This window comes from Symsagittifera roscoffensis, chromosome 3 (assembly GCF_963678635.1).
Source record: "Symsagittifera roscoffensis chromosome 3, txSymRosc1.1, whole genome shotgun sequence".
Classification (NCBI taxonomy): Eukaryota; Metazoa; Xenacoelomorpha; order Acoela; family Convolutidae; genus Symsagittifera; species Symsagittifera roscoffensis.
Genome location: NC_087064.1, coordinates 18,389,814 through 18,461,170, shown reverse-complemented (window position 1 = coordinate 18,461,170; position 71,357 = coordinate 18,389,814). Strand labels below are relative to the sequence as shown.

Genomic DNA, 71,357 nt, shown 5'->3' with positions numbered 1-71,357 from the left:
CTAATTTTCTGAATTCCATTTGTTGAGCCTCATTGGTTGAGATAATTGAGTAACAAGATTTTTTTTGCAGAATTTGACTTTTTGTTCTAAAATTTTATAAATAAGTTTTAATAAAAAAATTTTAATCAAGAAAAAACATTTTTCTCATTTATTTAATTATTTGATTGGTCGATTAATGTGCATGGAATTGCACGCAATTAATTTTTTTGAGATTAGCAGCGTTTTTCAATAAGTTATTCGTTTTTTTTCATATTAATTCTCATACTCTTAGTTCGTCAGATAGAAAGAGAATTGGCCGAAATGACAGGACTAGATGTAATAACTATTCCTTAATGAGGGCTTAATTTTAGGGGAAAAATAAATTTTTCCCCACAATCCTATATTTATTCGAATGTAAATTTATCTTTATTACTTAGTTGCAATCATAATTTGTTCAACGGGTAGACGTCAAGTAGGCACATACTGCGCCTTTTGTCTATCCCCTCCATTTTGTTGATTTAATAATTTAAATAAATTGATGCTTGTATTATCAACTATATGGAGAAATAAATTCTTCTTCTTCTTCTTCTAAAATGATGTCTCAGCTGTTTCACATAGTTCTAGTTTGTCTTATTTTTGACTTTTTAAAATGATGACCATGAGATAGTTAGAATATGTTCATTCTTATGTAAATTGGTTAAAATAATTTCATTATTTCTTATGCAAGAAAACGCCTATATTCCGTGACTTTTTTGCAATTTAACTAGCTTTAATTAGTGCTCAACGAGTTAGTGACTTTTGCAGCATATAATTTGATAGCATTTGTTGTATCCGCTTTGTTGGTGGCTGGTGTTTGAATAGAGTAAGGTGGTCTGGCGCTGTTGGCTGGACATTATTTCGTAACCGCCTTTTGCAACTTTTTTGCTGGTCTGAAGTTCGGCTTCGCTTCTTTGTCATGTTCAGGTGTAAGTCTAATAGTTAATTGAATGATTTTGTCAAAGTTAGAATTGAATTAACTTATGTCATTATTTGGATCAAACTTTTGCCATATTTCAATTGGAACGGTATTTTATTGCTCAAAATTGAGTTTAAATTGGCTAATTAATAGCCGACTGAATCAGAACTTATTTTTTAAAACTCGGAAGCTTAAAATTACACACTCAATTAGGCCTCTAACTAAATGCCGGATTGAATTGGGAAAACTTGTGAAAATCCAAAAAAGGGGAAAAACGCTTTTTCATTTTTAGACGCTTCAAGTTTTTCGTGTAATTTGTTTGTGTGTGCGAAAGCGAAGTACTATTTCATCTTGGTGTTCATTTTTAAACAATTTTGTTATTCTGTTGAGTCTAATCATTCGCAATGATGCCCAGAACTTTTTATGTACTTTTCCCATGACCTAATTGCCCATTTAGTGTCTCCTGTTTCAATGCTTCTTTTAATATGGATAAGTTTTGCAGCTAGATCAGAGAGTTCAACGCTGTTTTTTTTCGCTGGAATATTCTGTGCAGGAACTAGTTGTGCTTTTTTCATTTCGACAATTATTCTGGGGAACTTAAAAACTATGTTAACCGTTGCAGAAAGTCGCTGTAGAAATTTTTTATACTGTGTTTTGTAGGCGGCCTCCAATGGATTTGATGGGGTAGAAATTGACATTCAGTTGACGAGTGACAAAGTGGCAGTGTTGTTTCATGATGACACGGTGGACAGAACTACTGACGGCACTGGCAACGTACGCGACTTTACCCTCCAGCAGATCTCACAACTCAACGCAGCTGCAAAGTTCGACGGGTCAGTACAGTTTCAAGCTACTCAGGCACGGATCTAAAATGTTTGTGAGATTTTTCGGAAATGTAATAGTTTTAATAGGAGTAAAAAGTAAAAGGTCTGAGTTAAAAATTTTCCGAGCTTCTCAAGTATTAGAAATTCAGCCATGACACGTTTCTGAATTGAACGTAATTTTAAAAAAAATTTGGGTTGTCGAAGTAATGCTTGCTATTTGAATGAAATGATATTTATTCGAAAACTTTGAACTTTAATAGGACTGCGGTGTATGCGAAAAGGTAAGTGCACTAGGTGTTGTATGTGTGTGTATTGCATGGTATGAATGACTGGCTAATATTACATTATAATTCCACTAATTCATGTGTTGAATTTAATGTTGATCTAGCATGCTGATTGATGTTTTTCTTCTAATTTGGAATTTAATGTTAACCCTATTAGGCAGTGGGTCGTTTGATTTCATGATTACTCAAAAAACGAGTATACGACAACATTTCGTTCTAGAGAAAAGCTGCGCTTGTAAAATTGGTTTAAGGTTGATCAACAGATTTGGATGTGTTTTGGAAACGGTTGTTGAAGTTCAGGCTTCTGCTTGACAACTAGCCCTAAGTTGTATCAGCTCCTTGTTTCATAAATATGTCCGTATTTCGGTCAAGCTTCATCTGGAACATTTATCAACTGACATTAAGATTTAACTGTCTAACTGTGAATTGTACAGAAGACCAGCACAGTCATGAAATTTAGTAGCTATCGTCATCGCAAGGGCTGTGAGTGTTTTGTTGTTCCGATCATTTGAACTTTGCATTCGGTTGTGTTTTATCTTTTTTCTTTTTTGTTCCGACCATTTGAAAAATGTGAAGGAATTTTGTATTCGGTTTTATTTTAGTTTTTTTTTGTTCCGACCATTTGAAAAATGTGGAGAAATTTTGTATTCGGTTGTGTTTGAGTTTTTTCTTTTTTGTTCCGACCATTGAAAAATGTGCAGGAACTTTGTATTCGGGTGTGTTTTAGTTTTTTGTTTTTGTTTTCCACGAAAAATCAGGTACCACAAATAATCATCAGAATGTGTCGAGAAAAACCGTTTTGAAATTTTTGATGTTTGGTCTAACTTCAAGCTAATAAGAGGAGCGTGAAGTTAAATAGCTTATTTAAGATAAAAGTAATCCCTGAAAACTTCGTGTTACTCGAGTAAAGTTAGTTTTTGGGTTTTTAGTGTCATTTTGGGAATCAAAAATTCAAAAAAAATTTCTTTGTTTTTCCAGTTATTTTTCTGCAAAAACTAATTTCAAATTGGCCTATTGGACTGACTGTCGATTATATAAAAAAAAACTCTTTGTATGTTTCAAGACTAAGGTAGGAACTTTCTGTGCTACTTGCACAGTAACCGGCTACCCTTGTTTTATTTGTTTTTGTTGTTAAGAGACTGGCCCAATTCGGAGACTGTGCCTGTGCTGGCGGATGCAGTAGACGTGGCCATCAGCCATGACCTATTCGTCTTCTTCGACATCAAAGACACTCATCAGCAGGTGCTCGATACCGATCAAATGAATAACAAACAATCATTCAACGAATATTTTATTTGGGAATGCAACCGAATAGCAAAACTGATTTTCCAAGGATATATTGAATGTCGTTAAGAGAAGATGTGCGATTGATCTTAAAAAATTCATTAGTAATCATGTATAGTATTGGCACAAAATACGTATCGGGCCAAACATCCCAATAAATGCCTTTACTGGTATTTGCAGCATTAGCGAATTATTGGATGTTTTTTTTCTAGCTAATCACTGTTTACCGCTAACTGGCACTGTTTTTTGAATGGTTATCAGACATCTAGTTATGGTCTCTCTTGATTGTTGGTTGTAATTTTAAGTCTCTAGACCACAGAACTTATTACCCTATCTTGTTTAAATTTGAACTGAATATTGGTTCATTATAACTGTTGTGATTTCAATAGACTTTGAAGCAACTGCTCGACCAGTTCAAACGATACCCACAGCTCTACAGTCGTTCTGTCATCTGTGCTTTCGACTTCCGCTTTCTATATAAAGTTAGTGTTTCATGTAATTCTTTGCTATAAGCGATTAAGTCCGATTTCTTCGGCATGAAATAGTTAAATAAAGTGAGCGATCTCTAAAATAGGAGGAAAAAATTATAGTGTAAAAAAAGAAATTAAAAGAATTGATCTCTCCTAAATAGCATGTAATGTTTTAAATGTATTAAATATATTCCTCACTGTATAACATGAATGATTGAAGGGATAGTCGTGAGACATATCATATCTATTGTCAACTTAATATCGAGCCTTGAACAGCAGAATAAAGTTTACCTGTTGATCCAGTTTTGTCTGAACGAATAAGTCATATAACAAAAAGTTCCACCATGAAAGTTATTTGAAATTCAAAGCGCCTAAACGTGATATATTTTTCTCTCCGAAAGTTGAGAATTGTGTGAGAATGGAAGTTTTCGAAAGTCGTAGACGTGAAGTTCATGATCTGCGATATTTTATTTTCCTTCTCCTTTTTACGCTTGCGCTTAGCAAGAGTTATCAAACCGGAATATGGACTTTTTTCGGGTTAACAACTTGTTTAACGAAATCACTTGAACCAATTGGTATCTTAGTGCCTATTAAATTCAAATTTATAAGCGTCTCCGGCACATTTAGTCTGGAGGCAACGAATGCGTCTGGGAAGACAGAGGTCCTGGGCTTGAAACTGACCGGACCTGTTTTTATTTCAAAGGGGAAATAGTCCGGTTCAAAAAAAAATTGTCGGCTTATTATTGTCTGCTTGTTTTGTTGGCCTAGTTGCCATATTGTAGAATTTTTTAAATATTTTTTTCTTATTATAGTTGCTTTTGATGTTTTGATTTAACTGTTTCTCTGCTGTTTTTACTTTTACTAAACTTGACTTCGTATATATTCTTGGTGACAGACGCTAAAAATGTTCTGAAGGCGCCTCCAATTTTTGTCTTTTTTGGCTTGTTCTTCCAAAATTCGCCTGCTACGCAAAATCTTTGCCATAAAAAGGGTCTTTTTAGTGCTTTGGGGAAGCTTGCAAAATCAATTTGGTCGACCTAAAAAAAGTTGACAAATTTTCCGAAAAATTTTAGAAAATCCACCCCCACTCGAAAAACCTAGATCCGCCCCTATATATATGTATGACCTGAATGAAGTATATTTTTTGTAAAATTTTTTTCGTAAAGCAAGAAATTGGACAAATGAAATGAATCAATCTCACCATAGACGAGAAAGTCATTTCGAATGGCAGGTTTCTAATCAGATGGGTGAAATTCATTTTAACCTAATTTGGAATTTTTGACATAACTCCAGTCAGTTTTTCTAACTCAGTTATCACTTTTCTGATAGGGTCCGAAAATGGCAAGTTTTAGCCCATTAAAACTTCTTATATTTGCCAAAGCAATTGTCCTACTTCGGAACAAGACTTTTTCTCTTTGAACAATGTTCTGTTTAATTTTCAAGAAATTAATTTCAACCCTCGTAACGTTTATGAAAGTTTCTAACAATTATAAATATACACGGAAGCATAGCATTGTTAGAAACCTAGATTACATTGAAAAAAAAACAAATTGATTTGATATCTTTACAAGTAAAACATTAAATCAAATTGTTCTTTTCAATGCTATCTAGGTTTCTAACAATTTTATGCTTGCGTATATATGTATAATAGTTAGAAACTTTGATAAACGTTACGAGGGTTGAAATCAATTTCTTGAAAATTAAACTGAACATTTTTCAAAGAGAAAAAGTCTTGTTCCGAAGTAGGACAATTGCTTTGGCAAATATAAGAAGTTTTAATGGGCTAAAACTTGCCATTTTCGGACCCTATCAAAAAAGTGATAACTGAGTTAGAAAAACTGACTTGAGTTATGTCAAAAATTCCAAATCTATACTATGTTTAAATGCGAGTGACAGCTATCTCCCATGTTTAAGAATAATAATTTTGCATGTTTAACGAAAGAATTTTTTCATGTTTAAGCTATGGCATATATTGCAATGCTTAAGAAAATTTTTCAGTTAGTTTTTCGCAAGGTCATTAATTTGTCAGTATTTTTTTCGAGGCCAAATTAAGTCTGTCTGTCTGTCTGTATAGCTGCCTTTTTAATTAATTTGATTATGTCTGTCTACCCGTCGCCTAATTTTTTATCTTTCATCTATTAACTATCTATCTATTATATATTGAAATGCGGGCTTACTATCTCGCCACGTTTAAGCTTTTTTCAACGTATTATTTTAGCTTGTTTCGCAATCGCCAGGGTACTCTGAGGGGTTGCGAATCTTGCCTCAAATTCTCACTTCTCAAAAATCCGTGTAGTTTTCGAGATATGACGTTTTTTATAATTTTTTTCAAAAATTTTTTCAAAAACTTTGAAAAAATTCCGAAAAGTTGAAGATCTCAATCCTGTTGTTGGATTTTGTGAACGTACTCTCAGGGGTTGCGAATCTTGCCTTTGATTATGGCTGCTCAAATCCTTGTAGTTTTCGAGATATGACGTTGTTTTTGACGTTGACTCAGAAAACTTAAGATATAAAAAAATTTCACAAAATTTGAAATTCTCATCTCTGTCGTGGTACTCTCAAGAGTTGCGAATTTTGCCTCCCAATAGGACTGCGAATTTCGCCTCCAAACAGGACTGCTCAAAATCTTGCAGTTTTCCAGATATGACGTTTTTTGTGATTTTTTTCAAAAAAAAAACTTTTCATGAAATTTAAATTAATTTTTTTTGAAAGTTTGAAATTCCTAACCTGTAGTTGGGGGGCTGTCAGAATATTCTCAGAGGTTGCAAATTCGGCCTCCAATTAAGAATGCCCAAATCATTTTTGTTTAAGAGAAACGACGATTTTTGTGATTTTTTGGAAATTTTCAGAAAATTCAAATTACCAAATTATTTGTTTAAGTGAAATTCCCAACCCTGTAGTTGTGTACTTTCAAAGATTGCGAATATTGCCATCAAAAAAGATTGCTCAAATTTTGGTAGTATCGAGATGTGAATTTTTCTGGTTTTTCTCTTACAAAATTTAAGGTGAAGTTTCTCAAAATTTGAATTTCCCAGCGTTGTAGTTGGGTACTGTAAGAGTACTCTCAGGAGTTGCAAATCTTGCGTCCAAATGCGACTGCTCAATTGCTTTCAGTGTCCCCAGATGTAACGTTTATTAGTTCATTTTAAATTTTTACTTACGAACCCTGTAATTGGGTGCTGTCAAAGAATAGTTTTTTTGAGTCGTTGAAAATTCGAATGTGCGGTATACGCTAGTAAGTTTTAAATGAATTCCAACCATCTGATTAGAAACCTGCTATTCGAAATGGCTATGGTGAGATTGATTCATTTCATTCGTCCAATTTCTTGCTTTACGAGGAAAGTTATACTAAAAATTTGATTCAAAAGAAAACGGAATACAATTTTGCTATCGTTCATTCAAAGTAGGTTGATGCAATAAGAGTTTTTTCTTGTTTGTTTGAAAGAATATTACCTTTCAGTTCCCAAAATGAATTGCTTGTGATTTTTTTTGAATGAGCGACTAGGGTCATTTTCGATTGTTTTTACAGTAGTTATTGCCTAGTTTCCAAATATATGGTCCGTTCCCGTGAGCAGTAGGACTTCATTTGCTATTTAGGTAAAGAGAATAGACCCTAATATAGCCGTAGTGCCTATATACTCGAAGTTCTCATGTCATGCTCTCGAGGGTTGTTCAAGCCTTTCCTTCTTGCTGTGGCTACTTCCGTGGACTGTGGTACAGATTTGTCTCTATATACTATTCTACTACGTCAACCCTCTCTGTCTTGACCACGACGTAGTCTCAGTCGACCATCGTCTCATTAGCGAGTCAGTAGAAATCAATTTTTCGTTTTATGATATTCACTAGCAAGTTAGGACATTTATTGTCTTCTAGTGTAATCGCTTATCGGGTCCTCTCGGCCACGCCCACTTTACGTATAAATTTGTCGCTGGCTTAAACGAATATAACTTTTATGGTGAATTAGATTCGTCGCTTTTACTGAAAATTTCTATAACGGAAATATAACCGAAAAGAGACCGTGTTTCTCTTCAAATGGTACAAAAAATTTCCATTTTTAAAAATTTCCGACGTGTTTAGTTCTACTTTCCTTTCGGTAAAGAATCTCGTTTAAACGGGAGACCCTCTTAGATGGTTTTTATGTATAATAGCGTCTATTAAGAGTGTAAATAAATGGGCCGCCGAAGTATGAACGGACTAAAAATGCGCTGAGTATATAACCCAGACGAAAAGTTAAGTCATTTGAAAGAAATGTGCATGACTGTTGTAACTGCAATCTAATCGTTACATAGTTATTATATAACAATTACGAACTTTCTGCTTGTTTATTCTTGGGCGGCTTCTTTTTACACCACCGTCTATTAATTGTTTTCATTTGATTTTCTAGTGGATTTCTGAGATGGGCGGATCAGTGGCGCAAGGAGGTGGTGGTGTGGACTGTGAACGATGACCAGAAGAAGTTCGAGTTCATCAAACACAAGCGACTATCAGTCATCACTGATAGCCACTCCATACGCACCAACTAGAGCACTCTCAAAAAACTTATTCATTTACTTGAATAAACATCAAGATGCAGAAAGAAGCAAGAGAGAAAAAAGAGTGGAAAATTAAGATGGTACTTTTTTGTCGAATTTGACAAACAGCAAATGGGGAAAATGTTCATGAAATGAAGCTTCAGAAAAATAATTTTTAATAATGCTATAAATTACTGTTGTTTAACAGGGGTGGATTTATATTTCTTAACGAGCTAAGTTACGCCATGTTTTGATTGATTGAAATCGATTAAATTGATTTTTATGTGCTGTACTCATACCCAACTAAGACCTTCCCCTCCCTTAATCCTCTCTTGATATAGATGCACTGCACAAATTACACGTGGTACGCGATTCCTCTTAGCTTTCACAGCTTTGTGTACTATACTTTGTATATTGAGAATCTGTTCATAGATACATAATAGTTTAGCCTCCTTGGCGAACTGCTAGTTACTTGAAGTTAGACTTAAATTTGAATTCAATTTTAAAATGCCTTTTTTTTACTTTGGAGTCTTCAAGAAAAGTAAAGCAAGCAAAATTGGTGATAGGTTTGCTTCGTTTCTAATCGAGTGGAGCCTATATTGTATTTTGATGCCTCTTCTGTCTCCGACTAAATTTGCAGATTTTTATGTTAAGTTTCAGAAGCGTCCATGCGTTATTTTAACATCTCAAGCTATCTAATTAACTTTTTATCCAACCCAAGTCGCAGATGAAAGTTTTGATTTATTTGGTGGCCCTTTTGCAATAGCAATATACCTGGATAACTTTTTCTGCCTAGCATTATATATTTGTATCTGTTTTATTGGTGTTAGTATTTTAACGGTTGCGATTAGCAAGCGTTCTCAAATCGGGACATGGACTTTTTCGGGTTAACAACTTGGTTAACAAAATCACTTTGTCTCCTGGTTCATAATGAATTCAAATTTGTAAGCGTCTCCGTCACATTTAGTCTGGAGGTTACGAAAACGCCTGGGACAGCAAAGGTCCTGGGTTCGAATCTGACCAGGACCTATTTTTTTTTCAAACGGAAAATATTCCGTTTCAAAAAAATTGACGGCTTATTATTTGTCTGCTTATGTTTTGTCGTCTTATTTGCCAAGTCTTAGAATTTTTTGCTGTATGAAGTTTTTATTGTAGTTGTTTTTATGCTTTCATTTACTCCTGCAATTTGTAATTGTACTAGCTTTGACTTCGTAAACTTTCCTTTCTAATTTTTTGTGCCTCAATAATTTCGGCTTATAAATTATCGGTTTTCTAACCTAATTTTGGGTCATTTGAGGACTTTGTATGTTTTTTTCCGGATCGGACAAAACGTTAGAACTCTCAGAATAGAATTTATATTTCAAAGTTTTTCATGACAACAATTCGTTTGTTAGCTAAAAAATGTTTCTGAATTTTCATTAAACGCCGTCAAATGCGTTTCTGGACGTGTTTCCCGCAAATAAAACATCATTCCAGGACTCATTCTGAAATTTTTTAGTTCAAGTTTCTTCGAAAAATTTTCCGATTTCTTTGGACTTTTCTTTTTTTTCCTGTCTGCTAGCTTGCAATGCTCTTTTTGTGTCTTTGGAACTGATGCGAAGCTCCGCTTCGCCTCTGTGTCGATAATTAAGCTGTTGTTGCGCAGATGCTAGGAGGCGTGACTCTCAACATCGAGGTCGAGGTTCAGGTCAGGCACAAAGCATATTTTGGCTCTTATCCATTTTATCATCCATCTCGTAAAATTACAAAAAAGAATTGTTGAAGAAATGTTCATACGGCGATTTGCATGTCAGAAAATTTCTTTTAACTGTTCACGCTCTAGCGTTTTTATCACTGTTAATAATGTCAAAAGTCGTTTCAGAAACAAAATAGAAGGGAGACTGGACATGAGCCCATATATTTTTATTAGTATCACTTTTCATGTTATTTTTTGAGTTTCGACCTTTTTAGATATAATTTTTGTTTTTTTTATCGTTTGTGTTTGCGAAGTCGCAGCTTCGCCTCTGCGTGATCGTTGAGAGAGGAGAATTGCCTTTGAGCAGCCGTGGCCGATTGGGATAGGCACACGTCTCTCACCACGAGGGTCATGCGTTCGAGTCCCACTTCAGTCACGGTTGGAGGGGTCCCAGTGTCATCCGCCTCTTCTTGGTGGGACCCGCTGCCTCGAAATGGAAGACATCACGCTCTCTTATGGTTGGTCCTGCCTTGAGCAGGACCGGGGCTTATAAAAAACTACCTTTTTCAAGATGTGTTTTTATGTGTAAAAGAAAGAAGTGCTTTCTATTTATATAGATCTTGATATTTTTTTTAATCGAATTTTTTCAAAATGGTCTTTTAACCACAAGTACATTATACATAATATTGCAGTTATGAATGTACTTAAGTACGTGCACTTTTGAGTTCAATTTCAGTCTGTTTGCTGAAAGGTAGGCAAATTGCGCTTTCCAAATACGAAAGTAGAAATTGCACCACAAAACATGATCGAATTCTAGTCACGAAATTGGGTTTTCTTGCGGAATAAAAAGTTTACCCTTTGATCCATTTTCTTTAAATTACGGTTAATTTTTGGAACAAGGTTCAATCATGAACACTTCTGGAATTTTAAAGAGCTTTAACCTGATATATTTTTTGTTCGGAACTTTTTTTTGGCTTTGTATTTCTAAATTTTTCCCATCTGTTGGCTATGCTCGTTGATTATCCTATTTTCACCTTTTCAGCTTGTGTTTTCCTGAATTATTATGTTTTCTGGAGTTAAGAGCTTATCTTCCTATTTCTAGCTTACATATACAGCTTAAACTCTGCTATTGGATTTTGATCGGATTGATACTTGGGTTTTGCGCTTGCGAAGGCAAGTGTTTTAAAATCAAGAACTAGTATTTTTGCTTGATGTTGTTCATCTTGTCATAAGCGGAAGAGGCGGTATCAATAACATCAATTTATCAAAATTTTTAATGGGACTTCATAGAAAATGTATCGCAATTGAGAACAGTTTTTTCTCCTGTTCTCCTCATTGAGATATACTAAAATTGTTCACAGAACAAATGGTATAATTTTTATATCGAAAACCATCAAAAACTACTAATAATTTTACTACTTTATTTTTGACGGCTTCTTTTCTGATTTGGGCAATTTTTACTTGCATTGAAAGTCATTTTGATTTGTTTTTGTGATGGTGCGGGTGACTGACTTCCGATAATTTTTGACCAAGGTTCTTTTTATATAGTACTTCTACGATTTACCTATTTTTTTATTTATTACTGATTTGTTTTTGTGATGGTGCGGGTAACTGACTTCCAATAATTTTTGACCAAGGTTCTTTTTATATACAATTTACCTATTTTTTATTTGTGGTTTTTTTGGCATATACCTTAAGTCACAAAAAGCAATGAATGGAGCCTTTGGTCCAAAACCAACTGAAACTGTGATTTAGTATTTTTTACAAAGTTTATTGAAAAAAAATCACGTTTAACTTTTTCATTACACTTGTGAGAGCAAATTTCTTCTCATCGGACGCAAGACTTTTTTCCCGTAATTAACTTTTCTTACAAATCTGCTTTTTTACGTTAATCTTAACAACTTCCAGTCTCCGTCCAACTTGGTCTAGAGGTAGCGTAGTTGCCGTTAAACCCTTTTTTCTTATATATATGGAATTGAATTCTTTTCCGGGAAAATAAACTCGTCGGCTTAGTGGCCACATCACGTATTTTTTTTGAGCTGTCAGCAAACTTCATTGTAATTGCAACTGTTGTTTGCCGTTGTTTGTATCCTGTAATTTGAAAATTCTTTAGCCCTGTTTTTGCAGTTCTTCATTTTTTTTGCCTTAAAATCTTTTTGGTCTAAATGGTTTCGGCTTTGTTTAATTAGGTTTCGGCTTTGTTTAATTAGGTTTCGGCTTTGTTTATTTTTTTGTCGCTTGAAGGGCAAAGCTTAATATCATCATTTTTTTCATTTATTTGAGATCGGTTATGATGTAAAATTTCAAAGTTTGATACTTTAATTCTTCTATTTTTTATTACAACAATTTCTGATTGCTTAATTAATGCTCATTTGGTAGCTGATGGCTTAATTAATGCTTATTTCGTAGCTAAGAAAAGCCAATTTTGCATCAACTATTTTTTTCTGCTCAATCATTTTCTATTCACTAGCTGGCAATGCTACGCTTGCGTTGAATCGCATGTGACGCGAAGCTCCGCTGTGTAAATGATTCCATCGCCTGTGTTTTGAGGTTCTCAAATGAGGTTTTGTGACTTCAGAGTGTAATAGAGAAGAGTTTGCTCGCATTCATGCAAAAAAAACATGCATTTTCAGATTTTTGCAACATAGGATTAAAATGCAGTGTTTTAAATATTCATTGTTTTCTTCACGAATGCATTACATATCGCTGTTTTAGTACATGTTTTAGGAAGCTTTTTTAAGTTCAACAATTTATTTGAAGCACCATAGGTGCTAGTCATGCGCTAGTTTGTTTGACAGATTGGAGCAAACAGGTGTTTGATCTGGATACTTCAGCGGTGGCATCTCTCCAGTTGAGCAATCTTTCTTTTCAGTATTTATCGTCTTTCTCTGAACTGGTTTAATAAATTTATCTCCACAATTAGGCTGTATCGTCAAACGAAGGGGTGGTTGATTGATGCTTGAATTTCTATCATCCACAGTTTTTATGAAGGTGCAGAGCATCGTACCTGCGTATTGTATGGTTGTATCGTTTCTCTTTATCAAATCGATTCGTATATATGCATCATATCTATATATTGCAGTCATGTATCGTGTCAATGTAATTTAAAATTATGGTACCTTGCCGTATCTGTATTGTATCTTTGTATCATATCTATATATCGTATCTATGCATCGTGTTAAGGTATCGTGCCTAAGTCTGGGACCTATGAACGTTGAGTCTTGAGCAATCTTTTACCCTATGATTTAACAATAACTCACGGCGAGCTCATGTTAAAATAAAAACATTTTAAATCACTACATTTTTGGAGAGAAAACAACTGCACTGTTTTTTTTTCGATCGAAACAGATGTATGTAACCTTTAAGGGTTTGGTTGATATTCTGCGTCAGGACCACAGACGACGTGGCAGAGGGAAGTATGAAGTTTCCTTTAAAAAGAGTTGAGTTTTTAAGGAAGTTTTTATGCCCTTCGAGTTCGCCTTAATCCTAGAACGCAAGTCATCCTGGAAAATTATTAGTGAAAAGTAAAAATATCAGTGGATGTGGAAAAGACTTTTGAGGCACCCCTCATTAAATTGTTTATTCGATTGATTTTTCCCCTGGCTTATCAAAAACTTTTTTCGATTGCAAAGATAAAGTCTAAGTAATGCATTTAATTTACAGCGAAAACCGTACCTCTCTAGTTCTGTAACAAAAGTTTTCGATCAATTGTATCAAAAGTTTTTTGAATTCAATTAAAGCTTTATGGCAAGTATCTTTCTGCCTCATTACGTCCGAAAAAGTTTTTGTGCGCGTGAAAAGGGACTTAACCGTTTTTATAAGTTAAGAATTTTTTGAATTTCTTTTCGGCATGAAGGGTTTTTGCTCAGGTTTTTTTCCGCTTTGTTAGCGCTTGGTAACTATGAATTCAAATCCTATCAAGCATTCGGTGCATCTGGCGTAGTGGTAAAACAACTGCTTGAGACGGCGAAGATCCGGCCGGGCCCTTTTTAAACTAGAGTTTTTGTGCTTTTTTTCGGACCATCGTCCGTCTGTTTATTTTTGTCGGCTTAGTTCCCGTAGTTCGATGCTCTATCTTTATTCCAAGTTGCTGCAACCCCCATGCTTGAGAAGACAAAGACCGGGTATACGATTTCAGTTGAGACTTGTTTTTCTTGCAAGTAAAAAATTTTGGCTTATATAGATTATTGTCTGTCTGCTTATTTCCGCAGAAAGGACTTTTTGAAAACTTGGCTTCTGTATAGCATTCCCCAAGCTCGTTGTATATTTTCTAATGATGCAGTCAATTTTTTTCCGGATATTTTAAATGATTTTTTGAATTTTTCCGTTTGATTTTCATAGTCATTCATATTTGTATCGCAAGTGGTGCAAAGCGATACTAGGTTTAGATAGTTCATGTTTTAAAGGGAGCAATTCAAACCAGCCCATAAGAACTTTTTGATTTGAGAAGCTGCGTGTGAAGTTATCAACGGAAACATCATGATCCGATATAAAATTATCAATGCAGGTTGCTGAAGTTTTTGTTTCTCTAGTAAAGTCCCTACTCTGCGCAAATAAATCAAATGGTTCGACAATCAAGGTCTTTTCTAGAGATAATCTATCTTTTAAAATGTTAATGTTCGTATCTACAACAAGAAATAGCTTTCATTGAAGGTTTTTCAATCTAATAAATAGGTCTTTAAATGGTTCCAGAAAAACTTTCAAGTTTTCAGAAGGTGGTCGTTCAATGACACAAGGTCGTCCACATCTCTAGGTTTGTAAGTACCATTTGATTCCTTCACAAACATTAGAACTTGACATTTTTGCTAGTGTTCGCTAAATTAAACTCAACGCATTTCTGTTATTGGTATTTTTTTGAAGAAAAAAAAACAGTTTCACGTTTTTTTTGTTGTTGTAAGTCATTTTGATACTCTTCACTAAAAAGTTGACATGTAACTAAACATGTAACTAAGTTGACATGGAATTTTGAAAAGAATTTTTACCTCTGCCGCTGATGAAAAACAGAACATAATAGTCCTGGGACAACAGTCCTGGGAAAATTTATCCTTGTTTACTTTTTGCCCAGATAAAAAGCAGAGTAAAACATGAACTTACTAGTTAGTTAAATCTGATGTTTTACTTAAGCAGAACTGATAACCTCCGTGTCTTTAGTCCAGCATGCCATCTTGTTCATTATTTGAGCATTTGAATGTTATCTTCAGGGAAATCTTCAAAATATTTTGATCTTAGCGGATTATTTTGAGTACAATTTAACCCTAACAGATTGTCTTCTAATTTAATCATTAAGGGTTTATTTGGAATAAGTTTTAATAACCATAACGGTTTATTTTGAGTTAAACTTATTTATAGCGGAATATTTTTAGTAGCATTCAATCATAAAGAACTATTTTGAGTCTGATTCAGTAATGACAAATAATTTTGAGTAGAATTTAATCAAAATTGAATATTTTAAGTACAATTTTGTTATAACGGTTTTTAGTATGATGTAATAACGGACTATAAAAGAGAATGGTGTTTTGACGGAATTTTTTTTCTGACCCGCTGAGAGTTTGCTCTGAGATAGTCAGAATTGGCTGGAAAAGTCAGCTCTACGCCTTAGTTCATTCTCATTTTTTTTGCATTTGGTCGAAACAATAGTAGCTTTTTAGCTTATTTAAATTCCGTGAAAGAACTGACTGAGCTTCCGACTGAAAAATTCTATTGAGGTATGTTGTCTTTTCAGATGGTTTTGCGTTCCTGAAAGATGCTAGTTTGAGTCAAGGGACTTCTCGAGTCACTTACTACAGCTATAAAGCTTAGATAAGAGCCTCTTACTGAACCATCTATGGAGCTGTTTGGCTTGAATGGTCTCTGGATGTACAACGCAGATGCTCCCAGCTGCATCGATTATGCAATTACTGGTCTCGAGTTGTTTTCCACGATAAAGGCTCCAGAGCTAGCTCTGTCATGTGAGTTTCTCGTCTGGTTGACAGCTTTGGATAAACTAATAAGATAACATGTATGTTAAGCTTGTAAACGTGAGGAAATACTTTCTCTTAGAGCATGTTCTGGATATTTTTTTGGGGGGGACTGATTTTATTATAACTGTTTTAAGTTCTTGTGAACCGCTGTTTGAGTTAGCGGATTTTTTCCGCCTGCCCCCAAAATTTATGGCAAGTGGCAAAAATTTGGGGAGGGGGGGGGGGGGGGGGGGTTGGAATTCGACTTCTTTTCCAACCAAAAAGGTCCCTCTTTGGTATTTTTGATGACATCCATGTTGGGCCGACCATAAAATTATTTTAAAGGCGCCAATATATACTAATTTTGAAGGGATCGCGCGCCGAAAAACGGATTTTTTCAATCAAAATCTTTTTGACCTGTTTTTTTTTTCAAAAATTTGCCTGTAGCGCAAAATTTTTGGCCAAAATGGAGTCTTTATAGTGTTCTGTGAGTGCTTGGAAAATCAATTCAGTCGAACTAAAAAATGGTCGACAAAATTTTTGAAAAATTTCTGAAAATCCGCTCCCCCCTAGATATAAAAATCCTAGAAAAATCCATAGAAAATCCTAGATCCGACCTTGTTATATAATAATGGCTTAGAAGATTTCTAGGAAAAGGTAATGAATACCTCTTCGAAAATTCTTTGTGACATCCATTTTACCTGAACGACCCCAAGTAAATTTCAGTTTTGATTTAAGACTAATGAGCTCGCAAAAAAAAAACGGAAGCGCTAAAAATGGTTTTCCCCTATTTTTCTACAAACGTGCAGGCGGCAAAGAATTCAATATTAGACCTGCTTGGAAATACAATCTTAAGGAAATACAATCTTGAGCAATCTCTTGTCGTCCCCTCCCTCACATCAATTTGTGCCAAAAAACCTACAGCGTCCTTGTAATGTCTGGAATTGCTCATTTTTTTATTCAAAACGAAAAAGCCGGTTTTTTGAGCAAATAGTTTGGCCATTTTTAGAGCGAATCTAGTTTTTGGGTTTCCATAATGTGATTTTTGGTTCTCTGCGTTTGTTCGAGAATGGGGAGGGTGAATAGGAGCGGATTACTTAAGGAGGGATTACTTGTTGTACGGCAAGCTTTCACTAAGAGAAGACACGTTTGCCTCAAGTTGGTCTAATTATTTTGGTATTAACTGTTATCGATGTGTTGCAGCTAGCTGTACTTCAAACTTCAAAGAAGATCTTTAAATTGGTTCCACAAAGGGAACCTTCTTCACCTTTTACTCTGGTAGTTTGTAGCTAATACTGCAGCATCTACAGCAGCATCAAGCAACAACAACAACTTCCTTTACTTAGAATAGACTACTGGTATCTCTGCAAATATATTTAAGGAAAAATTCATTCAAAAAGTCTTTTCTTTTTGTTTTTACTATGATGGACGTCTAAATTTCTGTGAATAAGGTATCACACTATCATCACACAATCTCGCTGTGAGGTACCTGAAAACGAACAAAAAATGCTCTCAACGCAAAGGGTCAATTTTTAGTCGTAGTTTTTGAAAGATACATTTTCTTGTACCAAAACTTTACTTTGCGAGAATCAATTTCTGCCTACCGACTATTTGGATCTAATAGGACCTGATTCGTCCACTTCTGTAAAATTTTTAATCAGCCTGAAATTCAATAAAGAGATATTTGGTTTCAAATATCTCATATTCATAGGAGATCGGTTTCTCGTGACTTTCTTAAAAACGCTACTGTAATGCTACTTCTGGTTCAATTGCTGATGACTGATGAAAACTTTATATTCAATTTCGAACTAAAAGAATACCAAATGTTTCCGTAAATAAGGATTTTTCACCTAGTAGCCTTTGATATTCAATAGTTAAGTCGCACACTGTGAGATTGATCGGAAACTTTTGTACCGGTAGAATTCAGTTATTTTTCAAAGTGCAATGTTTTTTTCTCCTTTTTGACCCCGTTGAAGATATATTCCGTTTTTCGTTGCTGTTAGTGAAGGACAGCTTTGCTTCTGTGTATCAATTTTTGAATCTCAGTATATGTCTCCTAGGCTGTTGTAGTTCCGACGGGCTTGGCGATGTAGGGGGCAATAAATCACGCGTATACATTACGAGGCCAAATTGTGCTTAAAACAAGGTTTTGTCGGTTCCGCATTTGAAATATTTTTTGGCGCGTAATCAGGAGCCGCAGAAAAAAATAAAGGCACAGTTTTTAAGCTATCTCAGTCGTGATTCAAGCTGCAAAAAAGTTCAGAGAAACTTTACAGAAATAATATGGCGATATTTTTAGGAGAAAGGAGCTACTCAAATGTTTTTCGTTCCGCTATATCATATACGCATTTCTGATTGAAAAACTTTTAATTGGAATATAAAGAATGATCTCAACTACCCTCTATGAAATTCAATAAATAGCGTTAAATACTTGCAGTTGTTGTGTTTGAAGATAACAACTTTTGTCAATTACAGTAAGTTTTTACCTTGGCATGTAAGATCAGAAGAAAAATATCATAATTAGCAAATACTAGTTTTTCGCGCAGTTTGCCCTCAACTAGTTTGAGCGAAATGTAGTACTTGTTTATTTGGCTGAGCGACAAAAGCCCCCGAGTCAAAAGCCCCCCTTGCTTTTGCATGTAGGTGTTCATGTACATATAACTTTTGCGCCGGGGGCTTTTGACTCGGGGGCTTTTGACGCTCAGCGGTTTATTTGATTAAATTTTTGACGCCGTTGAAAAAAAATTAAATGTTGCATGTTAATGCACCCCAGCGGATTTAGGGAAAAGGGCGTCCAGCAACCCCCCCCCCTCTAAATTAAATTTAATGGTGTGCATTAACATGCAACATTTAGTTTTTCAACGGCGTAAAAATTTTATCAAATAAACGTACTACATTTTGTTCAAACTAATTGAAGCAAACTGCGCGAAAGACTAAGTGTTTGCTGATATTTTTCTAAGCAATTATGATATTTTTCTAATCTTCCATGCCAAGGTAAAAACTTAATGTTATTGAAAACAATTGTTATTTTCTGGCACGAAAAGTTTTTAACGCTAATTCGATCCCCTGCCAACCCAAAGGAATTACTGACCCTAAAATTTTTTAAAGACGTCTTGGGCGCCAAAATATACAAGTTTTTTTGGGGGGGGGGGGGGTCAAAAAAACGTGATTTTTTGTTCTAAATTTTCCAAAAATTGCCTAAAAACGTCTTTTTTGGCCTGTTTTTTCAAAAAATCGCCCGCAACAAAAGTTTTTTTTTTGAAAATACGCCCCCTTCGAGAAAATCCTAGATCCGCCCCTGTTAATGCATATGACGAAAACTGGCATTTTGAAGTAGAAAATATTGTTTCGCATTATTTTATTTACCCTTCTCCATTTTTTTTTGCAAAGATAACTGTAGTCCGAGTATTTCTTGCTGATTGCTAAGCAGCCGGCAATTCGTGTTCGTTACTGACTTTTGTCATTGACTTCGCTTCTGACTTAATCGACTGATATGCTTGATTTGGCTCCAGCTGCCGCCTTTACTGGTTTAAGATTTTCTAGAATTTGACTTAGAAGCTTCCGTCTTGCACAAAGCAGATGTATGGAGTCCAAGGAACGTTTGAAAATCTTAATTAATCTTCACTTATCATCGAAATCATCATGAGCAGTTCTCTTGCTCGCTCTCGCTCGCTCTCTCTCCTCAAATCAATGAACTTTCTGAATCGTACTGAAGTCCAGTCTCTAGAAGACACTTGAATATGCTGCAGATCTCAACTCAGAATAGCGGAGAAAGTATTCAAAAACACGGTACGCCTTACTTGACTGCAATTATTTGCTCAACAGATCTATACATATGCCTACAATGTGGTTGCAACAAAATACGAAAACAATTTTTGAGAATTGTTTCATTGTACTATGAAGATGGATCCAATGTATTGTCCGTAGAGTTATAACTTGTTTATCTGAAGCTTTTTGTTCGTAAAGTTATTACTGGTAATTGAATTGACGCAAAACTATCTTTTCAGTAGTTGGTACTAGTTTAAATCATAGAGCTCGCGAATTCATAGCGATGCCTTAACTGCCCGATTTTTAATCTTTGGTGGCCATATAAAATTTGTGCCTTGTTCCGAAACAAACTTCGGCCTTGGTTGTTTTTAGTTCCCAGAGGGAAGGCTAGGAATGTAAGCCTTATGTTTTTTGGCCTTGTGGCTTTTTTGCTTTCTGTGTACTCCAATGTCTTTAATATCCTTTTTGTTTTAGTAGTCCTTTTTAAACATTTTCTGTGCAAAGGTTTTGAATTTATTTGTTTTTATCATTTAAGAGAACGACAATTTTTTTGAGGAAAATGGGACAACAAAAGTATAATTTTTCGAATTATTATTAACTTTTTTCATTATTTTCTAGGTGACCACGGTATGAGTGCGGCCAGTGCCATCAAGGCGAAGCAAGATCTATTGGTGTCATTTCAGTGCCAAAAAATTTGGCAGCAATTATTTACTAAATCATTAAAAGCATGCTGGCTGGCTTTACTTTAAAAGCATGCTACTAAGCATGCTGGCTGGCTTTACTTGCTCGAAATTGGACGAAAAATCAAAAACTTCAAACCCATTTTTCTCAAATCTGGAAAAATATTTGGAATGTCGTCCGAACTATGAATGAAAGGGCTTTAATATGGTATATCACTCGATTCATTCCGAATAATTTTTGTTGTACCTGATTTTGGCGTGGAAAATTGAAACTCACGAAAGCAAAGTTCCTCCACATTTTTCAATTGATCCCATCCGTCCCTGATCACAAGATCATTCAGTAAACTAAGAAAGGTACTGTAAATAACCCTTATTGAAAATAACCCAAACAAATGCCAGTTGTGTTTCTCGATTCAAATGAACTCGCCTATCCCTGAAATTGACTGTAATCAATATTCTGAAAGTTTTTTTTTCGAAATTGAAGAGAAAGTTGTTCGGAGGTTATCTTAAACATGTAATAACATCAGTAGTAGAGAGTGTTAGTTGCCCATAAGACGTTTTTAAGCAACTGTTTCCGAGAGTGAATAACGCTTTCAGATATGTCATTAATAGGCTTAAGTCGCATATGCGGGACTCACGTGATGCGTTAACAACAATCCAAAAAAAATCAGAATGAACATTTTTTTGTGGTTGGTGCATGTGCTCCGCAAATGCCACGCCATTGAAGGCTTCAAAAGGAAGTTTACCGGATCGAACAGCCTTTAATAAAGCTTAATGCCGCTGCGCTCAACCCTATTATTTATAATATTTACGCTGCGAAGCCCGGCCTCCAAGCCTCAGTGAATCCGATGTCTTCAAATGGCTTGGACTATTCGTCACGGAAATGCAGGGTTCAGCCAAAAATTTCAAGGATGTATCGTCATTTAATCTAAAAGGCTGATTTAAATCATCTTATCATCAATTTTTTCCCCATGAGGTTCAAATAATACAGTTGTGTTTCTTAGAGCTCAGTGGTATGAGCAAAAAAAAAGTCTGTCGAATTTGTCAAATTGGCGTTGAAAAACCGGTTCCTGTGAAGAGGGCTCTAGAGCTCCAAGGCAAGCGAATCCAAGGATGCTGTAAGAAAAATCAGCTTTTTTGGTCCTGAGGCATGAGTCTTAGTCCAGCAAAATTAGCAGAAGCAGTAACACTAACACAAAGGCTACTTCATCGAGCAAACCTATCCCAAGTAGCTGAACGCCTTCGAGCTCCACCTCGAACTCGCCGCTCCAAAAGAACGCACCAGTTGAACAAGACAACTGGTCAAAAACAGCCAGACTTCGAAAAAAAGCTGCAATTGCACGAAGTGTCAATTTTCTTCTAAAAAAGAGTTGCAAAGCATAAGCTCAAGATATCTACGAAAACAAAAAAATTTAAAAAGAGCAAAAACGCAGCTAAACATGAGATGAGGGACAGATATCTGTTTAGTCATCCGGGTATCATGTATGAAAATAAAACTTGCATTTAAAAAGTAGCTTGTCTTAAAATTTCGGTTGCTTTGTGTTTGAGTTGAAAAAAAATCAATGTCTTAAAACTTCGTAATTTAATTCAACCTGAAGTTTTAAAAGATATGTTTTTTGTTCATAGTTTTTCGACACAAAAGTTTAAGCCTACAAACTAAAATTTGAAGAAAAAAATTGACTAAAACAATTTAATCTATCTTTTCAGTCTGTTTTTAATCTATTGCTTTTGTCTGTCTTTTTATCTATTTATCTGTATTTTCAGCTTACTTTTTAGTTCATCTTTTTCAGCTATATTTTTTTATCTATCTTATAATCATTGGCTCATAAAGATCTATTTTTCAGAAAATTTTTTTGCTACCCTACCACATGGTTCAGCCAATGTAGAGAGTTGTTTTTTTTGGTCAACAAAGATTTGATTGGTGAAAACTAACAGCTCGTATCGTTGGTGGCATTGCGAAGATTAGAGACGGGCTTCAAGATACTGGGGGTATGGGAGTTTTATTAAGTTTGATACCACGAAAAAAGTTTGTACTTCAGTTCGTGGCGCAAAAACAAGATAGGAAAACTACTTAAAGATCAAAGAAATGGATATGAAAACCACACTGAAACGAAAAAAAAATCTTTATCTGCCAAAATCAAACGTGCTTTTGGCGCATGAATAAGTAGTCAAAGCGGAGCGAGAGAAATTGCTCGAGTTTGTCATGAAACCGAATGCATTTCCTGACCAAGCGAAGTTCAAACGGTCAGAGAATATGAGTCTTTCAAAAATTGAGGTGTGAAACCTTCGAAAGCTTTAAAGTTTGAAGAAAAAATTTTGGTACTTACCCTAGCGTTCAGCAAGGTTATGGCAACCGAGTACTAGATTTTTTTTCCGTAGAAAACTTTGTTCAGAGAATGGTAAGTATTTTGAAAATAGTTTGAAATGGTAAATTTACAATTATACAGCTATTTGTTTTGCAGCTATAGGGCTTGTATTGTAGCCGTTAGATGTAAATCTGTTATGATTTCATGCTAAAAAAATTTTGGCTGTTTTTTTGCTTATTAAGTGGCTTATTATTTGTTGGCTTTAATTACGTCGGCTTATTTGTCTAATGTTTGTTATTTGTTTCGTCGTTGTTTATATGAACTCAACTTTGATGAAGTATGTTTGGAATTTTAAAATATCTTCTTCCTTCTGTAAAAAATGAACAAATCATGAAAAAAATTTCGAAGGTAATTGAAGTCATGAGTTTATTCCCAAGTTTCTTGGTTTAATTTTCAATCAAGTTTTGTTAATTGATTTTTATGTTGCTTTCTAGCCTATATATTTTTTTAGAACGATATTTTTTTTCAGCATTACACTCAGTATTAGAGAAACTTAATTGCTATCAGATCACAAACTACCTTAAGTCATTTTTATTCGTGTTTTGCTCGTAATTTTCAGAATTTTTAATTTGGGTTGTTTTTTCTTTTTGTTCCTAGTAGGCTTAATGTTTTTCTTTCGTTCTGGATAGTTGTTTTTTTTTTTTCATTTCAATTGCAAGCAGGCTAAAGTGATTTAGGTTTTTCGTTTTTATACTTATCAAAACTTAATGATAGCGGAAAAATAGAAATAGACGACAGTTTTTAACCAGCATTTTTCATTTGGATAGTTTTTTTGTCGAAGTTTGTTTGGACTCAGCTCAGAGCAACTTTGCGTCCTAATTTTTCTTGATATCTGAAAATTTTTGTTCCTAATTGATTCAAATTAATAACGCATCGAGTTTTCGAAAAACTTTCTGCTTTTGAAAAATCCGAGGCTTGGATACTCCAGGACCATTTATCCCGCTTTTTCTGTTTAGTTACTGCTCGGTAATTTTCTAGGTTTCTTCAATGCTGTTTTGTCCTAGTTTTTATCAAAGTGAGTTTCGTTTTGAGACAAGCATGTAACTTTTTGAGAATTGTTTTTTTTTGGCATTTTTTCACTATTCCGTGGCTTTCTGTATCGCAAGTGGCGCAAAGCTCTGCTTCGCCTCTGTGTATAATTTTTGAAACAATGATCTTTGAAATTGTTTCTTGAAAAATTGTTCGGGGAATATAGTTTACGAAACGCTTGTTAATTGTTCTGAATATTGTGTTAAACAGAGAAAAAAGCTATTTTCCAGTAATTATCAATGAACGACAATCATTTTTGCCCTTGCCAGTGCCGTCAGCGCTAGCAATTTTTTCGATACCGTGGCCAACCTTTTATTTGTAGTTTCCCTTGCGACATGCAAAGGTGTTGCAATCGTCTACCAGACTTATTAGTAATTACGGCGTCTCCACTTTTAAGATCTCCATTTGTAGCCAAATTTGTTCTTAGCAGCTGTAGTTTAACAGCTGGTCTAGCGCTACTGAAGTGATTAAAACACTGATCTTTGAAATTGTTTATTGAAAATGCTGTTTTGTCCTAGTTTTTATCAAAGTGAGTTTCGTTTTGAGACAAGCATGTAACTTTTTGAGAATTGTATTTTTTTGGAATTTTTTCACTATTCCGTGGCTTTCTGTATCGCAAGTGGCGCAAAGCTCTGCTTCGCCTCTGTGTATACTTTTTGAAACAATGATCTTTGAAATTGTTTCTTGAAAAATTGTTCGGGGAATATTGTTGACGAAAAGCTTTTTAATTGTGCTGAATGTGTTAAATAGAGAAAAAAGCTATTTTTCGAGTGATTGTCAATGAACGGCATTCATTTTTATCCTTTGCCAGTGCAGTCAGCGCTAGCATTTTTTTCGATACCACGGCAACCCTTTTATTTGTAGTTTCCCTAGCGACATGCAAAGGCGTTGCAGTCGTCTACTAGACTTATTAGTAATTACAGGGTCTACAATTTTAAGATCTCCATTTGTAGCCAAATTGGGTTTTAACAGCTGTAGTTTAACAGCTGGTTTAGCGCTACTACTGAAGTGATACTGGGTCAGCAGATGAAAAGTGTTCATGTATAAATAGATTTTTTATTGGCTTTTTTTTATTGTCCCAATTTTTGTCGACTTACTTCCGGGGTTTTTTTCTTACTTTTTTGTCTTCATTTTTCAGAGGGTAAGTTAAATTCATGGTTTCCTGGTTTTTATGCACGCCAGTTTTTAAATTGTTTTCTAACTCTAAAATTTGGAGTTTTATTTTGTTTAATATGTTTTAGGATGGAGAAATTTCATTTAAAGTTGATTTAGGTTGATGGCATAGCGTATTGTTTTTAATGTCAAAGTTTTTTTCAACGATAACATAAATATTTTTTCCTTTTATGTCTTGACTGTTTTGTCTGCGAAGATACGTGGCGAGTTACGAGATTCAGTAGTGTGGTTCTTTCTGACGGAAGTTAGAATAAGTGATTTTTCGTTTCCTTATAGGTCTTATTATTTTTTTTGCTGTGATCCAGCTCTCTTTTATTTGCGTATCATCTTCATATTGACAAGTTGATGAAATTGCTCTGTTATTTTTTCTGGCGCTGAGAGTTTTTTCAGGTCTTCTGCAAGTTCTTTTTTGTGGAAATGGTTCGAAACTTTGGCATTCATTTTTTTGCTATTTCCAATTTATTCTTTCATTTTGATCTTAGTTTATAGCAAACAACGGACAGGGCCTTTTTTATTGCTAATTGTTCCTGTAGGATACGCAGGTTGTTTGGATGCAGGATTTTAAGCAAAGTTCTAACGGCTTTTTTGTTGGCAAGTGTTTGTGTATTTTCAAATTACCATAGAGCAGTTGTGAGTGCGCGAGACGCCTAATCTCCAGGTCGGCGGTTCGTTTACGCCACTTAGCAAAAGTTTTCAAGGCTTTTTTGCCTTTCCTATTGCCAAATATTATCTTAAATAGATGGTAGTATTCCAAATTTTGTCTCAAATAAAGGCAGTATCAATTGCTAGCAATTTCAATTGTTTTTTTTTTCAGGTACAATAATGAGAGTATAGTTAGGATATGAGTGTACGTTGGAGATTAAAATCAAGAAATGTCCCAACAGTGATACAGAAATGGAGCGTTTTGACGGAAAATACGAATCATCTCAAAATTGGAGACTAAATGCGCGCAAAAATCACTCAATGTTTGGATGTGAGACTGGGAAGTATGATGATGATTTTCTTGGAACGCCTTCTATTAGAAGAAGATCCGACCATAGAAAACAGAGAACAAAAGCAAAAGTCAACAGTGAACGTAAAAGTTATCATATTAAATCTAAACAAAACCAAAGATATTCAGAACCAAATATAGTCCATCGAAAAAGAGGTTCTGAGTACCTGGATCAAAGTCGGCACCCCAGAAACATTTATATCAGTATAAGGGAGAAACGTCATGCAAATAGACACAGAAGCAAGTACGTTCCTGCGCCGTCTGATATTTCAAGCAAAGAAACAAAACTGCAAACTCGCGAAAGTGTAAGATCGCCCTCAAATAGTCGCTCAACTTTCTGGCCACTTTCAGACGATAAAACAAAGCAAAATCTCGAATACCGTACAAATAGTGCTAATGCTTCACATAAAAAATTAAAATTATCGGGAAATGTTCAACCAGCAAGAATATTATTTCGGCAAGATGCCGAAAAGATTGATCGAACTCAAGTAAATGAGCCGCAGACTAAAGTACAGGGGTTTGGGACACTTTTAGAAGCTGCTACGGATCATAATTGTATGCGGCAGTCGAACCTACAAAATACACATAATAAGGTGTCCTTGTCACCAAAAATTGTGACATCCGAATGTCCCGGAGACAAAATAGGCAACGCTCAGCCGTGGTCGAGAAATCCTTGCCCTGTATTTTACAACAATAAAGACTCGTTCAAAATGCCAGATGCATCTAAATTAAATGTTGGCAATCATAAGAATCATAGCGACAGTTTGGCTCGAACTTCATCGGAACATTATCTGGCAGCTGAATCGAATGAATCAATTTCTGAAGGCCCTGAAGCAAAAATGCGGAAAGAGTCGTCCAGTAAAATGAGGGACGAAAACAAATTGGAATGCAATCAAAAGTCTGCCTATAAATGTAAAATATCCGTTAGTCAACGTTATTCGGATAGACTAAAATCGTCGAATGAATCATCTAACAGTCGTGTTCGACATCGAGAAACAAAAGAGAAAGAGTCGGAAAGACAAAGATTACACCGAGAGCGATTAAAAGAGACACGCCAAAAATCCGATCAAAGTTCAAATCGTGTCGTTTCTGTATTACATGAAAAAGACGATATCAAAGAAAGAAATGTCGCAGTAACGGGTGAAGTAAAAACACCAAAAGCAGAAATGCGAGATGAAAAATCTGATCACGGATCGATTCCACTTCCTCAAAGTGACAAAACAGAAGAAAAACTAAAAGTTTTTATTCCAGCCGTTGACATACCAATACAAGGTAGAGATATGGGATTCACTTTATATACAGTTTTGACCAGTTATTGAGAGTTTTTAATAAAAAATCTTGATTATGTAGATTGTATTTGTCGAGCTCATAAATTTGCTTTAAGACTGATCAAGTGTTTCTTGCTTTAGAGCAAAGTGTTCTGAACAACTACGAAGAGTCTATTTCCTTGACAGCGGATGAGTTTCTGGTTTACGGAGTTGGCGATATTTCCAAAGTTTCATCAAAAGCTACACTGGATGAAAATAAACGATTGAAACTCCGTAACTGCGGGCGACCCTCGAAAGCCCTAGAGAAACTCAAAGAACATGAGGTTAAATTCCACAAGGTTGAGTTGTTCAAATCAGTGCCGATGGGAGCTCGTCGGTCTGAAAATAGAATATTTGCTCACGGAATCGAAGCAGTTTACGCAGTTCCTAAAGTTTGTGCAATAGCGTACGGTTAGTTGAAATGAGGTGCTGGAAGAATTTGTTGCTGTTTTTTTTTAAGTAGTGTGATTTTCTTTTTGATTTCAAAAAAAATTGCTCACTCTGAAGTTTGTTTTTGCCGTCTGACTTGCGATTTCTGCCATACTTCACTTCAAATTCATTTAGCAAATGAAGGCAAACTGCTCTCTTCAATCACAAAGGTGCAAATGGCGCGAAATAAAGAGACTAATTTCTGGTTTCAAAATAAAACAATAATTCTTAGATTTTTGCGTCGAAAGGAAAAATTATTGCTTTTAAGATTAGCAAGCGTTATCAAATGAGAACATGGAAAGTTTTCAAGGCCAAAAAACTTATTTAACAAAATATCTTGAGTAATTTGGTCAACTCCGTGGTTTCATCAACAAAAATTATGTTTTGAGCTTGACTCAATTAATAATACACTTTCTACTACCTTAATTTTAGTTGGTGGTAATTTTTTCGATTCTGTCTATTTTGGTTTTCGTTTTTATCCCTTATATATGGATTGGTTGACTCCTTTTGCGTCGTTCGATGACAAAAGTGTTTCATATAAATGTGTGGGTGTGTGTAGGGGTGTGTGTATGTGTGTGGATGTTTGTTTGGGTGGGCGTGTGTGTGGGTGTGTGTGTTTATGTGGGTATGGGTGTGTGTGTGTGTGGATGTTTGTTTACGTGAGCGTGTTTGTGTGTGTTTATGTGGGTTTGTGTGGGTAGGGGCGTGGTTGTGTGTGTGTGGTTGTGTTTGTGTGTGTGTGTGTGTGTGTGTTGGTGGGTATTTGTGTGTGTGTGAGTGAGTGTGTGTGTCTGTGTGTGGGGGGAGGTGTGTGTGTCATGATTTGAGTTTGATTACTTTTGAAATACATTTCTTACTATGTTTTAAATTGGTGGCAAATTTTCCGATTCATTCCCTTTCGGTTTTCATTTCTATCACTTACTTTTGCCTTTTTAAAGTAAAAGTTTCTCCGGCTTATAATATATCGGCTTGGTAGACTCCTTTTGCTTCGTTTGATGCCAAAATTGTCTCATATATATGTGTGGGCGTGTGTGTGTGTGTGTGTTGGGGGGGGGGGTATTTATGTGTGTGTGCGTGTTTGGGTGTTGGTGTGTATGTGTGTGTGTTTCTGTTTGTTTGTTTTTGCCGTCTGACTTGCGATTTCTGCCATACTTGACTACAAATTCATTTAGCAAATGAAGGCAAACTGCTCTCTCCAATAACAAAGGTGCAAATGGCGCGAAATAGAGAGACTAATTTCTTGTTTCAAAATAAAACAATAATTCTTAGATTTTTGCGTCGAAAGGAAAAATTATTACTTTTTAGATTAGCAAGCGTTATCAAATGAGAACATGGAAAGTTTTCAAGGCCAAAAAACTTATTTAACAAAGTATCTTGAGTAATTTGGTTAACTCCGTGGTTTCATCAACAAAAATTATGCTTTGAGTTTGACTCCATTTTAAATACATTTTCTACTACATTAATTTTAGTTGGTGGTAAATTTTCCGATTCTGCCTATTTTGGTTTTCGTTTTTATCCCTTATATATGGCTTTGTCGACTCCTTTCGCGTCGTTCGATGACAAAAGTGTTTCATATATATGTGTGGGTGGTGTAGGGTTGTGTGTATGTGTGTGGATGTTTGTTTGCGTGGGCGTGTGTGGGTGTGTGTGTGTGTTTATGTGGGTACGGGTGTGTGTGTGTGTGTGGATGTTTGTTTGGGTGGGCGTGTTTGTGTGTGTTTATGTGGGTGTGTGTGGGTAGGGGCGTGGTTGTGGGTGTGTGGTTGTGTTTGTGTGTGTGTGTGTGTGTGTGTGTGTGGGTATTTGTGTGTGTGAGTGAGTGTGTGTGTCGGTGTATGGGGGTAGGTGTGTTATGATTTGAGTTTGACTACTTTTGAAGTACATTTTTTTCTTTGTTTTTAATTGGTGGTAAATTTTCCGATTCATTCCCTTTCGGTTTTCATTTCTATCACTTATTTTTGCCTTTTTAGAGTAAAAGTTTTTCCGGCTCATAATATATCGGCTTGGTAGACTCCTTTTGCTTCGTTTGATGCCAAAAGTGTCTCATATATATGTGTGGGTGTGTGTGTGTGGGGGGGTATTTATGTGTGTGTGTGCGCGTGTTTGGGTGTTGGTGTGTGTGTGTTTCTGTGTGTTTTTTTTTAGCCGTCTGACTTGCGATTTCTGCCATACTTCACTTCAAATTCATTTAGAAAATGAAGGCAAACTGCTCTCTCCAATAACAAAGGTGCAAATGGCGCGAAATAAAGAGACTAATTTCTGGTTTCAAAATAAAACAATAATTCTTAGATTTTTGCGTCGAAAGGAAAAATTATTGCTTTTAAGATTAGCAAGCGTTATCAAATGAGAACATGGAAAGTTTTCAAGGCCAAAAAACTTATTTAACAAAATATCTTAAGTAATTTGGTCAACTGCGTGGTTTCATCAACATAAATTATGTTTTGAACTTGACTCAATTTTAAATACACTTTCTACTACCTTAATTTTAGTTGGTGGTAAATTTTTCGATTCTGTCTATTTTGGTTTTCGTTTTTATCCCTTATATATGGATTGGTCGACTCCTTTTGCGTCGTTCGATGACAAAAGTGTTTCATATATATGTGTGGGTGTGTGTAGGGGTGTGTGTATGTGTGTGGATGTTTGTTTGGGTGGGCGAGTGTGTGGGTGTGTGTGTTTATGTGGGTATGGGTGTGTGTGTGTGTGGATGTTTGCTTACGTGAGCGTGTTTGTGTGTGTTTATGTGGGTGTGTGTGGATAGGAGCGTGGTTGTGTGTGTGTGGTTGTGTTTGTGTGTGTGTGTGTTGGTGGGTATTTGTGTGTGTGAGTGAGTGTGTGTGTCTGTGTGTGGGGGGAGGTGTGTGTGTCATGATTTGAGTTTGATTACTTTTGAAATACATTTTTTACTATGTTTTAAATTGGTGGCAAATTTTCCGATTCATTCTTTTTCGGTTTTAATTTCTATCACTTATTTTTGCCTTTTTAGAGTAAAAGTTTTTCCGGCTCATAATATATCGGCTTGGTAGACTCCTTTTGCTTCGTTTGATGCCAAAAGTGTCTCATATATATGTGTGGGTGTGTGTGTGTGTGTGTGTGTGTGTGTGGGGGGGGGGGTATTTGTGTGTGTGTGTGCGCGTGTTTGGGTGTTTGTGTGTGTGTGTGTTTCTGTGTGTGGATGTGTGCGGGTGGGTGTTAATGTGGGTGAGGGTGTGTGTGTGTGTGTGTGAAGATGGGTGTGTGTGTGTGTGTGCGTGTGTGTGTGTGGGTGTTTGTTTGTGTTTGGGTGGGTGGGTGTGTGTGGGGGGATGTGTGTTTGTATGTGTGTGTGTGCGTGCGTGCGTGAGTGTGAGTGTGCTTCTCTGTGGGTGCCAGTGTATGTGTATGAGGGTGTGCGTTTATTTCATGGGACTCAGAACTTAGAGTTTTAAAATGTTTGATTGCTCAAACTTTTTAGATTTTTTGAGCTAATTGGTGTTTTTTTTTTTACTAATTGGTGTTTTTGGACTAACGGGTGTCTGCTCAAGTTTTTCGGCTGACCAGCCGCAGTGTAAACTTTAAATGCTAGTTTAACAAAATCAGTTGTGTCGAATAACCTGTTTTCCTCAAAATTAACTTATGCTGAGCAAAACAAATTTATGATAATTGTGGTAGTCTTTCTCGACATTTTTTTTCAAGTTTTTCAACTTTGCGGCTTTCTTTTCATTTTCCGTTTGCTACCTTGCTATATCTTGCTATCCGGTGAAAAAACTTTTCGCCTTGATATAACTTTCAACTTTCATGCGGCCTTGCTCAGGAAACGTATAATCTTGAGAAATTAATTTTTAATTATTAACGCTCAAGACATATTTTTTTAAAAATAAAAATTGAGGTTTGTTTCATCTAGTTATATCAGAAATTGTTTGTTTCCTTTTCAAATTAAACTATCTTGCATTTACCCTTCATGCAGCTGGATATATTGTTCAAAGTTTTATATATAACGGACTTAACAAAATAGGGTTCAAAACAAAACTTTCGAAACATTCGCTTCAAATCTTATTTTTTTTTGTTTTGTTTTACATCATTGTTCTATTTTTGAATATGGCTGCATTAAATCCATTTTTTCATCAAATTAATTAAATCAACAATCCATTAAATCAATATTGAAACATTTTTGCAATAATGAGACTTTTTTTATTGTTGTACTTTTTCTTTTCTATCGTTTTTTTTTTCATTTTTCTGAGTCGATATTTTTAGTCGTTTTTCTGTTAGTTCCATTAGAGAAACTCAAATTCATTCCTTCGAAATTGTTTCCGGATATTGAAAACCATGGTTTCTGTGGCGAACACGATCAAGTTCTGCCTCATATATATTTTTTTAATTTTTGGTTTGTAATTAATGCAGTTTTGTGTGATTCTTCTACGCGGCAAACGTCACAAAATTAGAACCTCTTGAATGTGAACTGTTTGTAGTCTAATCTGCTTCTTAATTTGGCAAGTTTTTATTGTTCCGACTATTGAATGTGGGGAGGAACTTTGTATTCGGGTGTGTTATAATTTTTTCTCTTTTTTTTCAACTTATTGTTTTTCAGGTAAAATCAGGTACCACAAATAATCTTCGGAATTGGTCGAGTGATGTATCATACTAAAGCCCTATCAGTCGTGATTCGAGCAACATTAAAAAAATTTGAAATTTTTTTGCAGTGTTGAGAAAAGCCTGGAAGAAGTTTTTGATTTTTGGTCTAATTTCGAGCTAATATGGCGAGCATGCAGGCTTACAATGGATTTTTTATGTATGCCTAATTTAAGCCCTGAAAAAAGTTTTTTCAAGTAAAGTTAGTTTTTGGAGTTTTTTAGCGCCATTTTGGGAATAAAATTTTGAAAAAAATTCACCAAATTTTTCTATAAAAACTGCCTTCAAATGGGCCTATATTAGTATGACGGTCGAATATGCCTTAGTTTTTTGGCTCAGATCTTTTTCACACCTACGCAGAAAAAGCGACACTAATTTAAATAAACTTTGTTTGTATTTTTTAGGACTATGGTCAGAATTTTTGGTGCTAATTGCACAGTAACCGGCTAGCCATGTTGAATTTGGCATTTTTAAGAAAATCGTTTTTTATTGTTAACATTTTTTCGAAGTTTTTTTTCACAATCAAATAGTCAAAACGACTGATTCCGCCCATTTAGTGGCAAACCTGGGAAAATTTTCCTATTTCTACCGGTAATAGTGTTTCATGAAAATTACCGTTCGTTTTGAAAGTTTTAAAAATATATATTTTTTGGTTTTATCAGTATGTTTAAGCTGGCCGATGAGATGCAAGTGGTGCGAAGCTCAGCTTTGCCTCTGTGTAGATTATCTTTGGATTGTTTCGGCCAACTTAAAAGTTCAGGACTTTTTGTTTCAGCTTCTCGTGCAGTATTGGCGTATGAAGCATGTATAGCCAAGTTCCTCTACCTCTTTTTCGGGGACTATGAGCTGGCCGCTTGTCTATTGAGGTGCTACGTTTCCACTCTACACATCACAAAGGCCAGTGAACAGTGACGAGCATTTGATTGAATATAATTTAAAATACGGAATATTTCCCATTTTCAAATTTTTTCAGACTAGTGTGTTTTCAATCAAACATTTGAGAAGTCGAAAATGGGATTTAACGAACATCGAAAACCAAAGTTTTTTGCAAAAAGTCGAAGAAAGTTTTTTTTGCTAGAATACAACTGGCTAGCGAAATACATTTTAAAATTTATATTTATACACTTATCAGCTTAAGTTCAAATGATCGTGTCTGACAAAGGCGAACACTCTAATCAATGCGCCGGATATAGACGAATTGGAAGCTGATAGTGCGGCCAAGTTACCGAAAATACAAACAAGATTCACGATGCAAGTTAACTCAGTCGCGAAATTGCAATCGGAACATTTTGATCGGACAGCTCTAGAAGCGGAGAATCCATCAATTACTGCGAATCCAGACGAGTACAGAAAAGTAGAAGTTACTGACACGCAAACTGGTTCTAGTGGAACCGAGGATACTGAAAGGTTAATCCGATTTCCCAGTTTGAAAACGTCTCAAGGTAAAATCTCAGACGAAAGAAAGACCGCAGCTGGTTCAAAAGCGACAGAAAAACTTGACTTTACTAGCTCAAATTTATCCAAAAAACTTGATTCAAACACGTGCCGTGTAAAAAACTCGAAATTAAATACATTTATTGATAAAATGTTTAAAGATAAATTATCAACTGGAGAGGAGAAGCTAAAAGATGATGGGAATTCGAAATGGACAAAAATTAATCCCCCTAAAGCGACATCTTTTCAAGAAAGTTTTGACCCTACCTGCGCAAACGCGATAGTTGGTTCAGCTCTTGAAAGTTCGAATAAGAAGCTCGAGCATAAAAAGGCGATAACTTCCAACTACGGCAAAGTGCACTTATCTGAGACAGGAAACGAGACCATGTTGCAATCTGAGAATGAACCAGTGCTTAAGAACGATTCCAAAAAGCTTAAAGATGACCGAGGTGATACTGATTTTAAGAACGACTCGATTGCTTCGCGTTTGCGAGAATCTAGAGCGCGAACTGGATGGTTACAGCGAACAAGCGTCACTGACCAAACGACTGTATCAAGAAATGACAGCAGTATGTCAAGTCAAAATCAAATCGATCCAATTCATCTTGAAAGCAGCTCACAGGGAGGCAAATTATTAAAATACCCGGAAGGTTTTTCCGGAAAAGATCCAGTGAAAATATGCCAAACGGACTCGAAACAAAAAAAAACTGACCACGCACCTCAACCAGCATCATTAGAACCTGGAATTGGAATGAATGCTGTTAAAAAGAGAGCTAAAGAACTGTGCAACATTTTACTCGATTCTAAATCTTTTCCAGTGTCATTTGCCTCTCACAGTTGTGGAAATATAATAGAAAACATTTTGATAGAATCTTGTTTCAAATGTCTTGAAAAACTGAAGTCAGCCAACAATATCGACTTTGAATCAATTAATTTACAAGATTTAGATGGAAGTCTTCTCAAAATTGAGTTTGGTATCAAATCAACTCTAAAAAGTGGAAATGATGGCAGCAAAGCAAAAGATGACAGTAAAAATCATTCCTCGAGAGCCTCGGAGTCTTCTGACGATATTCGGGTTGTTTTCGTTTTGAGTGATGATGATGATGAAGACAGCAACGATCAAAAGTGTGACAAAATTCTGATCGAAAAGCCATCTTCTTCTGCGTCTGTTTATACTAATCATCGGGTTATAAATTACCAATTAACTTTTCATTTTGACATTTTCACGAATGAGATGGGAGCGACTGTCAACTCAATGCCTGTGGTTTGGAAATACAGTCCAAAAAGTGACTCATGGCGTGCGAAATGTCAGATAAGTGAACAAACAGTCGTCAATACAAATGAAAAATGTATGAATCCTTCGGATGCGCTTACGAATCTGCTGATATTTTATACTGAAAATTTTCAGAGTCTGAATAACTGCTGAAAGTAACTCACTATCTCTTTGTATAAACTTGGTGGAGTAAACTTCAGTTAAATTTTTGTTTGATATTCAGTTAGTTAGTTATTGTGATCTTTTCTGTTCAATTTTCACGTTGCTTATTACTGTCGATCAGATATTTCAGAAAGTTTCAGCTATAAGGCCAAAATTCGTTTATAGTCATTCCAGCTCCTTGTTATTGCGAAGCAATTCTCCAGATTGTAAAGCAATGTTTAAGCTCTTGTTACAGCTCAACAATACAGCTGAATACGAGTTAGAATTTTTTTACATTAGTGAAGCTTGTGTTGTGAAAAAAAACAGTTTTTATTTTTTCCGTTGCAGGTCGCAAGTTTGATATGTTTTGTTATGCAAGTTAAGCCCACAGTTTTACCAGTGAAAATTGAATTGCGATTTTCAAGTTTATTGCAATGGGGCTGTCGACTGACTCGCCCATCTTAGCTCGCAGATGATTTTTGCACACATGACTTCAGCTTTAAATTTTAAGTGATTTTTTGCTACTTTTTTGCTGTACTTGCTCAGCGTGGTCACGATGCTCTTTTTTTCTTTGTTTTTTTGGCTCTTGGGTAAACTTTATGAAAAAGTAACACCGTTTCCATTTCCCTAAGACATCTCTAGATTCCGTTTCAGGACAAAATATCCCTTGCCTTCATATCCCAAGCGAAGGTATCCTCTTCAAATATAACCAGCAGTTAGAATAGCCCAGGAAGAAGTAGCCCACGCAAAATAATGTATCCAATCTGAGGAATGATAATTTTTGAAAAAGAGCGTGAAATCTATTTCAGTTCAAAGCGTGAAAGTTGCAACGCACGTTTTGAATCCACCGACTTCTGATTTTTTTTTTTTATTAGCCCCCGCCCTGCTCAGTGCAGGACCAACCGTGGGGGAGGGGGAGATGTCATCCATTTTGCCGCAGCCGGTCCCACCTTGAGGAGGCGGATGACACTGGGACCCCTCCAGCCGTGACCGAAACGTGATCCGACTTTTGATTATCAAAGCTGAAAGCTATGACTTTCTAGGCTCGGGTTCATGACGTTTTTTTTCGGCTCAATTATCGTGTATTATCTTATCTGCTCAGTTACTGCTTACTTTTTGTTTCGCTACAATTTTCGGAGTGTTTTCTTCAAATTGAAACGCATTCGAGACGCATCAAAACAGTTTTTGGTGTTTTTTGATTTTTTACGGAGTGGCTTTCGTCCTATTTTCTTTTCGGCTAGCGGCCGTGCTATTTATTTACACAGTGGCTTCGCCACTGTGTAAATTACTTGATTGTTACTTTTTTAGGTGTATTTGTAATGGCAGTTTCCCTGTATCAACCTCCAGATCCGCTGACGATCGAGCAGTTTCTGTCGCCTTGCAGCATAATCCAAGTGACGCTGTGTCCTCTAGCCTTGAGGAGTTTCACGAAAATGGAGAACATGGGGTCGCCATATGAGGTGGTGGACTCATTGGGTCTGTTTGACGGCGGTCATTACAGAATAGACTACAGTGAGTTCAGGATTTCCAAGCCCAAAAGTGTTGTCTATGGGTGCTTTCTTACTGGCTCCCAACCTGGCTGGATCCGATGCATTGCCTATGGTACGTTTCGGCTACAGATGGAATAACGAGCATTATATTGTCGTGACATAAGATCCGAATAAGAGAAAGTTGTATTAGCTAATCGAAATTGAAATTCAAAAGTCTGCCATGAAGAATGAAGTTTAACGTAGATTCGAAAATTTCTGATGGTCGCATTTTTGTCATGCGAATAGCTTCCAAGGATTAAAATTTTAAAATTTTGATCTTTGAAACGTACATTCTGTTGATTACACTAGCGAGTTTCAGCTTAGTTTATTATTACGAACCTTCTTTTTTCTAACCTAACTCGCAAATAAAAAGACTTCCTTATTTGGAAGTTTCACTGTAGCAATGGAAATTGCATAGCATCTGTTTTCTGCTTTACTTGTGGCGTGTGAGTAGAGTCTATTGAGCCTGCGTGGCTGAGTGTTTATTGTGTGAGACTCTAAATCTCTAGGTCGGACGATTGTGAGAAGTTGCCGTTTTTTTTTTTACTAATTCGAGGTTTATTTCTTTTTCTGATTGCATTTCATACAGGTGTTTTTTGTCGTGTTCTCGCTTAAATTTGCGAAGCTTCGCTTCTCTGTTAAATATGGATTACTCTGGAAAACCTTATTTCAACAAGCAGTAAATTTCACCATTTTTTTCACATGAAACGTGCGGATGCTTACAATTTCATTCACGAATTTGCTTTTGAACATCATATTTTTATGCATAATTTAATGATCCGTTTATTTTTTTTCAACACTGCCGATTCAAAAGTTGATTTTGGTTTTTCGATACAGGTTCGACTCAAGAAGCCGCTTTGAATGCCTGTTGTGCCCAGCTAATTGCAATCTGCTCTCAGAAACCAGTGTTAGCCACCAACCTTCTGAGGAGCTATCAAACTTCTCAGAATGGAAAGTTCCAATTGTTCAGTCAGCCTTGTCTGGTTGCAGCTCCTGATACATCAGTGTCGTTGACGACTCCCTTGAACGAATCAGAACTGGCAAATCAAGATGTAAGTGTCTTGGAACAATCAAGGATTTCAGAGAGTCAAGAGGAGCCCCAGTTGAAGAAAGTAAAAGTAGAACCCGGCATCATTGACCCAAACTACATGTGTTCAACTCCTATTGATAAGAATCAAATTTCTAATAGCGAATCCTCTGCGAGGACCAAAATATCTGATGATCATGTGAAAGATTCTATGCTCTGTAGCGATAATCATGGTGTTGAAAAGGAGTCGACCAGTGAGTTCAATAACGATGGTTTGACTCAAAGCATGGAAGCTCACAAAAATGGAGGTTGGTTTGATTTTTATACTACTATCATTATAGGGTTTGTGGAATAAAAGCAATAAGAATCATACAATTTTTATAATATATTAAGTTCGAAAGCGTTTTGTTTAGATTCCAAGATTGGCCGCGAGCGGAAAACGTTGAAAAATGTCTCAATTGATCAGTTTTTTGACATGGATCCGAAGTTTTCGCCAAAGTGTACCAATCTAAATGACCGAGGGAGACGTTTCATCGAAACAAGCCTGGAGAAAGGCAACTTCTTGACCCCTTCGAATGCCATGTCTTACGTTGCGACTCAGAAATTTACGCATGTGCATATGCAGTTCGAAAGCAAAGATGGTCAGATCATGTATCTCTTTGGCTTGACCGCATACACGCGAAATCGCCGAACTGTTCGAACTATCGCATTTGGTAATCAGAACTTATATAATATTCTATTGAGCATTTTGGCACTTGATTTCCTACGCAAAAGTTTCATATTAAATACAATACGTTTCAGTCGTGATTCAAGCCTTCATAAAAGTTCCGCAAAAGTGTCACTTCTTTGTGTCAAAATTTTCTGGAGTTGATATAAAGTTGCACTCCAACTATGCAATATACATTAATGAAAGAGACTACCTTGTTTCTTACGTTAATTGAGCAAACAAAGAGGTCCTGAAGCTTGGATGAGCGCTCTTCGTCGACACGTAAAGAGAAGCATTGATAAACTCGCAAAATAATTTTGACAAAAAAAAAATCATTTTTTTTCTAATGAAAATTACTATTGTCGGAACATTTTGTGCAACTTGAGCAGCTTTATGAAGTTTGATTGGCCTTAATCTATTTCTTGTAATCGATTACTTTTTTCAGTATTTTGATTTTTTTACCCGTAGCTGAACCGCATACTAATCTAAATATTCCATTCACAGTGCTATTTATTTTTTCATATTTCTTTCATGCTACCTTGACCGTGAATATTGTCACGGTAGTATGAAGGAACTATCAAAATGTATTAAGCACTGTGACGGGAATATGAACTGATTTAGATAAATCTTCAGGTAGGGGTAATTCTTTTTTAATTAGGACAAAAATTCTTGGATGTACGGCTAAGTGGGTCGCTGTCTTTTCAGGTGCAACTTGAACGTTGTTTCTCCAAAATTTTCGAGCAGGTGTGTGTGTTAGGAGCCTTTCTTTGATCGGGAGACGCCACATGGCGTCCTGTAAGCCGTGCAAAGCGGAAGACTCCCGCCGGGTTGGTCTGTAGGCAGATGATATCTTCGTTTTCTCCCATGTTCTTTTTTCTTCTGTTCAGGCTGTGCATCTTATCAGGAAGTGCTCCGATGTTTCTTCTTCGACTTCGCAGTACTCGCAGGTTGGGTCATCTGAGTATGCGAACCGGTGCTGGGTCTGAAGGAGGAAAGATGCTATGTTTGCTCACAGTTTGAAGAGCATGACCTCTTCTTGTCTCGAGCAGTTCACTGAGCGCTCCAGCGGTCTGCCTCCCGAGGCTTGGCGGTGAGTTGAGAACTCGGGGGCGTTCTCGTTATTGTGTTGGACTTGTCTTTACGCTGGGCAACCAAATACTCGAAGACGATTCCCCTTCGGATCTGGTCGAGTCGTCTTCTGGCCATGGTGGGCCAGTCTTGGCGGAAGGACTGCTCTCCTCTTGATCTGAGTCTGGGTCTTGTCAGGTTGTGCAGGTGGTGTTCTTCCGGGTATCTTCTGTACCTGTCCCACAGCATCGCGGCACGATCTTCTATCTCCTGGTAAATAGGCCGGAGGCGCGCGTCTGTCAAAGTTGCCGAGGAAGGAGTGTCTGTCGGGGTACCAGTGATAACTCGGCTCGCCCGTTTGTTGGCAACCTCGATGAGTTGGAGGTTAGACTTTGCCAGGAACGGTCTCCAGATGTCGATAGCGTAGAGTCCACCGGGTGGGCGCCCGCGTCTGCTGCTCACTTCTTCAGGCGTTTTGTCACCATACTCTTCATTACCTTAGACATGCAGGCCAGCAAGGAGTCAGGATGGTAGCTTTTAATCTGATAGGCGAGCTTCCCGTTCTTCAGGATCCGCACAAAGACGGCATTACGACAAGAACCCGGGATGCGGCCCTGTGACCAGCTGTTGATGATGTCCAAGAGCTTTTCCTGGGCAGCCTCTGGGAGATTCTTGATCATCTCCGTTGAGATCTTGTTTTGGCCTGCGGCGCTCCTCTTCATGCTGCGGACCACGGTTGTCAGTTCGTCCAGAGTGAAAGGGCTACCTGTCCCGTCTTCCGTGTCTAGATCTTCCTGCAGTCTCCTCCGTACTTCAAGGTAAGCCTCTTTCTGCTTTGTCTTTGGACCGGGACGCGGCTGACCTCGGCGTAGGTCGTGCCTGCTGGCTCCGCCTTCTGCTTAAGGGTGTTGGCCACTTTGCTGCCTTCTGAGATAGCGGACTCGGGGAGGGGCTGTCTTTTGCGGCCATCGAAGCCCTTGAGGGTGGCACAGACTTTTGTGCTAGGGACTCTCGGATCGAGAGTGCTTGCATACTCCTTCCAGGCTTTAGATTTTCCGTCGCGGATCACTTCATCCAAGTTCTTCTTCACCCGGTCCAGCTGGGTTGCGGAATCGTTTGACGGAGAGAGCTTCCAGTGGCTGAACTTCTTCTGGTATCTAGACCTAGCCTGGGCGCAGTTTCGAGTAAGTTGTTGTGTAACCGCTTCGAGGTTTCGTCGTTTTTCTAGCCTCGTAGTTAAGCACAATTTGGCTTGTTTTCGAGATTTTTTTAATAACTTTAATTCAAAAAAAAAACATGGAAAGGTAAACATTTGTAGACGCTTGCTATTAAGGTAAAAGCTGATAAATTGTGTGGCGACTGATTAGGACCAGTACTTTTCCAGGATTGGAGACTAATATTTCTTCGTACTCGTTCAAAAAGAATGCAACTTCTTGCTATTTAGAGTTTACGTGCCTTTGATAATTACTGTGACTTACTAATGGGGAGAAAATTGTGAAAGAATAAATTTTTCTATCATTCTACTTATTTTAGTTTTCTCTAAACGAACTTAAATGTTAATGGTTAATCATTTTTTGGGACGCGAAACTTAGTACGAACGAGGGAAAATCGATGTAATTCGAGGGAAAACTTAGTACGAACGAGGGAAAATCGATGGAACGAGGGAAAATCGATGTAATCGTATATTGGAAATCGATATAATTTTAAGATTCAACTCAGCAGATTGATAAGGCAAGCTCTGCTTTTCCTGATTAGGAAGAAAGATAAAAGAAAGAAAATTACATCAAGGTTTCTCTGGTTACCTATTTCTCCTATGATGTAATGCCCGCCCAAGTTAAGTTTAATTCGTTTTCAGTGCGAATGGTAGAGGCGGTGAGAGGTCGTTGTACGAGTCCGGTCCTTAATACGCGGTTGGTAATGGACATTGGAGAAAAGGAAGGCTCTCGGTTGGTAATGGACATTGGAGAATGGACATTGGAAGAAAAGGAAGGTTGGTAATGGACATTGGAGAAAAGGAAGGTTATTGCAGCTTGGGTTTCCTGAGGGATATAATTTAGGGAAAGGTTTTGTGGCAGGAACCGATAATGTGGCTGTTAAGAGAAGAGTTTGCTAATGGAATTTTTTCCGACATGGACTTAATGATATGTATTTTGCATTTTAACAATAAGAAGCCATTGGTGCTCTGTTTGCGTTGATTTGATTATTTTTCGATCTCAATTTGACTCCTTATTCATGACTCATTGGTGAAAACCAACTAAATGAGTAGTTTTTTTTTATAGAACGTGATTTTTCTTTTGTTGCAAAAGCTTCTGTCTTTTTAAAGCTTTTATGCCGGACTCATATTGGCTTATGTGTTTTAATTTTGAACGAAGTCTGGTTAAAGATGAAACGGAAAATTAAAAAGTCAATCTCATCAATACAAGTTTTCGGTTGATGTTCCAGATGAGTTTTCGTTTGAGGTGGTTTTGAGGAATTGCTTGTTTCTCCAATGTCTCGTGGCAAAGGGCAACCATATCGAAAAAAAAGAAGTTTTGTGCCACGTTCCTCTGCTATGATATGACGGGAGCAAGTCAAGTATGGTTTTCGTGATTCTGCGTTCTATAAATAAATGCGTTGGACTAAGTGATTTTCGAGCTTCAACCAGTCCTCTTAAGTTTCTTCAGTAAACGCTGAGATTGAAATATAAGCTAAAGTTGGTGCTGTCCTAAAAGAATTTTTAATTAGGAGGAAATTTGCTGTTGCAATCAGCTTGTTAGCATTTTTTAGGATGCAGCAGTTACGAGGTTTGAAAGTTTATTCAAAAGGAATTAAGAGTTTGTATAGTGTTGCAATTTTTAAAATGTTTAATAGAAGAAGGAATTACTTTTTTTATAACAATTGTAATTATTCGATATTAATGAGCTGATAAATAAAAATGATTATTATTTCAGCAAAGTAAGGGATAGTATTTACGCCTAATAGTATTCGATTGCAAGCTGTTCTAAAAACTTTGAAGTAGTTTCAATCTGTTTTAACAAAAGATTTTAGTACCAATTAGAAAATTGCAAAAGAAATGCCACCATCTCTGTCGCCATATGATAACGTCCTATCATCTTTAAGGTCATATTTTTTCTTCGAAATTCGAAGTTCAAGCTTTTTTCAAAAAACAATTCAGTGACTCTTTTTAATATAATTTCACAGCTTCTCGCGGATTGAAAGAGTTAGGACGTCGCCAATAAAATTTCACTGTGTACAAAAAGTAAAGCTGTAATAGTCTCAATATAATCTATCACCAATGTTTCGCAGGCCCAGGAAACAATATGTAAACTTTTTTGGTTAAATGGCTGAATAACTAAAAAAAAGTTTTCTTGATTAATGAAGAAAAGCGTTTCAGCTAACCATCCTTCATTGGCGAGGTCCGCTTGCTATGCCAAGATGTTCTATCTGTACTTCGATGAACGGCACTTACCGACTGAACTTCTGCGAATACATTGGGTCTCTTTGAATGGCCGGGGCAGGTGGGTTCTCCATGCTTTGCCGGAAGAAGTTGTCGTGGACGCGAGTCTAGCCGGGAAGTTTTCACAAACATTGTGCTCTCATGGAGTAGAAACTGAATGCAAAATAGAATTGAAAACGAATCTATATAGAGCGAACGTTTCTGGGGACCATGAGGAAAATATACACGTTGAAGATACAGAAAGAACTTCCATGGAGGAAAAGGGTAAAAACAGTTTTACTTTATGCTCTGAGACTATATGCTTTGGTTATTTTGGTTATATATAATTACCTTTACTTTCTGTCCCGTAAATAACTTTATTCACAGAATGGTAAAAATTAGAAATAGTAAATTTAGGTTCTGTTCATAATGAATTCAAATTTCTCTGCGTCTCCGGAACACTTGGTTCAGAGACAACGAATACGCGTGGCACGGCAAAGATGCTTGGTTCGAATCTGACAGGAGCTGGTTTTTTTTCAAACGGAAGTACACCATTTTTTTTTTTGAAAAAATGGCGGCTTCTTATTTGTCGGCTTATGTTTTATCGGCTTAGCTGCCACGTCGTAAAATTGTTTTTTTTTTGTTTTACGCAATTCACATTGTAGATGCTGTAAGTGTTTTGATTTACTTCTGCTGTTTGTAATTTTGTGAAATCGTATTTTTTCTTTGTTTTAGTTTTTTTCTACCCAGCTTAAAAGCTTTATTCTCCCCCAATAATTTCGATTTATTTTTTATCGGCTTAGTGACATAATTTTGAGGCGTGTTAAGGAAAACATACATTTTATGCTGACTGGATTGCACAAATTGCTAAAATCTTAATAGAAATTGCAGTTCAACTTTTTAATACATTTTTTGGCTTTTTTTTTACTTTTTCTTCGGCATGATAGGTTGCTGCCTATACTATATCGACTTAATGGCCTCATAGTTCGTCTTTTGGCGAATGAAACAATGGGTGGTGCGTGTGTATTTTAAGAGCAAGGAGGGCTTGATAATTTTTTAGTCGTAATTTTTTTTTTTGATTTTTTTCGGCTTTTATGCTTAATTTATGGTTCTTTTTTTTCCGGCTCATTAGGTTTCGGCCTATATTATCTCGTCTTAATGGCCTCAAAGTGCGTCTTTTGACGAGCGAAACAAAACTTGTTTGTGAGTGTGTGTATGTTAGGGGCGAGGTGGGTTTAAACGTGTTTTTTTTTGTTTTATTTGACGAGCAAATAAAGTTGTGTGCGTGCCGGTTTTGAGGGTGTTGGGGACTTCTTAACTTTTTATGTTAAGTTTGTTGATTTTTTCTGCTGATGTATTTTTGGCTTTGTTACAGCTTGGTAAGTCTTCTTCCGATGCGAATTTCACATTATATTGTCTTGGCATGTTTTTGTTTGAAAATAGCCTGATTTATTTCGATAGATCTAATTTTTTAACATTTTCGATTTTTTTGCCGACTTAGCTGCTTGCTGGTTTTGCATCGCAAGTGGTGCGAAGCGCATCTTCGCCCACTGTATAAATTATGCATTTCAATCAGTTATTGAAACCAAGTGTTACTTCGGTGTCAGAGGGTGTTTGTGAAACAAGCTTTTTATTATTTTACTGGTTGTTTTAGTAACCGGAATCACGACACATGAAAAATCTCCCGAAAGCCAGGTCATTAGCTTCGAAGAATATCTGGATATCAATCCGGCTTTTCGTGAAGAAAAGCACTTGCCTTTAAGTAACAAAGGCAGAATATATATAAATGCCAGAATTAGCGAGGGTTATAGCACAATTGGTCCAAAAGGAAAATGGTTGTTTCCTTCTCTGATTAAAGAGAACTTTCGACTGTGTACGATCAACAAAAGCAGTGTGTTCGCTGCCTTTTCATCTGCCTCAAATTCTTTAACTATGGCATTCAGTAAGTTTTTCACATTTTTTTTGATCGGTAGGCTCCCTGAGGGTACGAAAAGATAGTTAAGAGAAGATCTGTATGTTTCCACCCAAATACAGATATTCTGGTCTGGTGACCTCATAACTAAAGTAAATATATTGAGTCTGATTCATTACAGAAATGGCATTATGGTTTCCAGGGAAAAGAAAAGAAGTATTGGAAATGGTTAATGAAAATTGCAAAACGATGTAATATCTTTTTAACATAAATTCAAGGCTTTTAGATAGTTTAAAAAAATCCGTGCAAACTGTATGATTTAGTCGAAATAAGCTTGCAAAAATGACGACATGAGAGTAAAGTAATCTGCCACCCACAGTCCTAATTTGCTCCTTAATGTACATATCTTAACCATGCCTGTTTAAGGTAACAATAGTAAAACGGCTGCTTGTGCAAGTATAGCGAAATTGATGTACGTTATCTACGGCGAGCGCCAACTAGCAGTATCATTCTTCCAGAACCATTGGCGGCAACCACTGAAACGCTCATCTTTTTTATACGATAAACCAAATCTTAATATGCTGACATGTCGCAGTCGTACTGTTTTGCATAGATTCCAAAAAATGTTTGGTTTTACTATCGGCTGTATATCAAAACGTTCTAGTGTCAACAGCACACGAGACAATGACGATGAACATTTTGGTCAGGGTAACCATGACTGCAAACCAAACCCGTTTTGCGCTCTGAATGATTCTTTTCAAAGCGTTTCATCCAATCAAACAAAAAACAACGAATTTGATAACTTAACAACTAGTCAAACAGGTGCAGTTGAAAAAACACATGTCGATGACCCTGGCATCATTACCGTTGATGATTCGGAGGACGAACATAGTGAGCTCGTTGGACTATTTTCAACTCAAAAGCCAGAAATAAAGAACTCAAACTCAATGGATGTCATCACGAAAAGCGGGAAACGAAAGCTGGTGAGCTACTCTAATGCCGACCTACTCCCGTGCTCCAAGCGTCTTAAGAATTTGATGACTGGAAACGAGACGTTGAAATATGAACTTGAGTTGATCAAAGAAAACGTGAAGCAAACTAAGCTCTCATTAAATAACGATGGACAAAGAAAAGCTGGAAATAAAACTAAAATTATTGAAAAACGTCTGAAGGGCCTCCAAGAATCTATTTGCTGCAACAATTTAGAGCTTTCAGTTGAAAATAATCTAGTTTCAAAGGAATTCGTTGTTACCCTAACAGTCAATGGCACGTTCAAGTTTTCAGACAAATTTGAAAGCTTCGATAATTTTTCGCCGCAATTTTGCAAAACATTGAAAAGGACCAAAAGGTTCGTCAAATTGCTGGAGGAAGCAACTGATGCTCCTCTGATTCCCGAAGAAATGTCTGAAAATGTTCCTTTTCTCGCGAATATTCTTCAAAAAAGTGCAGGCGTTGATGTCGATTTGCTGCCGGTGACTTACAAGTACAATTCTAAGCACGGAAAATGGCGGGCTTTTTTGGAAACAAAAGATCAAATTTTGAAGTCAGAACTGAAATTGACGAAACAGGACTCAGCGAAAAGACTTTTGTTGCCATATATGACTGACATTCTTGGTTTTCAAGTTGTATAATACTTATTTCAATGATTTTGTCGTCGATTAATGATTCGTTCTTTTTTTTAACAGTCTAATTTTTTTAAAGATTAGGTAAAATTGAAGATACTGATTTTCGCACTAGTTTTTAAACTCACTTGGCAAAAATTTTTGTAGTATCGAGTCAATAAAAACATTGAAGATAAGACAGTGATGATTCAAAAAAGCACTACCATTTTTTGAAAATGTTTTAACATGTTGAGCGGTTTGCTGGCATCAATGCAAAATCGAGCTAAAATATTAGTCAATTTTCAAGAACAGCGAAGTATTCAGGGGATAGAATTCGGAAAAAGAGTTTTGTTTTTTGGCTTGAAAGACATTCAAACTGCAGCGGAGGGATCAAATGTGGTTTTCAAGTGGATATGATTTTTAGAAAACTCCAATTACCCCTAATTATTTTGTCGGAGAAGCCTATTGTTCTGACCAGTCCATGATGAGAATGAGCTACGGTATATGATTCAATTTTTGTCACGCAGTCAAGTATATCCCAACAAATTTCTGATGTAAATGAACGTGATTTTTACACAAGGTTTTTATCGCAAAAAAACTATTCATCTCAATGAAAATTTCTTAGATTTACTCGGACTTATGTGGCGGGCAACTTATTTGAACAGAATTGGCAAAAAAAAGTTAATAAAGGTGTGATGATTGTTTTTTTTTTTCAAATGTCCAATTTCAGCCAGAATAACATTTTTGAACTGGTATAGGTTATGATTTTGTTGTTTTTGACCATTTACTTTTCTACTTCCTTCTACAAGCTATCAAATAATTAGAATTGTAGAGAATTCAATTTTACTATGCAAAATCTTGAAATTTTTTCAATAATTTTTTTAGAAATCTGGATAACTCCCCTTCAAAATTGAATATTAACAAACATCACTATAATATAACCATTAAAATTATTTCGGGCTAATACATGTATTTTTTCAGTATAAAATCTCATTTACAACCATTAAAAATTTGCCTGAAATACACTCATGAAGAGTTTAGACTTGTCCGAGCGGAAAAACTGAAAGGTATTCTCATCCGGTATCGACCAAAACTCAAAGACGTACGAATTATCTTGCAAAATGAAGAAAGAACTAATAGAAAAAATAACATACTAAAACCATACTAACAATACTAATTTTCTAGCTATTTTTGTGCTCATTAGATCTTTCTTGTTCAAAGAAAAGTTATTCAAGAAAAGGTTGTTGTATCTGTTCGATGATGTTTTTGGACGTTTTCGTGGACTATTTGCACTATTTAAAGTGAACTCACCGCAAACAATCCGCGTTGAATCAGGAAGAGTAATTTTGTTCCAAATGTGTTTCCAGTGTCATAATAATTTGTTTTTTTTTAAAACCGACCTAGGTTGTATGTAAGCTATATTATAAACTAAATGTTTGCTTTTGCTTAGATCTGTATAGAGTAAATTTATAATTTACATTCAAAGTCGAAATACATTCAAAGAATATTATTTTGTTTGGTCTCTTGAAATTATAATAAAGTTGTTTCATGACAATTTGTTTCATGAAAAGCACCATATATTAAAACACCAGACTGAATAATAGGCGGCTCGCAAATGTTTTAAATACATGTAAAAACTAGTTCTTGTTTGAAAGTTTTATTATTTTGTAGATTAAGCCGCAAAATCGTTCACTTTTTCCTGACTTTGGAAAACTTTTTCCTAACAATAGAATACAAAACTCAATTTACTGTTTTTTGTGATTCCTAATTACTTAATTGTTTTTCCGTTTTCAGCATCAGTTTGGTTCATCCCCTTTTCAAAAGCATTTTCTGTTTTTTTCGAAATTCATTGTTTTTTTTTGTTTTCATATCTGTAATGAGGAAGAGCTTTTATTTCAGCTTATTTTCAGTTTCTTGTTGTGAAGTTTACTTATCTTGAGCTAATGAGTCATTCGATGCTGAAGTTATAGTTCTGTATTTTGTAATTTTTATAGTTTTAGAGTGAATTTCTATTTTTTTGAAGTTGTTCGACTTAACATCTTTTAAATTGTTTTTCAAGCAAATTCCAACGCCTCCACATCTTCTTTCCAATGACAACCTATCTTACTACTATGTAAATTGCTGATTTCCTAAATAATTTTACTGTTCAGCTAATACTTTTTAATTTTGGACTTTATCGCTTTCCCAGCTAAATTTTTGGTTGGTTGCTGTTTAAACTTTTTTATTAGCCTTGAAGGTTGTTACTTCAAATATTTCAACCATATTTTCTAAGGCGTCCACACTGCACAATTAAAATTTCTCAAACTCATTTTTTTGCTTGTTTTTCGTACATATGAGCTAGTTATTTTGCTTAACTCCACTCTAATTTCAAGTCTGCCAATGAATATGAAAATCTGAAAAAGTGTTCAACCATTGTTTCATGATGAAAGTTATCGGAATATTGAAAAATAGAAGCACAGAAAGCAAACGGATTGTCGAATTCTGAGCTAGCTTTTACCGGGTAACAAAAACAACCCGATAACCACGGGTTCCATCTAATGGATTGAGAACATTTTCATTATATACCGTTTTAGATTTGCATAATCTTTTGTAGAAAAAAGTTTTCCGACTGAACCAGAATATTAATTTTTGTGTATTGAAGAATATCGCTTTGCAGAGTATCCGGCGTTTGATATAAAACATTTCTAAAACGGAAAATGAAACAAAATGCAAATCTGGCAGTCAAGGAGTTACACGATTCAATCGCTAGTTTTATTAGGATGTTTATAAAACATGTAATAAAAATTGTTATCAGGCTCACAAATTTGTAGTTTAATATTCGATATTGGTAATACTATATCCCAGAGTGAAGCCTGAGAGAACGTCTTTAGACCAACTGGTCCGCTTTTTAAACTTCTCTGAGCGGAAAAAATGCAAAAAAAAAGATATCTGTATAAATCGAAAAAGAAGATAGAAATTACCCTGCTGATAAACAAAATACTCTTTGAAGTTGAAAACAAAGGAAACAAAGTAGTTTACGTTTTTGTTAAGTTTTTCAAATCAAAAACATGAATATCAGATTGGTCACATCAGTTGAATAGAAGATTTGCCAAACCATGATCGCCTACTAGGAATTGTCCAAAAGTTGTGATTTATTGAATAAATTTTTGTTGTTGAGGCATTAAATGTTCTTGCTTTTTAAAATAAGTTTGATGTCGGAGTGAGGCAATAAAATTTTTCATAATTTTTTTCGGTTATTAAATTTTCGTGTTCTTGTGAACACTTGTACTTGCCTGTCCAGCAGTTATTCTTTTATTGCTTGCCTTATTGAGATCTTCAGACGAAGTTATGTTTCTTAGCATATCGGCAGAGATCTAACTTGTTTGTTTAATGTGTTAAGCAGTTCATAGAGATGTGAATCAGTAGCTTTGAAGAAATGATGATACTAAGTTAAACGCTTGAGAGTATCAATTTTTTCCTGTGAAATCATAATCTGTGCAGTCTTCTAGCAGTCTGAATAAAAAGTTTGATTCTAATAATGTTCTTCGAGCCATAAATTGTCACGCCGCATTGAACTACATAATAAACATAAATTTCATGAACTTGTCTAGTTTGTGATAATGGTAAAACCTTGTGCAGCTGATAGAACATGCCGCGTGTTTTTTTTTCTTAGGATTTTCTGTGTAACTATTGAAATTGAGATCAGAGTCAATTTTGATGACTAAATACTCAAATTGATTTTTACTTTTAATCACTGCTCGTCTCATTGGAAACCCAAATTTTTTTGACCATTTTTAACGAAACCACTGAATTCAAGTTTTGTTTTATTGTTTTTATTCCTTCTGTTTTCAATTTTCTCTTCAAGTTTTTCCCCTATTAAAAAATTACTGAAAATCTTCACCTTCAATTCATCTATGGCTTGTCGCTGTTTTCAATTTTGTTTCAAGCCAAATTGCGAAAAAAATTTCAAAATATTCCTTTTTTCTTTTTTTTATTTATTTATCTAATATCTGTTGATAAAAACTACGTTTTTGATTTTTAGGAGGTTTTTCTTTTTTTTATCATGTTTTTGTAATTAACTTTAGTTTCGCTTGACTTCTCTTTCTAAGTAAACTTGCCTAAGTGTATTCTTGTTAGCAGCAGTTTTTATAACTTGGTTATCAATCCAAGTCTTTCAGATTGTTTTTTGGCCGGGTTCTCAGGGAGAAACTCATTAAGTTCAATTGTAAGGATACTCTGAAATTTTTTGAACGCAGTTTCGCAGTCAATTGAAGTTGTTTCTCGGTTAAGAACCTTCAGCTTCTTTCTTAATTTTTCACTGAGGTTTATCGCGAAAAAACAGTTTCCGTGTTTTTTCCATTTTCTGTATCTAAACTGGTTCAGACTGTTCTCTTGCATTTGATTCAGTTTCAAAAGCTACTGTGTAATGGTCACTTGTTGCTGTTTTCATGACACTCGTGAACCTTTCTTAGTTTAAAAGACAAGAATTCAAAAAAATTTAGTATTTAGATCCTTCTCTTTAAGTTATATCACAATAAAAACTTCAGAACTCCAAACTATTTTGTGCCGAACCGTTAAATTTTTATTGAATTCGCCGCAAATAATTTGCTTAGTAGATAGGGTAATGACTAGGACTTATCAACTGAACTATGTGGATTATTAACGCACAAGAAACAGGTCTCCGGAGAGTCCTGTAAACAGTTGATGGTGTATTTTTGAATATTGTTGTATTTTGTTTTGAAGAAAGTTTCATACTTTAAGTCTTCACTCAGAGACACTCTAAAATCACTCCTCATTTTTATCAAAAGCAATCAATAAACTTAAAATAACCTTTTATTGAGACAACTTTTGTAACTTGTGGTTGTTTAATCACATTTGTGGTTGTTTAAAGTGCCCATTAGATGTTTCCCTATGATCTTTGTCACTTTCTGAAGAAACTAAAAGAAAAAACGGTGCTAGTCATGTGTTTTTGTGCATAACTGAAGCTAAAAAATGCCAATCTAAAGGAAAAACTCTCATATCTGACTTTAGCAGAAAACAATTTGTATAAGCCGATCAATAGATGAAACCCCGTCTGAACCTCTTTTATCATGAAGTCATAGCAGGTTGCGACAGCTTGTGAACTCTCTAGCAGGTAGCACCAACCTATCAAATTGTCAAAGTTTTTATCTGATCTCAATGAAAAAGACCATGTGCAAACATGTGCATTTTTTACTTTCGTCTTATAAGTTACAGGAGATTTGAGGTTCAATTCCTCAAGATTTTTAGTTTATCAGGTAAAAATTCGTTTCTTTTTTGCTATTTTGACATTTTCATATTCGAAAATAACTCTAACGTGAACAAAAATTTGTTCTTTTCAATTTTCAAAATGATTTTTTTTCTTTAAAATTGTGAGTTTTTATTACCCTTTTTGAAACACAGCAACCAGTTATAGGTCAATTTACCGAAGTGAAAGACTAACAGAAACAAAGTTTTATCTTTTCAAAAAAAGCTGTTCAAACAGTAGCATCTCAGAAGAGTTCGTTAAATGTATACCGTGTATTTCCAGTAGTGACGAATCACGGACGGACAAGATTTTTGATTAAAAACGTTTCATTGTGAGTTCTGGGTTGTGTTAGGTCACTTCAACTTGGCTGTTTATTGAAGTATATTTAGAAAACTTTATAATCTAAAGTTTTGCATTGTTTTTAGTCATCTAACTTGGTGCTATATCAACAACTTTATCTTAAAAAACCTCGGAATATCCCTTGATGATTAACACGCTTATTAGTTCTTGTTCGTCCAGAATTTGTCAATTTTTATCAATTTATTAGCTAGTATATATCCAAGATGAAAACCTAACTTCAAATCATTTGACAGGATGAATTATCATGAGTTATTTTGAATTTGGAAGGAAATTTTGTACAGTTCTATAATTACAACTTAACTAATAATTTTGTAGCGCCAAGACACGATGAACAGAAAGTTGAGCTCAATATTAATTTTTAATTGAAAAATCCAATGGTCTCGTAAGAATATAGATTTGATTAGTCTTACTAACTAGTATATATCTTCTAAGATAAAAAAACCTAACTTAAAATCATTTGACAGGATGAATTATCATGAGTTATTTCGAATTTGGAAGGAAATTTTGTACAATTCTATAATTACAATTTAACTATTAATTTTGTAGAGCCAAGACACGATGGACAGAAAGTTGTGCTTGATATTGATTTATAAATGAAAAATCCAATGTTCTCGTAAGAATACAGATTTGATTATTCTTAAATTAATGTGTTTCACGAACTTGTAAATCTAAGAGAATCTCAAGGATTGTACAACATAACTTTTTTGAATTGAAAAGGTAATTACATCAAAGACCATGTTTTTAAACCCACTTTTTCTCAATTTTCTTCGCCCTTCTTGTTGTAATCTTGCTTCAGAATCCCTTTTTTCCCAGTTTAATTTTTTAGTTGATTATATTAATAAGGAGTAAATGGGGTGGGGAAAAGCAAATAAAAAGACTCAAGCAAATTTGTAAGAATTTTTTGTATATTTAGCAATACTTTGAAGATACCGATACAACACAAGGGTGCTCCCGGGTTCGTCGCAATCAAATTGTTGGTCGCAATTAGGACACACTGATTTGAACATCTTGCCACCGTATTTGTCGACCGAAGATGATTCGTGGCACTTTGGACATTTGAATTTAGAGTTTTGCAGTCCCTTGAGATTTGCCAGTTTGTTGGCAATGTTTCTGGGTCCATAAGTTTTGTAGTACCTGATTTCGGATTCCGTCAGATTTTCTTTGTCAAAATACACCCGCATAAACTGCATTTTTAGTACTTCTGCGTTCTGTATTTTGAAGAACCCGTGATCTGCCGAGTCGTCACCCCATGAGTTCATGAGTCTCAAGTGACTAGAATCAAATCTAGCGAGAATAACAGCGTGACCGTCGTTGCTCTCACCAGCTTGAGCATAATCCTCCCTTTTCATAATTCCGGTCGGGTTTTCGTCGTAGAATTTTAGAAAATTCTCGTATTCTGGTTTTGACCAACGAAAGTATCCAATGACAACCTGCTTTGAAAACCAGGGATTCAAGGCATGCTTTGTTTCAATACTCTCTACCCGGAGTCGATATTGTTTAGCAAAATTATTCAATGTTTCATGGGCAGGCTCATCGTCGTTAGGATTTTCTTCGATATGATCGCTAAGTCTGTCATAGAGATCTTCGAGCCTCGGATAACTACCTTCTTGGTTTTCAACAAGACGCAAAAATAAATAGATGGCAACCGAACCTGCGTGCACAAAACAATCTTCTTTTTCTTGGTTTCGAACCTTTATTGAACGAGTGTTTGCGGATAGAACTGGACGTTTATTGACGCAAGTTTTAAGCGAGATATCGTCCAAGAACTGATGCAAACAATCTTTCCTGGTGATGAGATCTTTAGCGAATTGACATGCAGTCTTCATATTATCAGGGCTGTTTGCATGGACGAAAGTTTTTATTTTGTCATCGTTCACATGAGAAGAATCGTCAATTCTCCAATTTTTGCTGGTCAAAACATTTAGCGGAATAGACGCACTGTTAATCGTACCGCTCAGATCATAAAGAAACGTTGCCGGCTCTTCCCACTGGTAGAGCTCTGCACTGCGGGGCTTATATAATTTGAGGCACTCAACTTTGCTGTTTTTGGCGATATAGCATGATATAATTTGAATCCCCTTGAGTTTTGCCAACTCTTTCAAGTGAACAAATTTTTCCTTGGTCATACCACAAACATTACAATCGTTAACCTCTTCTATACCAGCATCAACTCGAGGTTCGCCGTCCGAAACTACAAGCAAAGTTTTTTCATGGAGTTCATATTCAGTTTTCGTCATTAATTCAACAGCAGTTTCAAAGCACTGAAAAAACGGCGTCCCGCCATAGATAAATGGTTTGAAACTATCGCCTATCTCTTCAATTTCCCCTCTTGAATGTAATTTTAAGATTCGTTTTGCCTCCTGAACTTTACTATCTGATTGACTTCCAAAAGGAAGCAAAGGGTTGGAATTTACTGAAACATGAAATTGTACATTTGAATGAACAGGAAAGGATCAAAGTGCTGTTAACTTCTACGTGCTCCACAAAAAATCAATAGCAAGGGGAACAATTTTTCTCCTTTGACATAAAGTGAGTTTCATACAAGCTATTAAATGAGTTTTTTAAATAGACAAACTTATAAATTGTGGTTGATTGATAATATAACAACCCATTTAAGGTAGTTTAATCCCATTTAATCCAAAAAAAAAGATGAGATCAAGTCCGGGGTGGCTCACTCATAGAGTAATTTCAGATAAGATACACCGTCTGTTCGTCACGCTATCTTATTTTCGGCCAAATAGATTCGTGCAACTTCTTAGTCTACTAGCAATCTTAATCTTACTCTTATATCTCCTAGTCTCAATAGATCTAGTGTATACTGGTATTTGCGAGGCTAGATATCAAGAACTGTTCTGAGAAAGACCAACTGTTTGCTATGTTAAATTTGTTCTGTTCTGGTTGAAACTAAAAATAGTTTCAGCCTGACAAATTATTGCAAGTGTTAGTTATGGATCATGATTGGTTAATTTTAAGTTTTTTACAGGGATAGCTCATCAAGAACATAGATGGATAAAACAAATAATTGTTTTGAACCGGTTTCGCCCATCCGGGGCTTAGAAAGCTCTTAAGTTTTAACTTGTTGCTCTGAAGGATGAATGGAGAAGTTTTTTGATTATTTGGAGTAGATTCTTGTGAAGCAGTGGTTGTGTGAAGGAAGAGAAAAAACAGTTGCTCGTGTTGTGGTGTAGTTATCTTTACAGAGAGAGAAGGAGTACAGTTGTTCGTATTTCAGAAGTGTGTTTCATGTATCAAGGCTGAGTTGAGTAATCGTATCGAGATTGCAGAATTTTACAATGACGCGTCGATTTCGTAGGGCGAGACTACGTGCATTCTCAACTATTATTCGAATAACGAGATAGGGTTTGACTTCTCTGTGTGAAGTGCCAAGTGATTAGGATTCGTATTGAGTTCAACATCGAATTGGCCCTTGTTTTGCTTCAATGAGTACATTTGCTGCGATATTATTTCCATGCTTTAAATCCTGTGAGGGTTTTGACTACGGCAAAAAACCAATAGATTTGCCTTTCCAGAGTCGGGATGTCATCGAGTTTTATCTCCCTTTGCTGCTCGTTCCTTTTGCACTAAGAAATTTTTTTACATTTTTCAATTTGTATCTGCACCCTACTAGTGAGATCAATTTTAGTTGTGATTGCTATTAATCGTATTCGCTAAAGCGTTTTTTTAGTTTTGGTTATTTCAAAGAGTTGTTCACGCTAGAGCTATTCTCGTTAAAACTAAGGAGTGTGTCATAAGCGTGGATGAGGCCGGCTATAGAGCATGCTCAGGACGTCCTTTACCGGTGAGCTAGGCCAGTTGTGGGAGTATATTTTTACCGTCTCTTTGAGCAGAGTCTCTTTTCGTGTTCAACCTTTTTTTTCTTTTTTATCAAGTGTTTTTCTCTTTTTGTTTTTTGATTGTGTCTTTTTTCAAAACCATATTGTTGTGGTTTTGGTGGTTTTTTTAGTGTCCTTGTGTTTCAAGTGGTTTCAATGAAACTTTAGAGCGAGTTCTAAAAGAATAGTTTATCCAGTTTTAATCTGGGTTTAATCTGAATTTAATCTGGTTCGGGTACCATGAGACTTTCTTGTTGGTTTTTTGGCATTACTAAGCTGCGCTGATTATTTTATTTTTATTTATAATTCCTTCCAACCGGGTTAAGGGAAAGTGTGAAACGCTAGAAAGGAAGTCAAAGTTGTTATCAGTTAGTTTGTATTAACTCATTTATTAAACAACTCTACGGTGGCGAGTAACTTGTTTTGGGTGAAAAAGTGCGTGAAATATGGGCTAGTGAATCGAGATAAATAGAATCACACTTAAAAAAGATAGTAACTGGAATTTGTTTCCCATTATCAATTTACTACTCCGTACTGTGAAAATACAAACAGTTATGCATTTATTGCTGTTGTACTGAATACACTTCACTGATATAATTTATGACACATAGTTAGATTAAAAACTTGAAAGTTTAAATAGAGTTAGATTTTTGTTTTTGTTTTTTTTTTCTTTCTGAGGATTGACTGGTGAAATTTAAATAAATAAGGTGAAACATACGTGTAAAAATGGTGATTGTTTTTTTTATTTTTATTAGTGATAAAATAAATTCATACTTACGAAGGGCTGGATCGGAAAAAAAATCATGCGGTAAGTTTGTTATGCTAGTGTGGGAGGTTAGTAAATGTTAAGCAAGCATACGGATTACGTTTCTAGTGCGTAAAAGTGGCCAAAGAAGTTCAGGCACGAGGTTGACATTGACTTCTTGGGTGACCGCAGAAAACAGTTAATATCTTATTCTTACGGTGTTAGAAAACTAAATATTAGTGTAGATTGACAATTTCATTGCAAATTGGTTTGTCTGTTTTTGTGTTCATGAGTTTGTCGTCGATAATGTGGTCGAATTGTTATTAGTAATATCGAGGTGAAAAGGTATTCTGATTTGATAAAAAGAACTTTTCGCTTAGTTGTACGTTTACATTAGGGTCAGTGTCACTTGATGAGTCTTCCATATATCCGACGACAGTATGTTCATAGTTATTAATAGAATTTTGATTAGCTTTCTTGTGTTATTTTGTTGTGTTGATTTAAGCCTATGTTTGTAAATTGATTTAGGTGGAGTGCGTAAGTCATTTGATGATTGATTGAGTCGCCAAGCTCATCGTCGTCTGTATTTTTTTCTTAGGGGTACTTTTACTGGGTTAGTGAAGTGATAATATGTTATCCATGTGAAAGGGTTGGGAGTAGGGAATATTCATCAACACATGTGCTGGTTGGGCTGAGTTTTCTCTAGTTTATTAGGTGTATTGGAGGAAGAAGGGAAAGTTTTCTACTTGAAATGGTGTATTAGTATGACATGGGTGATGGTAGAGGAGTCCAGATGATGCTGGGCGGTTATTGAGGAATTGTGGTATAGTGTTTGGGTGTTTACGTTTCATAAAAATTCTTGTTTGCGTTTCATAAAAATTCCCAATCCTCTATCGCATCTGTCCACATGCCGGATGAAGCAGAGTGGGTTAGCCGATGAAGAGTTATTGAGTTAGTGGTGTTATGAATCTGTTGCTGGTGAGTAATAAAATTGTCTAAATCTTGCTCTGGTTGGTCATCTGTGATAGGGCTTGGGACATCAAGTACATCACTTGAAAGGGGGGACAGGATAGGGGCAGCGTCAGGATGCGAGGAGGTGGAGGTAGAGTTTATAACAGGGGTAGGGGGAGTTATAGGTTGGAAAAAATGTTGAGATAAATTAGTGGGACTTGGATCGGAATCTAGGAATGTTTCAACTTCTGAGTTATTAAAATTAGAACTAGTGTCAAAAACGGTTTGTTTTGAGTCGTCAGAGTCCATGCTTGGCGAGTTAGAAAAAAAAACTGGCTAGGTGAGAAGAAGTGAGGGATAGGAAAGGGATGGATAGGAAAGGGAACGGTTGAGGAATCACACTTGGCGGCTCATCAACATAGGCTAAAAAGATGATTTTTTGAGAGCAAAAAGTTAAGTCGTGCGGTTGTTCTACAATTTGTTCAAATAATCGTCGATGGTGGGCTTTTGAAGAGTTATATGATATAAAGGGCTAAGTTGTAAGTTACTATTATGTAACATTCGTTCGGCGGTCGAAGGTGTATCTCACTAGTTTTGTGGGATTTGTGATGGAGGGTGATTTTTTCGTAACCTGGGTAAATGTGATGATGCTGCAGGTGTACTTTTTTTATTATCTTGTGGAGTATTGTATGCGTTTGGTTTTGTATTCATTGTATTCACTAATTTGTGCGTCAAGAAGTTTTTTTTTAATAGAGGTGGAAAATCCTGCGAATGAAATTCGTGCTACGCTAGCTTGTCTATTGACTTGTGTGTATAGCGCATGTGTTTTGGATCTTTTAGTAGTGAGAAGAGAGATTCTATAAAGTTAAGCATTGCATATAACATAGTCAATCTTTCTAAGATATAGCAGGGCCACACTAAAATTGCTAGAAGTTCGTTTTTGATATTCAAAAAACTAAAAATATTAATTGGTCTAATATCTTGTGGACAATATTTTTCTCCCTTCATTCAAATATTTTCTTCAATGAACTTAAAGTTTCCACTGTAGTCTTTACGATAAATGTCTGAAAAACCTGCTGTTTTAGCTATTTTGCAGAGGTTTTGATCAATTGATTGTCTTCGGTTTGTTTCCGTTTTAATGAGAATTTCTTGAAAATGTTGTGTTCGAATGTGATTTTCTATGTCGGATTTGGAGTATATGCCTTTTTATTGTAGATTTATATTTGGGTTGCGAGCGATTGCGCTTATGCTTTCAGGTGAGAAGTTTTTTAAAGGTGGCCTTAAAATAGGGTATGGAGTGAGAAGATAATATTTATTTTCGTTTGGGTTAAGGTAAACTACAATATGGCTGTTTTCAGATCCACATGGTCAGCTGTATCTGGAAAATATGTTTGACGTGATAAGGTGTCTACAAAATGTATTTATTTTCATAAAATCTAGATATAAATTGGTAGCATCTCATGTCTTCAAAAATATAAAGTTGTGAGACATTTTAGTGCAAGTGTAATACCAAAGAATGTTTCCTTCATAATCAATGGAATTAGAGTGGTTCCCTGACAGAAAGGTATGCTGCCTAAGCTATACTGAGTACTGCTAAAGCGAGAGGTAGTAAGATTTGTGTTCATTCTAGTTCAGATAAATTATCTAGTGTTTCGAGTTCTGGAAAGTATTTTTCTTCAAAAAATCGGCTAATTGTGTAATCTAGTTTAATATCGAGATGAACGTCATACTGAATTGCCCTAAAATGTGTGTTCTTCATTAGTGATAGTTCTCAAAGTCTAGATGTATACTGGTTTTCTGGAAAAATTTTTCCTCTAATGGTCCCATTACTTTTGTAAAATGTTACCGGGATAAAAGATTTTTCGTCTCTTTTGTTTTGATTTGGCTCGGCCATATCAAGGATTAGTTTGCCTGTTTTTATGTCAAATTGTTTTTGTATTTGACATGGACTATTGGGTTCAAAAAACAGTTTTTGGTTTTTGGATTTTTGCATGCTACTTTAGTTTCAGAGTAAATTTTAAAACGTGTTACTATATTTTCTATACCGTGAATATTCTTATTTTCACTTAGGTTTGATCTTGTTCGATCAGAATTTATTTTATCGAAGGATATGGGTATTATAAAATACTTTTTGTGAATTTTTATCACTCTTGCTTGAATTTTAGCGACTTGAAATGTTGTACATGTGTCTTCAGGGATCCAAACTATGGTTGCCTGTTTTCGTGTAGCGGGGTCGCAAAATCCTTGATCATTCTTACAAGTTGAGCGAATTCCTTTACGTATTATATTGTCTTTTCTTACATCTTGTGTTAGTTGTACTTTTTCTAGCTAGGTTTTCCATTCGAAACACTTTTTTCCTGATATCCTGAACTTTGTTGTGTCTGCTTTAGAATTCGATGGGTTATTTATTCCACTGTGAGCTATCCAGTTTTTATCGTTTAAGTCATAACTTAAACGTCCATGTGTACCATGATAATGAAAATTATCACCTAGTTGGATATGACATTGGTGTTGTTCAAATTGTGCTAGATGTGCGGAGTCTGGAAAAACTTGAAAATAGACAAATATAAGATTTTCATCTCTGTTTGTAACTATTTTTAAAAGTCTGAGTTAGTTTGTACAACCCTCATAGTCAAGGTCTAGTAACAAAGAGTTTTTCACGCTAGAGCTACTCTCGTTAAAACTAAGGAGTGTGTCATAAGCGTGGATGAGGCCGGCTATAGAGCATGCTCAGGACGTCCTTTACCGGTGAGCTAGGCCAGTTGTGGGAGTATAATTTTACCGTCTCTTTGAGCAGAGCCTTTTCGTGTTCAACCTTTTTTCTTTTTTATCAGGTGTTTTTCTCTTTTTGTTTTTTGATTGTGTCTTTTTTCAAAACCATATTGTTGTGGTTTTAGTGGTTCTTTTAGTGTTCTTGTGTTTCAAGTGGTTTTAATGAAACTTTAAAGCGAGTTCTAAAAGAATAGTTTATCCAGTTTTAATCTGGGTTTAATCTGAATTTAATCTGGTTCGGGTACCATGAGACTTTCTTGTTGGTTTTTTGGCATAACTAAGCTGCGCTGGTTATTTAATTTTTATTTATAATTCCTTCCAACCGGGTTAAGGGAAAGTGTGAAACGCTAGAAAGGAAGTGAAAGTTGTTATCAGTTAGTTTGTATTAACATACTTACGAAGGGCTGGATCGGAAAAAAATCATGTGGTAAGTTAGTTATGCTAGTGTGGGAGGTTAGTAAATGTTAAGCAAGCATACGGATTACGTTTCTAGTGCGTAAAAGTGGCCAAAGAAGTTCAGGCACGATGTTGACATTGACTTCCTGGGTGACCGCAGAAAACAGTTAATATTTTATTCTTACGGTGTTAGAAAACTAAATATTAGTGTAGATTGACAAATTCATTGCAAATTGGTTTGTCTGTTTTTGTGTTCATGAGTTTGTCGTCGATGATGTGGTCGAATTGTTATTAGTAATATCGAGGTGAAAAAGTATTCTGATTTGATAAAAAAAAATTTTCGCTTAGTTGTACGTTTACATTAGGGTCAGTGTCACTTGATGAGTCTTCCATATATCCGACGACAGTATGTTTATAGTTATTAATCGAATTTTGATTAGCTTTCTTGTGTTATTTTGTTGTGTTGATTTAAACCTATGTTTGTAAATTGATTTAGGTGGAGTGCGTAAGTCATTTGATGATTGATTGAGTCGCCAAGCTCATCGTCGTCTGTATTTTTTTCTGAGGGGTACTTTTACTGGGTTAGTGAAGTGATAATATGTTATCCATCTGAAAGGGTTGGGAGTAGGGAATATTCATCAACACATGTGCTGGTTTGGCTGAGTTTTCTCTAGTTTATTAGGTGTATTGGAGGAAGAAGGGAAAATTTTCTACTTGAAATGGTGTATTAGTATGACGTGGGTGATGGTAGAGGAGTCCAGATGATGCTGGGCGGTTAATGAGGAACTGTGGTATAGTGTTTGGGTGTTTACGTTTCATAAAAATTCTTGTTTGCGTTTCATAAAAATTCCGAATCCTCCATCGCATCTGTCCACATGCCAGATGAAGCAGAGTGGGTTAGCCGATGAAGAGTTATTGAGTTAGTGGTGTTATGAATCTGTTGCTGGTGAGTAATAAAATTGTCTAAATTTTGCTCTGGTTGGTCATCTGTGATAGGGCTTGGGACATCAAGTACATCACTTGAAAGGGGGGACAGGATAGGGGCAGCGTCAGGATGCGAGGAGGTGGAGGTAGAGTTTATAACAGGGGTAGGGGGAGTTATAGGTTGGAAAAAATGTTGAGATAAATTAGTGGGACTTGGATCGGAATCTTGGAATTTTCCAACTTCTGAGTTTTTAAAATTAGAATTAGTATCAAAAACGGTTTGTTTTGAGTCGTCAGATTCCATGCTAGGCGAGTTAGAAAAAAAATTGGCTAGGTGAGAAGAGGTGAGGTCTGAAATTGTAATTAAAGAATCATGCCGTTGTAGATTAGATCGATAGAAAAGGGAACGGCTCATCAACATAGGCTAAAAAGATGATTTTTTGAGAGCAAAAAGTTATTTCGTGCGGTTTTTCTAAAATTTGTTCAAATAATCGTCGACGGTGGGCTTTTGAAGTGTTATATGATCTAAAGGGCTAAGTTGTAAGTTACTATTATGTAACATTCGTTCGGCGGTCGAAGGTGTATCTGAATAGTTTTGTGGGATTTGTGATGCAGGGTGATTTTTTCGTAACCTGGGTGAATGTGATGATGCTGTAGATGTAGTTTTTTTTTATCTTGTGGAGTATTGTATGCGTTTGGATTTGTATTCATTGTATTCACTAATTTGTGCGTCAAGAAGTATTTTGTTAATAGAGGTGGAAAATCTTGCGAATGAAATTCGTGCTACGCTAGCTTGTCTATTGACGTGTGTGTATAGCGCATGTGTTTTGGAACTTTTAGTAGTGAGAAGAGAGATTCTATAAAATTAAGCATTGCATATAACATAGTCAATCTTTCTAAGATATAGCAGGGCCACACTAAAAATGCTAGAAGTTCGTTTTTGATATTCAAAAAACACAAAATATTAATTGTTTCCCTTCATTCAAATATATTCTTCAATGGACTTAAAGTTTCCACTGTAGTTTTTACGATAAATGTCTGAAAAACCTGCTGTTTTAGCTATTTTGCAGAGGTTTTGATCAATTGATTGTCTTCGGTTTGTTTCCATTTTAATGAGAATTTCTTGAAAATGTTGTGTTTGAATGTGATTTTGTATATCGGATTTGGAGTATATGCCTTTTTATTGTAGATTTATATTTGGGTTGCGAGCGATTGCGCGTATGCTTCCAGGTGAGAAATTCTTTAAATTTGGCCTTAAAATAGGGTATGGAGTCAGAAGATAATATTTATTTTTGTTTGGGTTAAGGTAAACTACATTATGGCTGCTTTCAGATCCACATGGTCAGCTGTATCTGGAAAATATGTTTGGCGTGATAAGGTGTCTACAAAATGTATTTATTTTCATAAAATCTAGATACAAATTCGTAGCATCTCATGTCTTCGAAAACATAAAGTTGTGAGACATTTTAGTGCAAGTGTAATACCAAAGAATGTTTCCTTCATAATCAATGAAATTAGAGTGGTTCCCTGACAGAAAGGTATGCTGCCTAAGCTATTCTGAGTACTGCTAAAGCGAGAGGTTGTAAGATTTGTGTTCATTCTAGTTCAGATAAATTATCTAGTGTTTCGAGTTCTGGAAAGTACATTTCTTCAAAAAATCTGCTAATTGTGTGATCTAGTTTAATATCGAGATGAACGTCATAATGAATTGCCCTAAAATGCGTGTTCTTCATTAGTGATAGTTCTCAAAGTCTAGATGTATACTGGTTTTCTGGAAAAATTTTTCTTCTAATGGTCCCATTACTTTTGTAAAATGTTACCGATATAAAAAAATTTTCGTCTCTTTTGTTTTGATTTGGCTCGGCCATATCAAGGATTAGTTTGCCTGTTTTTTGTCAAATTTTTTTTGTATTTGACAAGGACTATTGGGTTCCAAAAACAGTTTTTGAATTTTTGCGTGCTACTTTAATTTCAGAGTAAATTTTAAAACGTGTTACTATATTTTGTATACCGTGAATATTTTTATTTTCACTTAGGTTTGATTGTGTTTGATCAGAATTTTTTTTATCAAAGAATATGGATTCTATAAAATATTTTTTGTGAACTTTTATCACTCTTGCCTGAATTTTAGCGACTTGAAATGTTGTACATGTGTCTTCAGGGATCCAAACTGTGGTTGCCTGTATTCGTGTAGCGGGGTCGCAAAATCCTTGATCATTCTTACAAGTTGAGCGAATTCTTTGACGTATTATTTTGTCTTTTTTTACATCTTGTGTTAGTTGTACTTTTTCTAGCTAGGTTTTCCAATCGAAACACTTTTTTCCTGATACTCTGAATTTTTTTTTGTGTCTGCTTTAGAATTCGATGGGTTATTTATTCCACTGTGAGCTATCCAGTTTTTATCGTTCAAGTCATAACTTAAACGTCCAGGTGTACCATGATAATGAAAATTATCACCTAGTTGGATATGACATTGGTGTTGTTCAAATTGTGCTTGATGTGCGGAGTCTGGAAAAACTTGAAAATAGACTAATATAAGATTTTCATCTTTGTTTGTAACTATTTTTAAAAGTCTGAGTTAGTTTGTACAACCCTCATAGTCAAGGTCTAGTAACTTTTGTAGGTTACTTTGGTAAAATGATTCTTAATCGAGTCTATTCTTGTTTTCATTTGAAACTTGTGAATAATGTACTTTCCTTTCAGAGAATTTTCCTGTGAACTTATAACTCGTTAGAGATGTGGCTCGGGCTTTGCAGTAAAGTGTAGCGATTACCGTTGTTGATTCAATGTCTTATCGTTCCAAATCACGTTGTGTGACCTGGTTCATTGCATACTTGTGCAGCGTGTTTTGTTAAACAAGGAGATCTTGTGGTCCTGTTCGGAGAGAAGGGTTTTGATGATTTATTGATTCAAGGTATACTAAAAGAATATTTGATCGCTAAAATTATTAAAAGCATCATGTGTACGACAGTCCTGAAAAAGGGTTATAAAAATTTATACAGCCTATGGTCTTTTCTCGTATCTGTCTTATTTTTAAATCAGTTCTGTTGTGATAAATGCAGTAAGCAAGGATTGAGCGGCGATGTCTGATGGTGACAATGGTAGTTGTTGATGTACTAATTTGTTTGATTCTACTGTTATTTCAAATTTGAGCATTTGTGGAAGTCTCTGTGATGATTTAGGGGTTAAAGATATTTTCACGACTTTGTTCAGAAGTAGGTGTTTAACCTAAATAATCTGATGGAAAATTTGGTGTGTTTTGTTTGGAATTGAACTGGGGTACTTTGTATCATACTATGACGAAGATCTGGAGGGGTTGATGATGGGGATGAGGGGACATTAAATTAAACACTCGGTGTTGTTAGATTTTTTTGCGTCTGTCAGTTTTAGTTTTTAGATTTCGGTTTTGATTTAAATGTCTTGTTTTGTTAAGTTCTTGCTGTAATGAGGGGTAAATTTTAGATTGCTTTGCAATAGGTTTCGCTTAGTAAAGATGTAACGGTGTGCTGGTGTTAATGTTTCTGATAATGATGCTTGTCTTTCTTCAAAGGTTCAGGTGTTTTCTACATATAATACACGAGTAGATGATTGGAGTTTGAGTTTGTTAGTTTGACTAGATAAAGGTGTTATTGGGGGGTCTTGGGGTGAGTTGGTTGGTAGGGAATCCTTAAAAGGGTTTGTATTAGCATTTTTTGAATTTTTAGAATATTTTTTTATGTACTACTGAAGTTTTATGTTTTTGAGTTTTTGATAAAAAGTTTTCAGCAAAAATGATGATTTAAACACTTGCTAGTACAAAAGCAATTGTTGCTTTCTCTAAACAATTTAACCTGTCAAAAATAAGGAAGCTATCAAGGTGAGAAAAATTGTAAAAAAAAATGAAAAAATTTTTCCTTCATAGTAGGCTTTGTATCAATTAGATAATTTAAATAGTATCGTACCTGATTAGGTGGGCGATTGTTTTGGAGAAAGAAATGTATGTTTGAATGAGGGAATAGAAAATTAAAAACTGGGTACTAAAATTAGAAAAATGAGTTTTATGAATTCCAAAAAATCAGTTATGAAAACATTATAAAGTTTAAATATTGTAGAAAAGATTGAAAGAAAAATTGGAACAATTTTTCTAAGATTCTGTTGAACCGAGTCTGAAATAAGCTTTTAAAAAGTGATTTGCTCTATCGAATAATTATTTCTTTCAGGAGTTCAGTTGAAGTGGGGTCAAATTGATTATTGATTTTTCACAAGTGAGTTGGTAATGAAGAGTTTTTGGCGAAAAAAAGTCTGGGTGTTTAGGTAATAAAAAAACTTCTGATTCTTGTTTTTGTTTGTAGGTTGATTAGGGAATTTGGGAGGTGGAATGGCTTTAGGTTAAGTTCTCAAGTTTAGTTTTTTCTTCAGGCTAACTTAATTTTTTCCTTTCGGCGATATTTTTGGTACAACCTGAGACAACTTCGTTCATTTTTGAATTGATTGATAGAAAAAGGTTGTAACTTTTATACGATATTCATTTAAACGGTTAAGAATGGGTATTGATTATTTTTGACCTGGAATTCTATGAGTTGAAGTTATAGATCTAGTTCAAGTTGGAGTTTTTTCGACTAATAATAGCGTTGCTGTTTGAATGAGAAAAGAGATGATATTAAGTAATTTGATTGGCTGATTTTGAACTAAATGTTTCTCAGATGAAAAATATGGTTATACCTGTTAATTGCTATAAAAAATTTTCAGTTGAATATGTTAAATTTTTATTGGAAAAGTTATCGATGTTGTTAAATAATCAGAGAGTTGCTGGAATTCTACGTTCTTTAAATTTTAGATTGTCGGATGAAAACTTCGTAATTTTTTCTTGGGTGATTTCTAAGTCGAGATGAGTGGCGTTGTTGTTGTGATTTTTATTTTGGGTGGGTATATTTGGGGTGGGTATAGTAAAAGATTGAAGTTTTTTTATCATTATTTTCTTTTGTTTTGTCAATAATTTATAGTCCTGTAAGGGTTTATAGTTGTGTTAGTTCACGAAGAGCATACTCTTTTGAATAAAATGGTAAAAGGTTGTTTCTCGGCTGCACTATATCTTTTCGACTATGGTCAGTTACTTTGTATGTGACTGCTGTAGGTTTTTCCGTAATCTGATATAACTGTAGTTCTTTTGTGTTTCCTTTTTTGTAAAAATTGGAGTAAAAACAAGTTTTCTTCTTTCAAGGTCTGATTTAAAGCGTGAATTTAATTGAGTTTGGATATTTTGTCTTTGTAATAATTCCTTTGCGTTTTTCTGCTAGCTTCATTGTGTTTTTATCGCTGCTTAACATCCTTTCTGTGTTGGTTCCAGAGGCTATTTTTCAAAATTTGTATATGGTGAAAATGATCTTCATCATGAGTATGAAGTGGTACGTTATAACAAACGATCTATAACGAATGTACAGTTGGTTCACAATAACCTTGTGCGTTTTTTGATGAAATTGCTGTGAACATTGTGGTTTGTATGGCTTTTGGTTAAAGACCATTTCATAAGTTGATGGTTCAAATGTTGTTGCGATCTGAAAATTATATACTAATGGGAATAATTTTACGTCTGTTGAACACTTCGGTGTATTTTTGATCATTTCCGTTTGCTATACAGAGAACGTATTCTTGTAAAGAGCAGTTCATGCATAGTCCATTTGACCATGGGGCATTTGATGTTCTAGGTTTATGTTTGAAGATATTTGAAGGTAATTATATCATTGTTTAAGAATTCTGTTCCATTATCTGTAACAAAGATTTCGGGAAGTCCGAATTTTGCTATCCATTGTTCAAAGAGTGCTGTATGGGCATAGTAAGCGTTACAATGGGGTACAGGGTTGAGCGCTATATAATGTGTGTGAATGCATCTGCAATTAATATTATTCAAGTATTTACTTCTGAAGAGTAGGATATAGGGCCTTTTGTATTGAATGAGGATCTGTGAGTGGAATAAAAAATTTGCCTTTCAAAGGCTTGTTTTTCTGCTATTTGTTTTTGGCGTTGAAAAACTTTGTTTAATTGACATGTGATACAGACATTACATTTTAACTTTCATCCATATGGGTGGAATTGGAAAATAGTATTTTTGAGTGAATTTATTATATGTTCTTTTTTATCCTAAATGTGCTTTTGTATTCAAAGGATGTGATATATGAATCGCTATTGAAATTTAAATAAAAACTGCACAAAAAATTTGCAAATATGGGAAATGATTTTCTAAGATATCAGTGTTTTCCTTTATTGTGGTATTATTAAATTTTTGGAAGTATCGGAGTATGGTTTTGTATCCTAAAAAAATGATATCAGCTTTGAGGCTTTTTGCTTCGTAATTGTGCCAAGAATTGAGCTGTCTGATAACAGGGTCAAGGTTTCGGTTTTCTTGTAGTAATTGAGGTGTTAATTTTTTTTGTGCTAAGTAGGAAACATTTTGAACTTCGTCCTGTGATAATGGTATGTTATCCAAAGTGTCTTGTAGGTCTAACAGTTTTTGATGATATATTTTTGATTTGATTTGAGAGGGCCTGCCAAGTTTATTGAATCAATAGGTCTTTTGTTTCTTTTATTAGAAATGATTTATTTTGTTGTGGTTTTTGTCGATATGTTCTTAGCTGTGTATTATTTTTTATCCATGATGAGTATGATATAAGTTTAAATGTGTCGTTACCTAATAAATCAACTTCATATTCATTGTTTTGGCATTCTAGGTAGAGTGGAAAATGTTCTAAAGTAGTTATCTGATTAGTATCAGAGTCAATATTGACTGAGATTTTACATTCTAATCGTGGTGATGTTCGACTAAGTGAATCAGGTAGAGCAAGGTTTTTGCCTGCGGTTCAATTTACATGTAGGTTTAGAAATTTCATAAAAATTAATTGAAATCTTTATACATTATAGTTAGGATTAGACTTTTGTGTAAAGAAGAAATTTATGGGCTTATGATCTGTAAATAAAACTGCCAGGATTTATGAATTCCAAAAAATCAATTATGAAAACATTATAAAGTTTAAATGTTGTAGAAAAGATTGAAAGAAAAAGAAAAATTGGAACAATTGTTTTAAGAATCTGTTGAACCAAGTCTGAAATAAATTTTTGAAAAGTGATTTGCTTCATCGAATAATTATTTTTTTCAGGAGTTCAGTTGAAGTGGGGTCAAATTGATTATTGATTTTTCACAAGTGAGTTGGTAATGAAGAGTTTTTGGCGAAAGAAAGTCTGGGTGTTTAGGTAATAAAATAACTTTCTGATTCTTGTTTTTATTTGTTTTATTTGTAGCTTGATTAGGGAATCAAAGAGTTCTGTATGGGCATAGTAAGCGTTACAATGGGGTACAGGGTTGAGCGCTATAGAATGTGTGTGAATGCATCTGCAGTTACTATTATTCAAGAATTTACTTCTGAGGAGTCTGATATAGGGCCTTTGTATTGAATGAGGATCTGTGAGTGGAAGAAAAAAATTTCCTTTCAAAGTCTTGTTTTTCTGCTATTTGTTTTTGGCGTTGAAAAACTTTGTTTTATTGACATGTGATACAGACATTACATTTTAACTTTCATCCATATGGGTGGAATTGGAAAATAAAATTTTTGAGTGAATTTAATATATGTTCTTTTTTTATCCTAAATGTGCTTTTGTATTCAAAGAATGTGATATATGAATCGCTATTGAAATTTAAGTTAAAACTGCACAAAAAATTTGCATATATGGGAAATGATATTCTAAGATATCAGTGTTTTCAATTATTGTGGTATTATTAAATTTTTGGAAGTATCGGAGTATGGTTTTGTATCCTAAGAAATGATATCAGCTTTGAGGCTTTTTGCTTCCTAATTGTGCCAAGAATTGAGCTGTCAGATAACAGGGTCAAGGTTTCGGTTTTCTTGTAGTAATTGAGTTGTTAATTTTTTTTGTGCTAAGTAGGAAAAATTTTGAACTTCGTCCTGTGATAATGGTATGTTATCCAAAGTGTCTTGTAGTTCTAACAGTTTTTGATGATATGTTTTTGATTCGAGAGGGCCTGCCAAGTTTATTGAATCAATAGGTCTTTTGTTTCTTTTATTGGAAATGATTTATTTTGTTGTGGTTTTTGTCGATATGTTCTTAGCTGTGTATTATTTTTTATCCATGATGAGTATGATTTAAGTTTAAATGTGTCTTTACCTAATAAATCGACATCAAATTCATTGTTTTGGCATTCTAGGTAGAGTGGAAAATGTTCTAAAGTATTTATCTGATTAGAATCAGTGTCAATATTGACTGCGTTTTTACATTCTAATCGTGGTGATGTTCGACTAAGTGAATCAGGTAGAGCAAGGTTTTTGCCTGCGGTTCAATTTATATGTAGGTTTAGAAATTTCATGAAAATTAATTGAAATCTTTATACATTATAGTTAGGATTAGACTTTTGTGTAAAGAAGAAATTTATGGGCTAATGGTCTGTAAATAAAACTGCTAGGATTTATGAATTCCAAAAAATCAGTTATGAAAACATTATAAAGTTTAAATGTTGTAGAAAAGATTGAAAGAAAAATTGGAACAATTGTTTTAAGATTCTGTTGAACTAAGTCTGAAATAAGCTTTTGAAAAGTTATTTGCTTTATCGGATAATAATTTTTTTTCAGGAGTTCAGTTGAAGTGGGGTCGAATTGATTATTGAATTTTCACAAGTGAGTTGGTAATGAAGAGTTTTTGGCGAAAGAAAGTCTGGGTGTTTAGGTAATAAAATAACTTTCTGATTCTTGTTTTTATTTGAATTTGATTAGGGAATTTGGGTGGTGGAATGTCTTTAGGTTAAGTTCTCAAGTTTAGTTTTTTCTTCAGGCTAACTTAATGTTTTCCTTTCGGCGATATTTTTGTTATAACTTGAGACAACTTTGTTCATTTTTGAATTGATTGATAGAAAAAGGTTGTAACTTTTATACGATATTCATTTAAACTGTTAAGAATAGGTATTGATTATTTTTGACCTGGAGTTCTATGAGTTGAAGTTATAGATCTAGTTCAAGTTGGAGTTTTTTCGAATAATAGCGGTACTGTTTGAATAAGAAAAGAGATGATATTAAGTAATTTGATTGGCTGATTTTGAACTAAATATTTCTCAGATGAAAAATATGGTTATACCTGTTAATTGCTATAAAAAATTTTCAGTTGAATATGTTAAATTTTTTATTGGAAAAGTTATCGATGTTGTTAAATAATCAGAGAGTTGCTGGAATTCTACGTTCTTTAAATTTTAGATTGTGGGATGAAAACTTCGTACTTTTTTCTTGGGTGATTTCTAAGTCGAGATGAGTGGCGTTGTTGTTGTGATTTTTATTTTGTCTCCTGTATAAAAATTTGGGGTGAGTATAGTGAAAGATTGAAGTTTTTTATCATTATTTTCTTTTGTTTTGTCAATAATTTGTAGTCCTGTAAGGGTTTATAGTTGTGTTAGTTCACGAAGAGCATACTTTTTCGAATAAAATGGTAAAACGTTGTTTCTCGGCTGCACTATTTCTTTTCGACTTTGGTCAGTTACTTTGTATGTGACTTCTGTAGGTTTTTCCGTAATCTGATATAGCTGTAGTTCTTTTGAGTTTCCTTTTTTTGTAAAAATTGGAGCAAAAACAAGTTTTTTTCTTTCAAGGTCTGATTTAAAGCGTGAATTTAATTGAGTTTGGATATTTTGTCTCTGTAATAATTCCTTTGCGTTTTTCTGATAGCTTCCATTGTGTTATTTATCGCTGCTTAACATCCTTTCTGTGTTGGTTCCAGAGGCTAATT

The 71,357-nt window shown here is 35.3% G+C and overlaps 3 protein-coding genes and 1 long non-coding RNA gene across 5 annotated transcripts in view; all 4 read left to right on the top strand.

The window, feature by feature from the left end:
- The window catches only part of LOC134841355 (glycerophosphodiester phosphodiesterase 1-like), a 13,523-nt gene extending 4,710 nt beyond the window's left edge, over positions 1-8,813 (top strand). The window contains exons 3-8 of one of the 2 annotated variants that reach the window (XM_063857288.1): positions 1,595-1,767; positions 2,019-2,039; positions 3,179-3,284; positions 3,716-3,808; positions 7,394-7,602; positions 8,181-8,813. In XM_063857288.1, coding sequence (XP_063713358.1) covers positions 1,595-1,767; positions 2,019-2,039; positions 3,179-3,284; positions 3,716-3,808; positions 7,394-7,602; positions 8,181-8,319 — 741 coding nt within the window. In that variant the 3' untranslated portion in view covers positions 8,320-8,813. The remainder of the gene's footprint in view (positions 1-1,594; positions 1,768-2,018; positions 2,040-3,178; positions 3,285-3,715; positions 3,809-7,393; positions 7,603-8,180) is intronic. The other variant, XM_063857289.1, reaches the window with a different exon arrangement.
- Positions 8,814-15,708: 6,895 nt separating this feature from the next.
- Positions 15,709-19,919, top strand: LOC134842697 (uncharacterized). Its single transcript, XR_010162532.1, has 3 exons — positions 15,709-15,930; positions 17,125-17,279; positions 19,312-19,919. It is a non-coding gene; the product is annotated as an uncharacterized LOC134842697 (long non-coding RNA).
- A 5,836-nt stretch (positions 19,920-25,755) lies between these two features.
- LOC134842410 (uncharacterized) lies at positions 25,756-35,355 on the top strand. Its single transcript, XM_063858734.1, has 4 exons — positions 25,756-27,200; positions 27,338-27,646; positions 33,045-33,166; positions 33,432-35,355. Exons 1-4 carry the CDS (start codon positions 25,832-25,834, stop codon positions 35,127-35,129), a joined length of 3,498 nt encoding a protein of 1,165 aa, XP_063714804.1. The 5' UTR covers positions 25,756-25,831; the 3' UTR covers positions 35,130-35,355.
- Positions 35,356-36,428: 1,073 nt separating this feature from the next.
- Positions 36,429-46,483, top strand: LOC134842219 (uncharacterized). Its single transcript, XM_063858453.1, has 6 exons — positions 36,429-36,719; positions 37,484-37,981; positions 38,087-38,386; positions 42,821-43,147; positions 44,517-44,804; positions 45,201-46,483. Exons 1-6 carry the CDS (start codon positions 36,437-36,439, stop codon positions 46,403-46,405), a joined length of 2,901 nt encoding a protein of 966 aa, XP_063714523.1. The 5' UTR covers positions 36,429-36,436; the 3' UTR covers positions 46,406-46,483.
- The last annotated feature ends 24,874 nt before the right edge of the window (positions 46,484-71,357 follow it).

Bases quoted from the DNA above. Each gene is read 5' to 3' on its own strand.
- LOC134842410 (XM_063858734.1), top strand. From the start codon at position 25,832: ATGGAGCGTTTTGACGGAAAATACGAATCATCTCAAAATTGGAGACTA. The intron at 27,201-27,337 runs GTAGAGATATGG...TTCTTGCTTTAG, and splicing joins CGTTGACATACCAATACAAG to AGCAAAGTGTTCTGAACAAC. The intron at 27,647-33,044 runs GTTAGTTGAAAT...TTTTTGTTTCAG, and splicing joins AGTTTGTGCAATAGCGTACG to CTTCTCGTGCAGTATTGGCG.
- LOC134842219 (XM_063858453.1), top strand. From the start codon at position 36,437: ATGGCAGTTTCCCTGTATCAACCTCCAGATCCGCTGACGATCGAGCAG. The intron at 43,148-44,516 runs GTAAAAACAGTT...TGGTTGTTTTAG, and splicing joins AACTTCCATGGAGGAAAAGG to TAACCGGAATCACGACACAT. The intron at 44,805-45,200 runs GTAAGTTTTTCA...TGCCTGTTTAAG, and splicing joins TTCTTTAACTATGGCATTCA to GTAACAATAGTAAAACGGCT.